Raw genomic sequence first — 69203 nt, 5'->3', positions numbered from 1 at the left:
CTTATTTCAGATTCCTCACTTGAGACCTGCTGAGTACAAGAGATCTAGATTACCTAGAAATCGGAGGACTGTCAACCGTCCTTATGGTGGAGTGTTATCTGGTAGTGCTGTCAGGGAAAGGTTGGGTTATTTAGTGCATTTAAATCATGATCATGCATGTTTTCAAGTTTGCTTTTAACAATTTATAACATTGGTGTCTTGCTATGTTTGCGTAGGATCATTAGAGCTTTTTTGGTAGAAGAACAAAAGATTGTGAAGAAGGTTTTGAAGATACAAAAGGCCAAGGAAAAACTAACTGCTAAGAGCTGAAGTACAGCCCGTATGCTGAGATAGTTTTGAATAGAATTAGACGAGGAACCATGGAATTGTATTTGCAAAGTTTTGAATCTTGAGATTTCTATTTTCTTGCTATCTCTTGACACGTGTCCTGTTATGTTAAGTTTGTCAAAATTTCTGTTTCACTGCCAAATTTTGATTTCTTTGATTTAGTTTTAAGCCTTTCCACCCTCTATTTTCGAGTCAGCATCTAATGTTATATCGTTGCGGTTTGGCTCCATTTTGTTTAATAAATAGTTGAACTCTCGTAGCAAGTATCTTGAAAGGAACGCACGTCGATCTGATTCTTTGTTATTTGTTCTGCTGGTAAGATTTGAAATGCTTACAACGAGGATTTAGCCTCCATTTTCATCAAGCGTTGCACGTTTTATTGGAGTCCGATTGAGTATATAGGAGACAGTACTACCTTGATTATTGTTCGAAGGCTTCTGATCTATCTTTGAATGTGCTTTCTGACTCTGTCGTCTCCAAAGCATTATTCTCTAGTTGCAATCGTTCCCGAGTTCACCAAAGAGTCTGGGCGGAAAGGGAACAAGAATCTTTGGTTAGAATGAGATTCCGACTTGGCGCCTCTTGTTAGGGTAAGATTTTGAGAATAGTTGTTCTTTGTAGAGAACGGTTCTGTGAAAGTTCTTTCCCTTGGACTATACGAAAATTTAAATTGATCCAAAATTAATGACACATACGTACCAATTTGACGTGTTAATTAACATGTTATTTTTATAATCTGTTATTGTGTATCTTCATCTTACTGCGCGTTGGGATTCTTGGTTAGAAATCTTGGCTGCATAAAATTGTAGGTAGAAGAAGAATGTAAAGAAGATGAAAATTATTGTAAGTAGTACGATAATTCACATAAATAAGACTAAAGTAAAAATTCAAACGTCTATAACAATAAAATACCCTAGATAGCAGCTGTACCTGAAGTTCGACCATAAAATGATCGCTTAACGATGAATCTAATTAGTTGGGAAACGCAAGCATGTCCACAAATTAATCAAGAATCCAGTTACTTAAAGATGAAGCAACCTTCCAACGGTGATCTGTGTTTCCCCGATGGTGTTACAAACTTCATATTTACTGTAGAAGATGTCTGGCTTGAGGAGCTCGAAATGCCCGATAATATGTGCAACTTTCGTGATGTCTCACAGGTTCCCGTCTTTACTCCAAGTTCGGTTATGGATGGGATCCGATCCTCTTGGAACCTTCACTTTGCACGACTTGTTTGGATGGAATTTCTTCTTTTCAGATGCTGTTTTCTTATCTGTATTCAAGATCTTCTTGGGAACATCTGTCGTAAGTATGCGATGATTTTTTTTCTTTGAAGTTTGATCTTGTAAACCGTGTCTCAGAGCAAGATCTGTGCTTTTCAAGCAACAAACTGTATGTAAATGAACTGCTAAGAATCCTATACAGATGAATATCAGAGTTGCTCTGTAAATACAAAGACACATGGTTTCTTTCAGGGGAAAAATAAGGGGCATCAGAGTTTACGATCTATTTTATTAAATTTGCTACTTCATCATTTATATACAACTCTTGAAATTTAGGGGGAATTTAAAGCATAAAGTAATGAGGGCCCTGAATCAATGCAGGAGTTTAGATTCTCTCCAATCATAAGTCTTGAGATGGGGGCAGAATTAAGGCTGGTGCAATAAGAATCGGAATTGTAAGGATGAATAAAGGTGATTAGAGCAACATCCTTGAGAAGATAAGTACCTTTTGCCATTTGCCTTCCTGCGTTCCTATAATTTCTTTTGCTTTTGTCAACTTGACAAATACCAATCATCTAAATTCGGATTCCTAGTAATTGGCCATGTCATTCAATCGTGTCGTGCTGGATTCCTGGTCATTGGCCATGTCATCCTACCGTTCCTATGACATTACCATCAAGAAATTCCCTCGTGTACCTGATCTGACAAGACTACATGCACGAGGAAATTGCATGATATGTCTATCACTAATATTCAAGTCCACTCGGGTGCACCCAAGTTTTCCCGTTGTTATTCCACTAGCAGCTTCGGTTTGCTTACATGGCATACAATGTTTGAGCAGCCAAAGCACAAGTTCTCTAATCATTCATAAAGCAAAAATGGCTAGAGAAAGGATAATTGGGGAATGGAACATCTTCCTCAAAAACCCAGACATTAGCTTTGTAACATTCGGAAATCTTATTTTAGAATGAAAATTAAGCGCTCATTCCTATGCGCCAAAAACATCAATCTTGATTTATTGTTGTGATGTGTTTCTTTTTTGCCACTCTCTTATCTTTGATGCAAGACCCGTTCAAGTGGCTCTCTTTGAGCTATTACTAATCTTGACCGATTCCTTGGATTTTTATTTTTATTTTATTTTTGAAAGAGAGACCATTTCCTTGCTTTTGGTACGATGATGATGTCTGTGTTTCAAGTGTTGTACTAAAAAGCTACAAATATCAAGCTCGGGAAATGCAAGGAATCTTTCGTTTAGTGCCACGGTCTTAAAGCAATAGTCTTTTACAACGTTCAGCAAAACATGTGGTTCCCACTGAATAATCGAGAATAAGCCCACAACATAAGTAAGAACCATTAATTTTCCAGAATGGGGTAGTGCCGTAGTGCAAATGTCTTCAGTAAATTGCGAACCGACTGCTGACTGGTATTAATTATAAAAAGATACAGAAAATTCATCAAACACACAGTTTAGATACATTTTATATATGTTTTGACCGAAGTAACCCTGATGCTCTAAACCAGTTCACCAAGTTTTAACCTCATCTGAGAACTGATTCATATACACACACAGGAGGATTGTATCTCGGACTAAAAGAAAATGGACGAAAAGGAGAAGATGATACACTAATGGGTCATTTCCAGCCTATTCTGAAGAGTCGCTTGGTGATGTCTGTTAACTTTCGTTTCTTTGAGGATATTCTGGTTGAGGAATGGCCTGTGAAGTGACTGGTGGTGCAGCTGAGTTTACCAGAAGACCCTGTCTTTGAGCTGATTGAACCACGATCGCAAATTGTGTAGCTGCCAATGCTGCCGCTTCCTGCGCAACAAAATCACAGGTGCAACGAAAGATTAACATAACTTCACATTAATCTGAAGGAAAATTGTCGTTTTAAGTTCTTGACTGGGGTGGTGTAATGTCTTTCGTTTATGTTCAAGTCGTCCATTTATTTACTACTCCTCCACAAGAATAAATTTTAAGTCCTTTACACATAGATGCTTCAAATTTTCCAGCGAAGTTTATCAATTATTAGATTTCTGACTGAAAAATTAAAATTGCCCCGTCAAAAGCTAAAATATATTCTGCTTAAAAATTACAGAGACTTCAAACAATACTCTTCGATTTATTGGCAATGCTTATCATAAACTTCAATATGAAATTATAAGTGATTATCATTTTAGCCCATTAAAAGTATTAGGATATTTGATTTTAATTTGCAAATATATCCCTAAATAAAAGTTAGAAATACATGTGTAAAGGACACAATAAAATTGACAGTCGCATAAATGATTAAAACATCACATCTCCAGAGTTATGAGACTAAAATCAACATTTTTCCTTGTTTAAGCTACAATGGGCTGAGTTTTACTAAGATGCTTGTCACTGCCATTAAAATATATTTACCTGTCTTTGTCGTCGTCGCTGCAGAATACTGATGGCCCAGATCATAATGTAGCACGGCAAAAGAAAGCCAACGGCTCGAAGTAAGAACAACTGCATTCATAGAATAGCCAGCATAATGATACGGAAATTTGAGCAACACTTTTTCATATTTTCCTTTAAAAGTAACATAAAATTAAATCATGAAAAGTTAAAATCTACTTACGGAGAAGAAAGTTGATGCATCTTGTTGATCTCCATCTGTGTTTGCATCTCCATCATCAGAGATGGACAAAGCATGGCGCAGTAACAGAAGAGCCATTAACTGCCAATTCAAATAGCATTATTTTACTTCAAGCTGCAGTTGCAACATGAGAGAAATGTCTATTTACCAAATCTTCGACCTCTATTGGTCCAGCAAAATTCAAATAGAAAAAACTATATTAATTTATTTTGTAGCAGAGACAATTTCAATTTTCTAATTTACATCCCAGTCTATTAATTATTTCCCATCAGTGTAGCTTAAGCTACCATAATATTCATATCGAGATTCGAGTTTTAATAGCAGGAAAGGGCTCATCCACCCACTGGCAGCAGGGTCTAATATACTTAACAGCTGAAACCTCGAAACATCGCTTCCATGGAGAAAGACATTCACGCCAGCAATCTTTTGAATTAAAATATAAATGTTTTATATCATCAAATTCCCAGGGCAATGAAGACATCGTTAACCGACACGTAAACAAACTTTACACTGACTTTGAAATTTTTCTTTCCGAAACTTTCAATGCAATACACTGAAAATGAAAATGCTAATAAATGCTTACGATTAGAGCAGCTGAACGGCAAAAGGCAGCACCACTGCTGTTTGTACCATTGTAATCATCATAGTCAGATTCCATTAATTGACGTTCAGCCTCCGCAAGTGCCAGAAGACGAGGATCGTGCATATCCAGAGGCGTGCCAGAAAGCCATACTCCCCTACAAGTTTAACATTATAAAAAACAAGAAACTCAATGCGACTGTGACAGATAAAAATGAAATAATTCCATAAAATGTTGTACGTTAGGCTATTTAAATTTTTTTTCTATATTAATAAATAGTTGCTGAAGTTGGAATTCCAACATGCAAAAACCGAAACATACCCGATATCAATGGTTGTTTCGTCAGAAGGAGGCCTTGGAGGAGCTGTATAACCAGGCTGGTATGTCTGTATATCAAGTGACAACTGCATCATCATATTATCAAATATAACAGGACAAAGAGAGAGAGAAAAAACTAGCTAACACCCAATAGCATCCTAATCTGATCGCTTGTAGATGACCTACAAAAGAACTGCCACCTACTCTCTGAGATTGCTATAGGCACACCGACTCCATGTTAATAAACTACATCACATATGGTAGGTTTTATATAATGGTTCATAAAATGACATTAAAGGGGTAAATGCAGATGGTGGCTGAGTATTATTGGAAGATATAATCAAGACATTTGTAAGCATATGAACCATGAGAAGAGATGATAGACCTTGAAACCAGATGCGATTGAATGGAGGATCTATTTACATAATCTCTCTCCACATATGAAAATCTCAATTTTTCATTTACATACCTGGTGGCAGATCTCACAAGTAATGTCTCCCTTTTCGTTGCACCAGTGTTGAACACATTTTCTGTGAGCATACTGTAAAACAATGGTATTCGGTAAATTATTTAACCCATGTTGTTCCCAAGTAAAATAGATTGAAAAAATATGCTATTGCACATGTAAGATCCGACCAAACAGATAAACCTAAATGGCCCCAAATTATGAGAGATAAAATACTGAATGAAGGAGACAGAATGGACGGGGACGAACAAGTTATAATATATAATTGGAAGAATAAGAACATTAGCTAATTTTTTCCATTTGTATACGTGTATTTCCTCTTTCAAAATCCAAATATAACTAAGCCAAAGATTAAGCCTTCACACCATAACTCTTCAAGGAAACACCGCCACAGATCAATCATATACACACACAAATCATCTCCCAAATAGCAATACAAATTATACCAATCCATCGAAACCAATAAAAATTATAACATGGTACCTTAAGACTCCCATTACAAGCACAAGGACTCTCCAGATTGCTGAGAGAATCTTCCTCCTGACAAATGCGGCACTCCCCAACTCCTATAAGAGGCGCCCCCTCATCCGCCTCATTGTCCAACACCACCACCACCTTATCGGCTTCCACAGCTTTTGATGACGAGGACCCAATTTTGGGACTTTTTCCAGTGGGCCCACATTCCACATCCTGCTGCATCAACTGGCCAGGCTCGACTGCCGCTGGCTTTGAGATCTGGTCCACGTTTACCACCACATGCTCCCCCATTTACACTTTTCTGATACTTTTAACAGAAGCAGAAATTGCTACAATAATTCATATACAACAATCACGAAAACAAATCCCTCGAAGTTACAATCTAAGAAATGCCTAATTATAGTTCATGAACAAAAGTTACAATCTTTTGACCTGTACAAGTAACAAACCCCGAGAAATACTTTTGCTCAAATAATAAAAAGAAACACATTCACGGAACACTCAGAATCGAAAGGTTTTTGCATCAATTCAACCCAAAAAATCAAACCTTTACAACCTAAACTATGATAATCGTGGGTATTGCAAGAAAAGGGTAAAATTAACCGACCACGCTGAAATAAGCAGCGGGATCAGAGAATTTCTCAGCTGAAGAAAAGGCAAAACCTAACCAGACTTGTGTAACAAATAGAAGACCAAGAGAAACATGGAAAACCAAAAAAGTACCTGAATAGTAGAGATCTGGATTAAATCGAAAAGGGATAGAAAACAGCAAAATTGTCGCCCAGACAAGAGAACAATGTGTAGGTCAATCCAGTGCCCAAATCGCAACGTATTATAGAACCATCACGCGTTTTGATTCGAAGCTGGTATTGACTTGTTGCCAATATTTACTCTATCTCGAAGGAGGGTTCCAATCTATTAAACTCTAAATAAAAATATAAAAATTTAACACAACGAAATACTAATTTCAAATAATAATGCTTTCATTTATGTAATTCATCATTAAGCGATTTGATATATTTGATAATATAGATGATGAAGGGGATAAATTGAGTTTTTTAAAAAGTGGAAATTTTTCGAGGAAACGACGACGGACATAGGGATAGGGATATATACTTTTTGATTATATTTATTACTTTAATTTAATATATATATATATATATATATACACACACACGCACACACACACATAAGATGATGGGTGTACCTAAACTTATTGACCAGTTTAGGTTTTACTTCATCTTGATTTTGTTTTTTTTTTTTTATTTTGATAAAAAGATTGAAGTATTTTAGAAACTATAATTAGTTTATACGGGAAAACATTAAATAATATTTCATAAATTATTATTTGAAACTTTCTTTCGAGTCTTTAAATTTAGCTGACATCAACAAGCATACAAAAACAACCCTTATTAGAAGAATACATACACAGTGCATAAGATCACACATTGTCTTTCCTAACAGTATCCAGGGAACAGAGGAAAGCTCCCTTCAATCATATATTCTAAACACGGGAGTCCTAAACTCTGTTGACAGAAAACTGTACCATACCTATGTTTTCCAGTAAAATACATGAAGAGCTAACCAGCTCCGGCCGACGCACCATCACATCATCTCTAACTCTAAATTGATGCGTTGATATCATGAGGAAGTGTGTCAACTTCTTCAGATGATCAAGAAACTCAGCAGCTTCCTCTTGCGAGCAAACCCTGTGAAGCCATGAATATCTAACCACTCGGGTGATTATATACTTTCCTTTCTCTAGAGTCTAGATCATAGATAGTTTTCAGCTGGGGCTTTCTCAGTTTCGAAATGATCCATGTCATAAGCATCAACACAAGGAAAATACCAAATAGAAGTATCAGTGCTCAGGAGCCACCTCCTATTATGCTTGCAATCCAATTTCAACGTTGCATGTCCCATTTAGATGAGTTTTGTAGGATGAAAGCACCTAATGCCCAGTCAAGCGGAATGTTCTCAACTTTATTAGCATATGCAATCCTGCTCGAATCACGAGAATGATAAGATGCATGCTGGTAATGAAGAAGAACGAACTTTACTTCGATAAATACAAAAAACCGAGATGGTTTTAGCTGTATAGTAAAACACATAACTGCTTTCATTTACGTTCAAAAATCACTTTTAGAAAGCCCTACACAATAAAGTACTTTTTTAAGCGTAGTTTTTTCTATCCAAACTAACCCTTGATGCGATGATTAGTAGCTTAAGTTCAGAAAACAAGATTAAAGATCCATATGCTTCGCTACAGTTTAAGTAATACCTCGCATCATGCAGAGAAATTCCAAGATTATCATATAGCAGGGCGACAATACATGCTGAAGAGAAGCAATATCGAAGCAATTCTTCTTCCTCAAGAGAAGGGTACTTTTGTTTCAATTTAGACCAGTTCTCACCACAATATTCTTGCCCAGAAACCACTAGATCCGAAAGAAAGGCTCTCTCCCGCAACCCGAAGAACTGAAAGTGGAAAGACAGCAGATGAGAATGGAACGTTTTGTCAAACAAAAGAAACTGCAAAAGGAGGAATGCCACACAGAAATTCAATAGAAAACTCTTAGCAAGAAAAAAGGACAATTCGAACCTTAGAAGTGTGAGAATTTCTGTGGCTAAAAATTTTCCTTGGAGCTCGGACATATATTCGACCCTATAAAAACAGAATAGATGGCTGGATATTATAGACACAATCACGAAATATAAAACCAATATCGAAATGACGCTGAAAAATTTGCATAAAATAAGAATAAAATACCTCGGGCTTTCTGCAAAAGCTCTAAAGAGGCAGATCTGCACACTGAGAAATTAGCATTCGGAAGCAAAGTTGAGAGGTATCTATTTTTTTCAATCGCACAAGCAGGAGAGAGATTCCAGGCTTCCTCATCATGTGTATATCCTCGGGGAATACAAGGGTCCACTGGTTTTCCTGTCTGAAGGAATCCAGTTGCTGCATTAATAAAATCTTGTATTCTGCAAATTTGGAAAACCAAGTTATTTTAGTTCCTAAAGTCTCTGGTCAACCAGCACATGTTTTTCGCAACTCAGTAATGAGAGTGATAAGGTATGTACTTGTCAAGGAGCATACCAGAAAACAGCAAATTTTGGAAGCCAAAAAAGTGATTGCCGCAATATAAAACCTTCACCGAAGTAAACCATTCCAGTGCTACTAGTTACAGATAAATGAATATGCACTGTTGTCACTTTTTTTCACATTTTCACCTAAGATACCAGGACTAGAAAACCAAGGCAAAACTGAGTTGAATAAAGTAGGTTTATGAGCTTTTTAACCCAACTCAAATACTATCAAATTTGTTTTCAAATTATCAACTAGAGCAAGGATTAAACATGTTCTAATATATTTTTTGGCCAAATTAGAACCTAAATAATTTACTTGATAGCTTACAAGACTTATGTGTGTGTCTACACACACACACACAGATATATATATATATATATATATATATATATATATATATATATATATATATTCAAGTTCTTATTGAATAGAGCTCGGTAATCAAATTCAATTAAGTCGAGCCCAACTTGAGGGAAAAGAAGTTCATTTAAAAGATTCAGGCCAGATAAAAAATATTCAAGAAAGAGCAAGAAAAAATTAGCATTGTTTTCCACAATTCAATTTGTTTGTACCCTTAATTTGAAACGGTGCTTATGTAAATGTAATTATCAGAAATTACGTTAGAATAAAAATTATAACCGATAAACTTTAAAATTCAACCAAGAAATAAAGTGTGCTCAGCCTGACATATGCATTCCTTGGCCACCAGCAACAAGCGATTCTTTCAACAATTCAAATGCAACATTCTGCAAAAAGATGTGCAGTTTTTAAAACGAAATATTTAAGAGAGCATACAAGTTGGTAAATAAAAACCTAATACACAAACATTAAGGGCCTCTGTAATTACAAAAATGCACAAGAGACATGCATCACCATGACCCCAAAGCAAGCATTACATTACTACATACAGTAAATTCATAATTCCTCAAAATAAAAGGAAAAGCAAACACAGAATGAAAATTGAAACACTACCTGACCAAACTGAAGAAAGCTGCGACTGTACAGATTGTAAGTGAAATTTCCAAAATTAACTTTTTGAGAGAACTCAAGGGGAGTTGGTTCGTTTGTGGCAAACATAAGCTGAAATTGTCACCAAAAAATATATATATTTATAACGAACTATAAGAAAAACTGTGTGACAGAATAGAAAAAAATTTAAATCTGCAAACGTTAGATCAGTGGCTCGAGAATCTCCAGAATCACAATTTCATTTGTATAGAACTCATTTTGAACCTGAACTGAAGCACCACCAAGTTCAATAATTCCAGTTGTCTGTGCTGGATGGCCTCCAAGAGTTCCAAGAGTGTAGTTAGCAACAACTCAAGCATACAAGCCTTCATCGGAGCCTGAAAATTTAGATGAATAAAATTTTAAATGATAAAAGATAAGCAAGTTAAATTTTAGAAGCATAAAAGGTATAACGAGTTTGACAGATTGATATATATATATATATATATATATATATATAGATTCAAGGAATCAGTTCGGTTCAAATTGACAATTATAATTACAGATAAAGATTGTTATTAGCACAAGCTTCCCTTACCAAGGAGGTCAAAAATCAAAATTTTACAAGCTAAACATCCCACTAAGATCTCAATGTTGCGTAAAAAAAACCAAAATTGAGTAAAAAAACCAAAATTGAGACAGACCTATATAATCAATAGATAGTCTATGTCCAATAATGAAATCTAGCATCCCCCAACGCCAGATTCTATATAGACTGTAGTATTGTACCTCATGAAATTCGACAATTCGCAAGTAGACTCTCTTCCAAAATACCAAACATGCCACAATATGTTAAACATTACAGTGAATACTTTGAAATTAAGAGATAGCAAAGTATCGAACAAAACTAATAAAAATCAATGACAAACATATGAGCACATCATATATACAAACCTGAAATAACAGTGGCCCCGTCATCCTTAAACCGAAAGCATGACTCCCTCAGAAGTCAGAACACTCCTACACACATTCAAGATTCTCTCCCGATCCCCATTCTTCAACAGAATATCAACCTCCGTCCCCTGCTCCTGAGGCACATGCCTCTTCGCAAATTCAACCAGCTCTGTCACCGCTGCTCCAGCTCCCTCTGGCTCCTCCACATAAGCCGAAAACCCAGGATTCACCTTCATTGAAACCAATCGCTTCTCCGAAAAATCGAGAACCATTTTACCTTTCCTAACCTCGCACTTGAACGCATGAATCCTCGTCCCCGTGCTCCCTCCGTCAATCACCACCCCGTATCTCTCCGCTTTTTTATTCTTTCTCCCAAAAAACAAAAATGTAGCAACTTAAACTAAAGCTACAAAGATTGAAGAGTACAACACGAATCTTGATCTGGGATTTGTGTACTTGATATTGGGGCTTCGGAAACCGGGTTTGTTCGGACGGATTCTGAGTTTGATCGGATCCAATTCTTTGTCGTTCTCCAAACTAGGGTTTACAGTGCGAACATTCGGACGGTGCATCAAAATTAGAACTTTGACGAAACATATGATTAACAGTTACCATCAACAATTTGAAAAACAATACTTCTTTATTGTGTGAGATCGAGAGGGCTCTTGATAACAAATAAGCCCTCTCTTTCTCCGACGTATGGGTGCCTTTCTTTCCTTTTTTCTCCCCTAGCTGTTTCCGTTTCTTTTTCCCTTTCTTTGTCATGTTTTTTATTTTTGTGTGGCAACGATGATCGAGGAATTATGTATAGGATGTTTCTCAGTAGCCTCTGAGAAACACATATCTATCTCTCACCTTCCGTACACTTTTCCTGCAAGATTTAAGTTCCTCTCTCGTACTTATCTCGACTGTTCCTCTAAAACCAACTGCTTCATCTCTTGTCTCAGTCGCTTCATGCATCATGGGTTATATACCAGTTTCTTACTGTGTTTTCTATATTATGCTGCATTTTTAATCTCGGATCCTCGTTTTTTCCACATCTTCTTTCCGTTGGTACTGGTATTTGCCTGGTCAAATATATTCATTATTCTGCTTCCACTATTAAGTGGAAATTTTATCCTTATTTTGCTTGATGAAAGAATTGTAAATTGATATTATAACTGGAAAGAATTCAAAGAGGACAAAAATGGTTTGTTACAATTGTTTTTTGGTGTAGTGATCGGTTATGCATTTTGATATTTTCGAACAGCAACTGGACATTCAATTTCGAGCAGTAAATCAAGCCACCATTTCCAGCAGTAGCTCGAATGGTTCGAATATATATTTGAATATCGTTTTTAAAATTTAAAATACGGATTATATTTGTGACCACAAGCGATGGGATGTATCATCATGTATGTAACATGTGCAAGAAAATTGATGGTCGTGTTTTTCGGTGTTTGATGTGTGCTTTTGAGAACAACCATGTGATGAAAATGGCCTTGAATATACCTGAAAAGAAAAATACAAGAAAAAAATTAAGTTATAAACAATCAAATTCTCGTAATCTTTGTATACCTGAATGTCTATTTTTCCTATATATAAATTAAAATATAGTTACCATATGCATGTACAGGATAACGTTCCATATATACATAGTATTTAATCTAAATATCAAAATTGAATTTGACTTGGAATCCGAATTATTCTACAACTATATTTAAAATAAACTGAAGTAGTCCCGTCCCATAAACAATTGTGAATGATGAAAGTGGAAATGGTCACAGGATAAGAGGAAAAGATACTGGGTGGGGTCGGTCTTATCTCTTTAAATGAGATACTGGACACGTGGCAAAATCTAACAGCCACCCACCCGCCCAACGGGGTTGTGGGGGCACGTGTCTGATCGTGATAGTTTTGCTTTTCCACTCCACTTTTTGCAGGTGCAGTAGACCATCTGCCACGTGCAATTTCTTTGTCACATTACGACACCTTTAATTCCCCCTTTTTTTTTTTTAATTTGATTAACAGTCAATAAAATAACTTGGCTCTTTCTTCTTTTTAGTTTATTACGAGTAAATCGAACTTTGTGTTTGATAAAATTAATATAATGTCGTAAAGGTTAAGTAAGTGTAATTATTTATACGCACAAATCGAATGAATTTATTAGATATATGCTTTATACAACAAGGTAAAATGTAAGTAAGTGAGAGCTTATAGCATGACCAACTAATTTTAGAAGAAGCGTACGATCAAGTGAAGTTCAAAGTTGAATATATAATAATATGGGAAAGTGATAGCTGAGTTGGACTTGAAGCGTAAAGGTGTCTGCCTTTTCTTCAGTTGTATCAGAAAATGATGAAATAGGCTAGTTGAAATCCAATAGAAAGATCCCCCACTGTCCACATAACAAATTTGTGGCTGCAAATTCATTTTCCATGCTGGCGTGGCACCCAACCAAACTTTCTCTACAAAAATCAACTGACCCCAAACTTGTAGAGATAACTGAAGGACTACCCAAAAAAAAAAAAAAGGAACGTCTCTTAATTTACAGGAGCGAGAACTGATGTTGGAAATGATGAAAAAAGATCCTCAAATCAAGCTTTTCGGGAAGACCATTTGTTTGCATCCTGACATGATTGTTTCTGGTTTTACAGACCCTGATGTTCAAGACCAGAAACAGGGCTTTTCGGCAACATCAACTTCACAAGACAGTCAAGTATGTGATTTACTGCGTAAAAAGTTTGCTGCATTTTTGACCATATATGTGTGTGTTACGTGTTGGTGGCGAAATCTTGCTATTTTTAGAGAAACCCTTTTCTTGAATATTGGAAAATTATGGTATTATCTGAATTTGGGTATTGAGTTTGGTTTTGTGGTATTCTAGTAAAGATCGGTGAGTTTCCCTTTCCACATAAACTTAATGAAGATCTCTTTGGAAGAGAACAACTTACTGCTTTAGATTTGTTTTAAGATTTAGCATTCCTTACAGTTCTCTGTTTTCTATTTTTCCTCTGGATCCTGTCTTTTCAGAGTCATATATAGGTTTGAATCTTCTATTAATCGTTTCTTTCTTGAAAGGAAAAAAACGGTAATTCAGCTTCTGCAGCTGAATATGCTTATTAAACATGAAAAACAACAATATTAAAGGGAACTGTTTAAGTTTAGACATAGGTAGCATGTCTCGATCTTCTTAGAGCAAGTAAATTCGTTGCATCACGGGTCTTGTCATTGTTATATACTTGTAAACCACGACTCTTACATAGATACTATTTCTTTTAATAGAATGTCTCAGAAGGAGAACCAGCCAGGAATAAACAAGAGGGGGATTCAAACTATCCAACTAAAGTAGCTTTTGTAGAGACAGAGAAAGACTCGTTATTATCCCCAAAAACTCCCAAGAAAAATGAACCAAGTGAGAGCTATGTCTCTCAGGAAAAGACACTGAGTAAGCCCGATAAAATACTTCCGTGCCCCCGGTGTAATAGCATGGAGACGAAGTTTTGTTACTACAACAATTACAATGTTAGCCAACCTCGACATTTTTGCAAGAAATGTCAGCGATATTGGACTGCTGGAGGAACGATGAGGAACGTGCCCGTGGGTTCAGGCAGACGCAAAACAAAAAATGCTTCTATTGCTAATTATAGTCATATCATGGTCTCAGATGCCCTCCAAAATGGGATACAGTTCCCTTCTTTGAAACAAAATGGCATCCTTTTCTTTGGATCAGATAGACCGTATGCTGAAGCTGTCGCCTCGCCTCTGAATCCTGCCGAAAGGTCACAAAATTGTGGTGGAAGTGAGTTTTTCGGTAAGGCAAGTGGATCTTCTAGCACAACATCTAATTCCACGGTGAAGGGAATGGATGCTGACATTCAGGAATCGTGTTTTCCTCATATCTCTTGGCCTTGTCCTTTGAATTCTCCTCAGTGGATCCAGAACTCACCGGCTGCATTCGTCCCTCCTTGTTTTCCGGTCACTTTTTACGCAGCACCACCTTATTTTGGCTGCACCTCAACGAGTTCTTGGAATGTGCCATTAGTTTCCCCTCCACCTTCTTCTGTCTACTCCGGAATAAGCACAAGCCCGAGCACTTCAACTTTGGGGAACCATTCAAGAGATGGGACCGTTCTTAAACAATCAAACTCGGAAACCGAGGAGTTTTCAGTGAAAAAAACCGCAGATACACGAGTGCTGATTCCCAAGACCCTGAGGATTGATGATCCAAACGAAGCCGCCAAAAGCTCTATATGGTCAACATTAGGCATCAAGAATCGGAAAATCGATTCAACCAACGGGGAAAGTACTTTATTCAAGTCCTTTCAGTCAAAGGGGGATAGTAACCATAATATAAATAATTTGACGCTTGTGTTGCAAGCAAATCCGGCTGCCTTGTCACGATCGTTTAACTTCCGTGAGAGCGCCAACTGCGAGTAATTTTTGTTTAAAAGTTTGTAGGTCGTCAGCACCAGGAGGAGTTTGTCATAAGTTTCCACAACATCAGCATCAGAAGGATACTGAAAATGTGCATCTTTCTGGGCCAGAATTGCGTTCTGATTTCAACACTTTGACAAGAATGGATTCTTGGTGGGATTATATAAGAACTGGTAACGATGTCAACTTGTTGCACATTTAGTTCCGACATATATATCGCAATCTTGTGTTTTGGTCTGCATTGTGATATAGACTGAAACAGGTAAAAGACATAATCTGTTCAGATGTAAATAATGTTCGACTTTTGTTCTTCTTGTTGAATATTTGTGTCACTGACATGATACGATGTTGGGGATAACAGTTTGAAGAGAAATATGTAAAATCAAGAGTCGAGTGCATGCAAGGAACAAACATTTCATTATTAGATCAAGTGCGTCTCTCTCGGATTTTTGGTGTGAAATTCTTCGCACTATACAGAAAGAAAACTAAAGGCCTCGAATGCTCCGGTGAAATGAGTCATTTTAAATTACAAAACAATATATTGTTTCATATTCAACATATGTTTAAATACGTGCTTCTCAACATATGGACTGTTTGTGATAGGGTCGGGGTCGATTTAAATATGTGCTTCTCAACATATGGACAGGTCAAGACACGAGAGATACTTGGATGACACTGGATAGCCACATATTTTTATTAGGAAAATTGGTTGTTGATGGGACCCTAAGCATTCTTTATTTTTGTTCATCTATTCTTTTCCTTTTTTCTTCCTTTCTTATTATACTCTGTCATTTTCATAAAAAGAAATCAATTTCTTCAAAATTTCAATTTTATTACATTTTTTTGCATCTTTTTTCGACTTAACGCTGATGTGTACGATATCATCTCAATACAAATAACGAAAAATAATTAAAATTATCAAAACTCAGAAAATCAATGACTAAATCTAAAGTTTGATAACATAGAATGTTAAAATAATAAATTGACAAAACTATAGGACCAAAATTATAGTTTTTTTCTTAAATTAAATTAAAACTATTTAAAAAGGTTGTAGCTAGAATTGGGACATTGAAAACAAGAAAAATAAATAACTTTTATTGGACCAACTTATCAAAAAATATTATCTTAATGAGATATGATTTGTAATTTTAATTAACTATGTTGTCAAATTTCAATTTTTTTTGTCTTCTAATTCTTTTTATCGATTTTAGTTTTTCATCAAGATGTGACACTAGTGTTGATTGTTTATGTGACACTACACATGTCAATGAAATAATAATATTTGGGAAAAAGACTAAAATTTCCACACAAAAAAGATGACGGACTACAACTGAAATTTGATAATATTGAAGAACAAAACTGCAAAGACAAACATACAAGATCAAAAACACACATTTCTTTTTGGTTGTGTTTGGATAAAAAGATTAGATTTGGAGATCGATATTTATATATTTTAAGATAAATTTGAAAAGCGGATTTTAAATGACATATCTTGAATGAAATTTAAATATATTATAATCATTGCTCCAATATATTATAATCATCATTGCATTTAAATAAGTTAGAGGAATATTGAATTTGAAATTCACCCACATAAATTCATCCGAATAATCAAACAAATTTTAAATACATAGCATCAAATCCATCAATCAAACACAACTTTTTAGGCCCAGTTTGATAAGTGTGATTAAGTTTGGATTGTTAGATAATCTTATGTTTGGTTCCATTTATAAATTTGAGATTAAGTAATTGTAGGACAATTTCTACTGTTTACCTTGGCAAATGTATCCATGCTTTCAGGGTGGATTAGTTTTATCCGAGTAGACTGAAAAATGAAATGACCATAATAGCCCTTACCGTGAATAAAAAAATTGCAAGTGGGTGAGTCTATTTCTTCTAAAGAAAATCGCTTAGCGACGGTTTGTAAAAATCCTTCGCAAATATCAACGATTGTTTTATAAACTGTCGCTAAATGTCAAATTAGCGACGGTTTCTCAAAACAAGATCGGCGACGGTTTCTCAAGATCGACGACGGTTTCATGCACTAATAAACCGTCGCTAAATGTCAAATTAGCGACGGTTTCACAAGATCGGCGACGGTTTCTCAAAAACCGCCGCTATTAGCGACGGATTTTCAGAAGCCGTCGCTAATTTTCCGGCAGGAAGGAGACCGTTCCCGACCGGCCGCCTGCCGCCGCCGCCACTATCGCCGTCGCGAAGGAGAAGGGCAATTTCGTCTCTTCATCAAAAAATTCAAAATTATCCTACATTTAAAAATCGTACCAAACTTAATATTATTTTACACCATATATTACAATCCTACCACAATCATTTTCTTTATCATTTACGTACTAATCATTAGTTTATCCTATCCTTCCAACCAAACGTAGCCTTAATAATATATTTGAATTTACTTTTTTATTGCCATATATATGAATTATGATCGTTTTAATTAATGAAATTTGGACCAAATGGGATTTATTCATGTTAGGGTATCGACACTCTATCTAAACTAGGGCTGAAAAATATTTTTTTAAATGGAGACTCATCCCAAATTTTGTCCCGAAAATATCCTGACTAACAGTTTTCCCAACCCAAGTTGTCAGGATTTTTTTCATACTGATCAATGTCGGTAGAGGGACAAGTGATAAGATCGTAATAGTTCGTCTTTATGTTATCAAATTTCACATTGTTCAAAGGACTAAGACGTGATAAAATCACATTTGAAGTTGTCAATATGAAGTTAGGAAGAATGACTAAACCGAAGAAGTAGTAGAACAAGACTGGACCACGCCTTGTGACGGTATATAGAGCTCGAAAATTATGATGAAAAACCATATTTTAGAAGTCTTAATTATGGTATTTAATTAATTGAAGACTTTTGGAGAGAAGGATTTATTATTGAGATAATAAAAGATTCGATAGAGTTTTGTTCCATAAAAACTCTAGTATCTTTATTATTAGACCTAATATCTTCCTAGTGTTATTAGGCTTTATTCCAGTTTTTGGGTTTTTATCTTTAGATTTTCTCCTCTTTTTCAACGTGAAACACAACGTGAAACACAAGGAGGTTACATGAAGTTTTTCATTTTTTTCCAAACAACTCTAGGCTTCTGATTCAAGAAATATTTCTACTGTTTAAATTTTATTACTTCGGGGTTTTTGTGCTTTAATTTATTATTCTTGTTTATTGAAGCATTTGTTTATTTATGATTAATTTATATAAAAGTTGTTTGTCGATTAATCTGCAATTTTATTCGATATATAATTTTCTATTGTTATCCACAAATTCAATTATCTGTAATTATCATGAACGATTGGTATGCGAGTAGCCATAGATTAGTAGTGTGTCATAGCATATTTAGTCTAAATAAATCGACGAAACTAAATTTATTAATTGCAACTATCTTGATTGTCAAATTTTAGGATTAACTAGTTTCATAAAACAAAAATACTATCTTTAATTAATATAGAACGATATCGTGCTCAGTTAGTTAGTGATAAGTTTTGACTGAATACTGAGTTTAATCAATTAAATTTAGAAAACACAAGAATTTTATTTACCATCTCTATAATTCTGAGATTAATTGCTTGAAACTACAAAAATAAATAATTGTTAGTCAATGACCACTGTTACAATGGAAAAATAGAACTTCCTTAAATCAGAATTTAGTAAGATATAATTTCCTCATTTGTTAATCATTTATCGTTATTATTTAATTCTGGTTTACTTTTATTAATTTTATAGTTTTCTAATTTTAATTTTAATATTTTTTGTTCTTATCTAACATTATTGTACTCGAAAGAAATCATCCCTCGTTTCATGTAGATTCGATCATACTCACTATTACATTCATTTTATTTATACCGTAGAAATTTAAGTTTAGTGGCTCAACGGCAACACATAAACCAGACTTATAATCTTTTCAAGATGGGATTTCTGACCTGAATTATTAATATATTATATCAATAATAATATTTTTATTATATTTTTTGTTTAAAATATTTTTGACGCTTGTCTACCACCACAAAGTCATTACAAAAAAATGGAAGATATAGCGACGGTTGATGACCTGAATTATTAATATATTATATCAATAATAATATTTTTATTATATTTTTTGTTTAAAATATTTTTGACGCTTGTCTACCACCACAAAGTCATTAGAAAAAAATGGAAGATATAGCGACGGTTGATGATAAACTGTGGCTAGTTCTCAATTCGTTAAACCCTAACTAAGCCTTCCTTACTGAGCAATATCTTTCGACCTGCAGTTTGATTCGATTACGTCAATGAATAATAATATTTTCTTGAATCTTTCCACTTGGTACTCATGCTATGTGTTTATTGAAATTTTCTATATGGATGTGTTGTTTAATTTTGTTATTGGTATTCATCGGAATCTATTTTGAACCCTTGGAAATTTTCCTAGATTGGACCGCCATTGTTCTTTATAATTTTGTTGATTTTGGTTGTCCGTGTTAGGGACGGGTAGAAAATGACTGGCATATGGAACTATTTTGAAGAAAAAAAGATCGATTTGTCAAAAACCAAAATAATCTAAAAATAAAAAAATATTAGGTGTTGGAGGAATTTTTTTACCCGTTTAAATAGAAAATAAAATATACTATTAAGAAGGAATTTCACCATCTTACTCCAAATTCTTTACAAAATTTCTTAGTTCCTTTTTGCTTGTCCAAAAACAGATACATGAGATTTATAAAAAGAAATATTATAGTCTTTCCTTGCCCGAAGAGCTCTCGAACATTTGGGTTCAAACACTTGTCGGGCATGAGATCGGAAGGAAAAAAATCACAATCCTTACCGGAACGAAAATGAGTAAGAAGATTATGGCTGGGTCCTACCCGATCCCACCCCTGATTTCTAAACTTACAAACAATAAAATCAGGCCTACTCAATTCCATTTATTTTGGTTCCCTTGCCCATTATATTGGGCCTAACATGTCAAACGTTTATTTTTTTCAAAATCTGTTTGCGTTCGAATTTGAAAGGCCGAACTCGGCCTCTTTCTGCATTCATTCATATCAGATCAGATATTCAATTCCATTTTGAAAAGCAAACAACTAACAACGTTAACGCTTTTTGATGCAATAATCATTGATACATGGACTTGTAGGATGACATGATAAATTATTACATGAAGATAACATCAATATTTTTTCAGTTTAGTTATTGTAAAACTTAACCAAAATGCCAATTACTCATGCACAAAACGGTGTCATAGTGTAAACTATTATAAATTATCGTATAATATTGTTAATAGTCAGCGTCGTATGTATATATTCTATTATTCTGTGTTTGGGAAATGCTTTTTTAATTTCAAATATAAAAAAAAAAAACTTATAAATTTATGAAACTCTTATATGGTTTAATTTATTGACAAGAAAAAATGAAGGTTGGCCAAGGAAATGGCTACATTGGACATCTTTGAAATACACAAGTTACAAAATATTATTACTCGAGGTTCTGGGTCTGATCAATTTTTTTCGCATAACTGAAAATACTGTTCTCAAAAACAAATTAAATATTTTTCGATTGAAAATGTTCAGCTGACCTGGATCACAAGGCTCCAACCCCAAGAAAATCTATAAATGGTACAGCAGCTGCATTTCTTTCATCATCTGCATTACTTGCTTCATTCAGACCTGACGTAATGGAGTGATTGACATAATATTGTGGACAGCAATGCATGATCATGTATCCATTTTCTTCCCAATATTTGCTGTGGTCGAAATCACTCCTCACCTTGTCACTTGAACTGTTGCCTGCGGGATTAACTTCAGCATTCAAAGAAAAAAATAGCTGAAAATTAAGATCGTTTCTTGTGACCGATGCATGATGATTTTTGCATTTGTAAGTAATATTTAGAAAACCTGATCAATAATTTACTTTTTACTAAAGAAAATAGGTGTACTGAATGTGTACAATACTATAGCAGAAAGCCAGGAAAAGACAGGATGCGGACCAGCAGAGGAATATGTTAGCGGTGTTGACGAATAATTACTGTTAGAAGCTGCTCCACCGCCGTATGCGCACATCAGGCCACCGAAATGCGGCAGTCTTTGCTCTAATTGTGCGGCAGCAGAGCCAGCAAGAGGAAGATCGTGATCTTCTTCCGTATCTGTCTTGTAAACCAGATTCCCCATTTTCCTCCTCCTAAATGCACTGGATTGTTCTCTATACTTTCTCGCCATTATCACATGCCAATGATTCTTCACCGCGTTGTCTGTCCTTCCGGGGAACAGTCGCGCGATCACAGCCCACTTGTTGCCGTACAATCTGTGAGCAGCCATTAGTCTCTCTTCTTCGTCTTCTGTAAAAGCCCTTCTGTTGATTCTTGGATCCAACTGATTAAACCATCGTAACCGACAGCTTTTACCTACCGAAAAGAAGACTTCGTTATAATTAGAAATTACAAAATCGGAGAGTAAAACAAATCCCAAAAGATTGTTCGTTCTTACCTGATCTACCTTCTAATTTTTCTGCAATAAGGTTCCAATTCTGGGGGCCATAAAGGGCTACAAGTTCTTTCAGCTTTGTGTCTTCGGCGGGCTTCCAGTGCCCTCGGGCACAAAGTTTTGATTGCACATTGCTATTGTTTGAGTCTTTACCATTTCCGATCAGTACTGCATGCATGTTAGATTCTCCTTCTTCTTCTTCTTCATTCAAAGTTTCATTAAGATCAATAATAATCTCGTTATTTTCTCCAAACCCATCACTGGCACGTGCTTCTTCCGAAAAAGTAAAACCCCATTCTTGGCCGTTGTTTGAAAATTTTTCCTTCGAGGAAAACTCGAGTTCGGGGTTTACCGCTAGAGAGCTTAACTCTGAAATTCTCACTCCCGCCATTGAGGAACCTTAACAAGAAAGAAGCAAGTAAGCCAAGAAGGTGCAGAGAAAACAGTGAAGAATTTGTGGCAGTTTCGCAAATATATAACACTCTTTCTACGTGTTTAGCGTTGCCCTATTTCTATCGTTCTCTGTTTTTGGTCCTTATTTTTATAAGTCATCTCTTATATTTATTTTCTGACAAATTGTACCTGTATTTGTACTGTTGCAAGGTCATCCATCGATCTAAATGATCAGAGGATGAAATGGGACGAAATTAAAAGATGTTGAGAGGAAAAGGTGGTGTCTCCTGCGGCAGAAAATATTTTAACTGAAACGAGTACAGTGACAGGATACAATGCTGGTGCCATTGGAAATAAAGCTGTGTACAAATATTGTATTCAATACCATGCATGGGACCAAATTCCATTCAGTATATATATATATATATATATACATACTTTATCAAAAAAATATATATATACATACTTTGGTTGTGCATTAATCTACTTTAATGATTGAGAAAAATTAATTTCGAATATCCTAATTAAGATATACACATATATTATATTATATTATTATGTATTGATGATGACGTGTTTTTGTTTTTACAAGAGTTTGATATATTTCGTTGACTATAGTATAGTGTATATATGCTATTACCTTAACAAGTTTAATAAAAAGACAACCGCGCGCTGGCAGCTTGTTTGTCATGGTTTTTGTAAATATTTTAATTTCAAAAAATTAAGAATTTTCGTTGCTTCTTCTTTTTTTTTTTCTAAATGTGCGTTCATAATTTTTCCGATACATGTTGGGACACCTTTAATTTTATTAAAATTTGTCCAATTCCCATTGAAAATTTGAAATAATTTTAATGAAAGGCCTCCTAAGGGACAGAAGAATTGTAGGTTGTCTCCATAACAATGACACGAAAGACATTGTTTCTTATCAAACATTTAATTTCCAATGAATTTAAATGCTTTGCTTGAACTTGTGATCCTCAAATCCCATCAATCTATCATTTTTCATGTTCCTTTCTAACTTCCCCATTATGCTTTTACCTTATATTTCGATTCATAAATAGTGGCTGTGTTTCATTTGAACACCTACTATATACACATCATACTCGGGTGGGGTTAAACCATGGTTCGGTAACTAAACTCCCATCCATCTCTCTCTTTATTAGAGAGTTTAAAGAATTATTTTATTCCAACAAAAAAAAATGTTTAATTTGAAGAAAAAATAGCATAGTAGATGACACGATATATAATAAGCTAATATGTGTTTGATTTTTTCTTTTTTCTTTTTTTTAAGCTAATATGTGTTGATTATAGGCTTAATGGAATTTGGTTTCAAATATGTATAGTATTTTTGATATTCTGTCCATCGTGTTCATCAACGAAATATTATTAATCTAATCACTAATCTATTAGATGAAGATATTACAATTTATAACATCATATTTTAACTATATATATTAGGTTCAAATAAATTTCAGAAATCAAGATACTGCTTATTAATTAGATCAAGTTTCGAACTCTTGGTTGAATAATCATTCAAATTCTTTAATATATAGTAGAAGGCAAGAATGACTGTGCATGACTTTTGGTTAATTTGAATTTACATTTGACAAAAAAAAAAAAAGAGAAGAAGATAATGTCAAATACATAAATATATAAATAATCTGATACAAAATATAAAAGATATATGGTAGAAGGTGCAGCAGCAGTATCAAGGTATATAGTGTATAGATAGATCAAAACTAAGAGAGAAAATTTTGATGGGTCAGGATGCAGTACCACTAGGACCAAGATCAAACCCAACTGCAGACGTTTTCATTATTATTATGTAGTAAATTTTCAGAGCTTTGGTCAAACTTACATTGTTCTGGAACAATACCAATAGCATTTTTGCCTCAAAATTTAATTCTCGACAAATAAATTATTAGTAATAAATGGATTTGACACCATTTACCAAATTCCATGCCTCATCTCTGCCCTTTGATCAATGCTTGCACCCAACCAAAATCACATAAATTTGTATATATATATATATATATTTCAAAGCTGTACTGCAAATAACATTTAGGATGAAGCTATACAAATACAATTTGATCTAATTAAAAAATATATATGTATTAATTAATATCATTATCAATATGCATAAAATAATTAATTAGTTGATTTTAGTAAAGTGACAAGACTTTTTTGCTAGCTGAGAACCAAAAATCGAAACTGAGTCTGCACTGATTTGTGGAAGCTTTACTCCATCTGATCAACTTCACGTGTGACTTTAAAGCTGTTGACCAAATTTTTGGTTTTTCAATTTTGTACACCACCACCTTAATTTCAACAGACGACTTTGCCGATGATCATCTGATATTATATATATATATATATATATATAAAAGAAAAGAAAAGAAAAGGAAAGAAGGGAAACATATATAAATACCAACCGGGCCATGAACCTTGTGGGATTATTCAATATAAATTTCAAGAAGAGACGACCCACCATATAAAAGTAGGACATAAGACATGAGATTGTGTTCTTGGAATTATTAAGGAGGCCTGAGCTTCGCTGTCTCGATCCTGTTCTCCCACGGATATATCCATCGATATTCAACCTCAACATCACATACAACGTACGTACTGCTAACAGTTCATGATACAAATAATATATTACTATCAACTTAAATCAGTTGTCAATGCAAAATGTCATGTAACCCACTGTAATTTTAATTTATTTCGGTGGTCGAGTGATCATTCATATAAATATAATAACTTTTGCTATTTAATTATTAAGTTAGCGCTTCTTTAATTTATTCTCACCTTTAATTTGATTAGAATGATACGTCATGAAAATATTTTCTGGAAACGGTCAGTGTTGAGATCGATAATATAATTAAAAACAGAAATTCAATAATTTTTTTTACCAGAGTAAAGCTGTTAGGTCTTAAATGATTAACACTACTGTTACCTTCCCAGTCCATTTTTATCATTCTTTGAAATTAATATGGAAATTAGTTCGTCACTTTCACTCAACGCTCATACATTTTGTGGGTCTCTCCTATGCTAGCTAGGTGAAACAAACACACTCGACATTATATAGAAATTCTGCTACGTACAAAAGATAAATAATGGATTGACGGATTCAAATTGTTGATGTCCATCGACAGATTTCAATGTAAAACTGGAAGAAGAGAAGGAGAGATCGATCACGAATTTCGACTTGATTAAACGAGCACAAATTATTCAATTGATACCATATTGAACCAATAACACGAGCTTGTTCACGTATTTATATGAAAAAAGATATAAATACAGTGGCTAACAATTTTTTAAAAAAATATTCATCGACTATATATAAAGACCAAATAAATAAGCCCAAGATGTGCAGTAAATAGCCGCTTATAAAGAGGGCCGAATCCTTAAAATTTGTCGTGGTACATTTACAGATCCACTGGGCCAAGATCCCATAAATTTATATAGCCGGTGTACAATAAAATAAGGATTGTCGTTCTCATTATAGAAACTAATCAAGGTTATAATGTTGAAAATAAGAGTTGCAATTATTGAAGGTTGAAAATAAGATTTATAAGTATTGAAAATTAGTGTGTGATGATATATATAATGATGTATTTATTTTTGGATTATTTTCAAAGAAATTCTATAAATAGGTCTCTCAATTTGTGAACAAAACACACAATTGAATAAAAATAATTTTATAAAGTATGTAATTTAATATATTTTGTGAATTTAAAATTTTTATTTTTTACCGTAAATTTTTACTTTTAACACGTTATCAGTACGATACTCGAATGTTCGATTCTCCATAACACAAGAGAAATGTAACAACATTCAAAAGTAAAAATATTTATTTTATTGTTTATTTATTTTTATTGTGTATATATTTAATATATAATATCATATTATTATATCAAAGGAGTATATGACACCTCATTATAATAACGTGATATGATTATATTATTACACTGCTTATATAATTTTATTGTGTTATTGTTTATTTATGGTATATATATTTGAATAATATTATGTTATTATATAAAAAGAATCTATGACACCTCATTATAATAACGTGATGTGAATATTTCACTGTTTATATATTTTTATTGTGTTATATAATAATTATAAATATATTTGTATAGTATCACAGTATTATATAAAAGGAGTCCATGACACCTCATTATAATATTGTGATATGATATACATAATTATTTAAATATGATTAACATTATATACATCATATTATTACCATAAAATTTACATATACGTATATTTATTTTTTAAAGATTTTGTAACAATCATAAATGGTTAATTTTTACCCGATAAATATGATTTACAAACACATCCAATAACTCCAAACTTACTCTTCCTCCCTAAAATTTTTCTTCATCGAAATTTTCAAAAAAAAAGAAGATTGTTCTTTCAATGTTATTTTGTATAATTATTTTTGTTATTATACTCACTAGTCTTGTATTTATCGGAGAATAGCCGCCTCACATTTTTTCTTTATTTTTAAGAATGCTTGTATTTATAAATTATCCGTCACTTTTTATTGCCATATTAATAGATTTAGAACTTAACTAATAAAATGCATTGTTATTTTTATAGTATTAACATGTCAAATTCAGCAAATCTCGAATTTGTTGCGCTCGACATTACGGGAAAAAATTATATGTCATGAATTTTCGATTTAGAAATGCATCTTATGTCATTAGTTCTAAGTGAGACCATTAAAGAAAAGAAAATGAACAACGAGCTGTTAATGAGAAATCAGCAGTCCCGACCCATTGGATCAACATTATTTCAAGATATAAATGTTGTAAATAAAAATGAATTTAAACCTATAAACCAAAATCAAAAAGGTTTTGGTCGAGGTTGAAATCGAGGTCATGGACATGTACGTGGAAGTGGTCATGGTCGCGGCCGTGGTTTTGAAAATAATCGAGATAATTACTTCAATAACTCATCTCAAAAGACGTCACGAATCACCCACTGAAAATGCATCATGAGAACATGAGTGTTAATGGAAATCACTTAAAACGATTTGAAAGTTTTTGTTTTAGATGCGGCACTCCAGGACATTGGTCTCGTATTTTTCGAGCCCCCGAGCACCTTTGTAAGCTCTATAAAGAAGCAATAAAGGGAAAAGAAAAAGAGATCAGTTTCACTGAACATATTGGCCGTTTGAGTGATTCAACTCATTTTGATACTGCGGATTTTCTGAATGATTTTCTTTGAAAATGATCAATATATTGGTGGAATTGAAATGTAAAATCTTTTGAACCAAAATAAATGTGAGATATTTTCTTACAATGTGACATTTGACATAATAAATGACAATAAAGATGATGAACCAAAATCTTTTAGTGAATGTAAAAATCGATATGAAGAGATAAAATGGAAAGACGTCATCCAGGTTGAATTCGATACGTTAAATAAACATAATGTTTTTGGATATATAGTCCTTACACCCGAAGCTTTAAAATCTGTTGGGTACAAATGAGTTTTTATTCGAAAGCGAAATGCTAAAAATGAAATATTAAGATATAAACCTCGACTTGTTGCACAAAGTTTTTTCAAAAAACTGGAATTGATAATGAAGAAATGTATTATCCTGTTATGAATGCAATTCAGTTTCGGTATTTGATTAGTTTAGCCATATCTGAAAATTTAGAAATGCGTCTTGTGGATATTGTCACAGTTTATTTATACGGATCACTCGATAGTAATATATATACGAAAATCTCCGGAGGATTTAAGAAGCATGAAGGACAAAGTTCAAAACCCAAATAATGTTATTATGTAAAATTGCAAAGATCATTATATGGGTTAAAACAATCCAGTCGAATGTGGTATAATCAGATAAGTGAACATTTAATGAAAAATGGATATGTAAACAATTCAATATGTCATTGCGTATTCATTAAGAAAACAACATCCGAATGCGTAATTATTGTTGTATATGTCGATGATTTAAACATCATTGGAACGAATAAGGAAATTCAAGAAGTTGTGTCGTATTTGAAAGAAGAATTTGATATGAAGGACCTTGGAAAAACAAAGTATTGTCTAAATTTGCAAATTGAACAAAAATAATGTGAAATATTTGTTCACCAGTCAAAATATACAGAAAAAGTCCTTAAAATTTTAATATGGAAACATCAAATTCTTTAACTACTCCAATGGTTGTTAGATCATTAAACATAGAAAAAGATCTATTCCGTCCATGTGAAAACGATTAAGTTATTCTTAGTCCAGAAGTACCATATCTGAGTGCTATTGGTGCCCTCATGTATCTTTCAAATTGTACAAGACCTGATATATATTTTGCTGTAAATTTATTGACAAGATTTAGCTCATATCCAATAAAGAGACACTGGAACGGAATTGAATATATGTTCCGTTATCTACAAGGAACGACAGACTTTGGACTTTTATATTCAAAAGATACTAATCAAAGCATAATTGGTTATGCTGATGATAGGTATTTATCTGATCTACACAAGGCATGTTCCAAACTGAATATGTATTTACTCGTTGAGGTACTACAATTTCTTGGCGTTCAAATAAACGAACACTTGTAATAACATCATCAAATCACGACGAGATTATTTCACTACATGAAGCAAGTCGTTAATGTCCGTGACTAAAATCAAGGACTGAACATATCCAAATCTCATGCGGATTATCATTCGACAAGAAGCATGTGACACTATATGAAGATAATACTGCTTGTGTTACTCAAATGAAAGAAGGATGCATAAAAAGCGACAGAACTAAACATATTCCCCCTAAATTTTTCGCATTCAGCCAAGAGCTTGAGAAGAATAAAGATATTGATATTCGTCACATTCGGTCAAGTGAAAACTCATCAGATCTCTTCACAAAGACACTTCTTACGACAATATTCAGAAATTATATATATATATATATATATATATATATATATATATATATATATATATATAATATTGGGATGCGCAATCTACGAAATTTGTGAAGAATCGTTCGTGTTAACATGAGAGGGAGTTTACCTGACTGCAATCTTTTTCCCTTAATATTGTTTTTAACCCTATGACTTTTTCCTAGTAAGGTTTTTAACGAGTCATTCTAAAAACACGTAACAAACACAATCATTATATCATGATCATCATCACGAGGGGAAGTATTGAAAATAAGAGTTGAAATTATTGAATGTTGAAAATAAAAGTTGTAAATATTGAAAATTAGTGTGTGATGATATATGCAATGATGTATTTATTTTTGGATTATTTTCAAAAAAATTTATAAATATGTCTCTCAATTTGTGAAGAAAACACATAATTGAGTAGACAAAATTTTATAAAGTATGTAGTTTAATATATTTTATGAGTTTGAAATTTTTTCTTTTGTACCGTAATTTTTTACCTTTAACATATAATAATTATTAATTATAACTTATCCTGTCACTCGTATGATAACACTACAATATGTTGAGAATAAAAATTATTCCTCGAAAGAGAAAATTTGTATAATGGTGGAAAAAAAGCATTTGATATTATTAAAACCAAGAACTTTGAAATTGCATACTTTTTTATGTAGTCAATAAAAATGGGATGGCAATAATTTTTAAAATTAATCCAATATATCACTTTATTCTAAATTTGAGTTTTATTATGAAAATTTTATAATTAAATATACTTGTCCTTAATATATAAATTATAATTCTTTTTTTTCGATTTTTTATTTTTTTGACATTTCAATTTTAGTTCTTTTCGCATGCTTGTTTCGTCCATTTTTATAGATACTCGAACAAGATTAAAAATTTGTGATTTGTTTTCGTCATCAATCAATTCTACCAAAAAAACATCGAATTTTCATTAATATGGTAAACACTTGGTTTTACAAATAAGAAAGAGGGAAAAAAAATATAATATATTTTAAAAAGAGCAAAAAATATTTAAAAATAAACATTTTGAGTGAGAGTAAAAAAAAATTAAAACAAAAAATCCAAAAAAATGATAAAAAAAATTAAAATATATATACATATATAAGCTTTTTAGAAAAAAATGTGCACAGCATCCCCTACTGTGGGGATGCCACAGTAGGGGATCCTCGTCCTAAAAATTACGATATTCCTCCAATGAAATTACAGTTGTTTTGGAAGAAACATGTTGAGGCTAGGATCTAAATATGTTGCTCCGATTGGATTTTTAGAAATATGATATGATATGATGTGATATTTGAAAATAACAGATGAAATAATAAAAATGGCGTGCCTGTATTTCAGCCTTCTGTCGCTAGCTATACTCTCCCACATATAGTTAAAGCAATCACATTTCCCATCAATGTTGTGCAATCTTAGTTATTAATTAATTATCAAGGCCCTTAATTAATTTCTCTTAGCTGTCCTGTGTAGGTACACCTATTAAAGGAATATTAATTGGACATGTTCTTTGCTATCATCATCTACAAGTCACACACACACGCACAAACACACATAAAAAGTAAATAAATATTCAGTATCGGTTTTGGCTCGCTTCAGTTAAATTAATTGGCATATCTTAATAGATAATCGAGCATTTTGATTTATATGTATATTGATATTTGCTATATAAAAGAATGACGACGTATATTTCCTCTGTAAATAAATAGGAATTAAAACCAGATTTAGAGATTAAAAAAAAAAAAAAACTATGAAAAATGGAATGTACAATTACCCAAGCTGGGAGATGCTTATAATAATATCGATATTTTAGCATCCCTTCTGCCATGCAATAACTTGTCACACCCACATATCTATAAGCTAGTTAATGTCTATATATGACGAATGCACACAGTGATTGCATCATCCATACCCCCACCAACCTCACACCATGCATGTCCCTCTCACTTTATTGCTAGCGGTATCGTGTTCCATGGATATGTAACATATTATTATAACATAATATTATTTTTTTTGCTTTTATATATGTTTGCTATTTTTTCTCTCTCTATTTCATCAAATTTAAACAATTTTAGTATTTTTCTCATGTGACGTCGATGTTTATAATTTCGTTACAATATTCCCAATGAAAAATTATTTAAATAACCAAAAATACAAGAACAAGACTAAAATTTGATTAAAAAGACGACCAAAATAAGATTTTTATTTCTTGGGGTCGATTTTGGTTTAAAAATTCTTCTTTTTGATGGCAAAAGTATTTGTGAGCCTAGGCTTTCCCCTTCTTGATCATTAGTTGATTATGTTTTGCAAAAAGTTGGAGACATGTGACGATTTTTTTTATAATTTGCTTGAATAGTTTTATGTTTTGTGAACAAATTCTTCCTAAACTTGTACATAACATTTTCAATATATATATATATATATATATATATATATATATATATATATATATAGTCCTTACAAATGACGCTGTGGAAGATGGTATATATATAGAATCCAACACCATGCATGACGCTTGTTTAATGTTCTTCAATGTAATATTTAATGTGTTTCTTGTCATGCTAACGTAATCTTGATATATACATTCCATTATTATACGTCAGAGCATATTTAATACTCCAATAGATGTACATGCTCATGTGCTTCTGCTCTTTTCTTTTTTACCACGTATGAGTGATTAATTTAGATTCAGACTGGTCTCGAAATAACGGTACTATAATTAAATGAATTTATAGTAATACTAATTTTTAGAATAATAATAATAATAATAATTTTTAGAATAATGATAAAGTTATATTCTGCGCGCATGAATCAGTTTCAATTTGTTTTTAATTATATTAGCATATTTCACTTGAAAGATTGAATGAATATTTTTGTCGATGATATATATGGTCACGATGGGGAAAAAAATACATATGAATGAATAATGAAATTTGAAAGACTTATGTAAAATGTTGAATTTAATTTTGGTTGTTGAACTTGAATTTACAAATATGATAGTATAGTTATATATATTAAAAAAAAAAAACAGAAAAGAAGGAAGTGCCCCAGCACTAAAACATTCAGGCCCACTGGATACCTTTTATTAGTAGAAATAATATATTGTGAAAAATGTATTTACTTGAGTATTTCATCACCAGTTGTGTGTAGGGGTGGGCAATCGGGTCGGGTTTTTCGGGTTCCACCCGACCCGAACTCGACCGGGTGCAATTTTCGGGTAAAATAGGGTAAATGCGAATATTTTTAAGTCGGCTCGGGTTTGGATATAGAGTTGGTACCCGAATTACCCTATCGGATACCCGATTTAAAAAAAAAAAACATATGAGCTTCTAATGACCGGTCCACTTTAATAAATTGAAAAGGACAAAGTCCAAAGGCCAAGCTTATAATTCTACGTTTCAAAATTCCAAAAATCCATTCCAAAGGCCAAAGTAAACGCACCTCGCGAGACTTCTACTTAGAACGGTTATCAAACTCAGATAGTGATATTATAGAAAATTCTAGAGTTCATCAATTGGACCAGATTTATCTAATCAAATATTTTAAAAAAAAATTGAAAATTTATAAATTATGAATATTACCAAAGTATATAATTCAAATTTTTTTATTAAAAAAGTCTGTCAATTACGAGAACAATTATTTTTTGTTTAATTAATTTTAGTGTGTTATAAAATTAGTACTCTATATTGTGTTGTTTGTGTAACTTTTGTACACATTTACGAGATAATATTATTTTGATAAGCTTATTTTCTCGTCATATATTATTTGTTAGACACAGAAGGATAAAATGTTACTTTTTCAAAAAAAAAAAAACCTGAACCCGAAATTATCGGGTACCCGAAATTCGGGTAGTGGTCTAAATCGGATCGGGTTCGGGTAATTAAAATGCTATCGGAAAAAATTGGATACCCGACCCGAACTACCCTAAACCCGACCCGTACCCACCCCTAGTTGTGTGTGTCATTATGACTTGGGAGAGAAGTAATTAAACGAGAATTCCAGCTATCATTAGTGCTTTTTTTTTATTAAATAACTTGTCCATCCGTCGTTTGAGACTAGCTAAATATCTAATAAGATACAAGTCTAAACTAGGCTAAAATTTAATTAAAATTAACAAACAACAATTTCAAACGATTGATACGATATATATGTGTGTATATATATATACGAAAAGGTCGGCGGCCACAATTATTAATTAAAAATTAATCTACTCGTTGCGATGTGGGACATGCACCATGAGTCTGACATTATAAGTCCACGCAATAAAATGAGGCATTAATTCTCTCTTTCTCCAACAAATTTCATTCTGCTAAAATTATTTTCTTCATTTTTTAGTTTGCTTGTAATTAAAAACTCAGTATTCGAATATTTTTCACTTACATGAATGTATTACGACCGAACATTAACCAAGTAAATTAATAATCCATTCTAGTTTTAATATTTATGAAATAATTAAATCTTTTCACCTGGCAAATGATGTTTTATGTACCATATTTGAAATTAAAAAAAAAACTACTTTAAATATTATTTAATACGTAAATAAGTAGTCGATCAATTTGGGGTACGGAATTAATGGCGAAGAAAACGCTGATTGACTTCCTGTTTTTTTTTTTTAAATAAAAAACCAAATTTTTAGGTACAATTTTTTTGGGTCTATGTAGCTTGATTAGCATGGGTAATAACATATTTTCTTTTTCAAATACAAAATTTAAGCAATAATATATACTACCTTGAACGCACAAGCCTAGGGATATTATATTGCACGAGTACTATTAATTAGCTCTATTTATAGTAATGCTGGGGTAGAATATTGGATCACAATTAAATAAGTCCTTGTATATTATATATACGCTTCACCCGCAATTCAGAATCCAAACCATACCACAACTATAATCTCAAACACTCGTATACGTTTTTCATCTCAAAGACTGAAAATGAAGTTGAAGAAAGGGCCATGGACTCGGGAGGAAGACCAGAAGCTGCTGGCTTACATTGCACATCATGGCCATGGCAGCTGGCGTATCCTTCCCGCTAAAGCTGGTAATCCATATACCATGCCACTATCCATGCATGAACATACACACCTTAGCTAGGTTTAGACAGCGCACTCGAATCGAATCCGATCACGATTATCATAATTTTATGAAATATAAGTGAATAAAACCTTAAGAGCTGCGTACTAATTTTCTCTTGCACGCCTGGATTTGAATATCAGCTTGATCCTTTTTCTTTGAAGTCCGCAAAACATAATTTAGATGTCATCGATCTGCTCAAAATAAATTAACTTTTACCTGTTGGTGTAAAATGCAGGGCTTCAGAGATGTGGAAAAAGCTGCAGATTAAGATGGACAAACTATCTAAGACCAGATATTAAGAGGGGAAAATTGAGCTCCCAAGAGGAAAAGACTATTATTCGACTCCATGCTCTCTTAGGAAATAGGTACTAACAATTATACAAGTCTTGAAATTCTATTCATATACAAAATAATATATATTTGGGGGGTGTACATGTATATGTCGGCTTATTCAGCTTGGTTTTAGGTGGTCAGCCATTGCAACTCATTTACCGAAAAGAACCGATAACGAGATCAAGAATTATTGGAACACTCGACTCAAAAAACGGTTGAGCCGGATGGGAATCGACCCGATGACCCACAAGCCCAAGAACAATCCAAGCGGCTGTACTCAACCGAGGGATGCTGCCAATCTGAGCCACATGGCTCAGTGGGAGACGGCTAGGCTTGAAGCAGAAGCCAGGCTTGTACGCGAGGCCAAATTCATGTCTAACATTAAGCTCCTCCGCAAAACTACCGTGCTTCCTCCAGTTGCTCCTCCGCCTACGGCACAAGTTCATGTGGACGCTCCCTACCATGACATCATTAAAATCTGGCAATCAGCCGAATCATGGGCTGCAACTACACAACATAAACACGTCACCACGTCCGCGGCTTCCAGCAACTTCTTCGGCTCAGCGGCTGGAACCCTGGAGTCGCCGACGTCTACCCTGAACTTTCCTGGCGACGGTTTCACCCCTAAAGATGGGTTCGATAACAGTCCTTTAATGGAAGCCTTGATGTCCAATGCAAACGCAGCTGCATGGGAACGAAACTACCACCCACAGCCAAAGTGCGAACCAGAGAATTCAGCTCAACCCCATCATGAATATAATAGTATTGGGAACCCTTTGGATTATGATTTTAATATCGACCTTGTTTCTAATGAATATAACTCAGATGGGTGGAGCGTCATGGACAGTGGATTCGAAAATCTTGAGGGCAACGACAATTATTGGGATTATTTAATAAATTTGGCGACCTCTCCCGTGGGATCTCCGATGTTCTAGGATTCCTTGGAAAATAGTTTTGATCGATCTGTTGAAGTATTCTTACTCATTGATGTATCAAAAATGACAATAAAGTGTTTTTTGAATTCGTATCGAATTTAATATGTTACCGGCCAAGATAACTTCCGAACGAAGGCGCTTAATTTGATTTGTTTTATTTCCACTATCCGAAATATTTGTAAAAACTTGAATCGATTTTTTTAATGATTTAATCGATATATATTGACCGGATTCCGGCGGTGAAATTTAACTAAAATGTTTGTTATTCCCTTTATCGATCATAAAAAAAAAACATTTGGTTTCTATTTTAGAAGTAGAAAATAATTTGCCTGAAAGATTAAATTTTTACATAGCTTTCATTATATTAGATATATTAAATAATAGATTATCACGTACCTTTCAAAATAAATATAGCTAGTCATCCAATATGTAATTTAAAATAATTTGATAATATAGAAAATAAATTATATATTTTTTAGTTAGGTAAAATTTTGATTTACATATACGCACATACTTTTCTCATGATATGTAATTTTGAAAAGATTTTAGTAAATAGTGATTGACAATAAGAAAATATAATACTTTAGTAACGTAAAAAGTTCACTGCGCGCATTTAGCTAGTAAAAATATTATTATGCTTGCATTGAAAGTTATTGTAAATATTTAAATTATTTTTGAAGTTACAAACCCATAAAGAAAGCAATTTTCTTTTTCTTGAAAATCAGAAAGCATCAATTTTGTTCCCATTTTTAACTAGACTAGATATATATATTGGATGACTACTGGTACATACAACGACAATTTGTATCAGTATACGTATGTCCATCCAGGAAGAATAGGTAGACGTCATGCAAACGTAATCGTGAATATTACATTTAATTATTGGATGTCAGAGCCCCACTAATTTAATTTATTAGATTCCGAGCTAGCTACATGTGAGGTAGGAGGGAATCGGCCGGCTTCATAATTAAACGAATTCAATTATTTAATTTCCGCATGTATTTATTTATTTATTTATGAGAACTACAGTGACTATTAACTTACGTTAGTTGGGTGTTGCTAGCTCGAATTTACATCTTCAAATTAAATTGATGTCTGAATTGGAATTATTATTATTATTATTATTATTATTATTATTATTTTTAAAATTTCTCAGCTAAAATATGAATGTCGTTATATTACGTTGGAGCTCCTATCCTCAGCCAGACACCTTATATATTTTGTTCGAAACAAGTAATGAAAAAGGGTGTGGATTTTCATTATTAAATTTGCATGGAAATTATATTTTTGGAGATCATATGTATGTATGTATGCATGTAGTAGGTGAGGTTATATATATATATATATATATATATATATATATATATATATATATATATATATATATATATATATATATATATATATATCCGGTCCCAACTATAACGACAGCACGTTATGATTAAATAATCCGCGCGAGAACCCAGTGACGTCATAATGAAATAATGGGTTATTATTTTAAATTTAGCCGATGATTATGACAAACCGGTGGCTCACCGAAGATAAATACTCCCAAACTTGTAGCGAATGACATAATGCATCCTCCTTCAATTAAACTTACAGGCGCAGCAAGTATACACTCTTGCCTTTAGTCATATTTCTAAATTTGAATAAAAGTAGTAAGTCATATTTGGTATATATGAATAATTTATTAAAGTGAAGCATATTAGAGTAACTAAATGATGTCTTACTCTGTTTTTGAATCTACTTAAATTATCCTCACTCCACCTCTCCACGTTTTTTTCAGTTCCAATCAGATTATTTCTTCTCTCCCAAACGAGACACTGAAACTTCATTCTACTTTCTTCATTTTTAGATATATTTCTTTGACAAAATCATCTCAAATTCTAGGTCTCGCCTCCGTTTCTTCCCTTCCGAGCCCACTTCATCTTCACTCCACCTCTCCACGCTTTTTCAAGTTCAAATCAGATTATTTCTTCCCTAAGTGCCAAACGAGACATTTACTCTATAATTGAGGGGTTGAGTTGGAAAGGGTCGAATCGCATAATTGTCCCCGTTTTTCATTCATTTTCTCCGCCATCACAACCTTTCGAAATCCGCCATCTCCCCGCTCAGCGTAAAATTTATATAGAATCAGTGCTTTTCATCATTGTGGGGACCCGGACGCTAATTCATTCCTTAATTGTCTTGAGGAATTATTTAATGATTTATAATAAACAGTGTCTAAATTTTTTTTTCTAAAATACATAGCGGGAACGTAATGTAATTAAATTCAAATTACATATTAAACATAAACATACAAATCTGATGTTATATACAATAATTCAACTAGGTTCACTACAAGTCAGTGCTGAATCCTAAGTTGCTTCAAAGCCCGGATCTCCACGCTATCTAGTCCAGCCTCGTTCTCTTCTTGACCCTGATCCTAGCCCACCTGTTGCCATGCACACATACAAAACAAGACAACAGCCGGATAACTCCGGTGAGATATAAATATCCCAGTATAAATCATGTATACATGCTATCATATAAAAAATATAAAAGCATCTATCAAAATTCATATCATATATCAAAATCATGATATAAATCCATAACAAGAATAAATCATATTCTATACATGTCCCCTAATCCGGAACCTAGTTCAATATCAAGAATAAATTCCATTCTAAGCATGTACCAACATCATGAACATAATTCAACATCCATCAATATCAATCGATATAACTGTCACTCAAACTCGTGACTCTACGTTTTCGACTAGACTCAATCCTAGCCTAGGGATCCCGGTTTCCAGACATTGGCATTCCATATCGACCAACAGTAATAGAAAAGACTCCAGTTCTATCCACGTCGATATAGTATCGATCACCAGTAATAGAAGAAGCTCTGTTTCTATCCACATCAGTATAGTATCGATCACCAGTAATAGAAGAAACTCCAATTCTATCCACATCGATATAACATCGATCAACAGTAATAGAAGAAGTTATGATTCTATCCACATCGATACAGTACTGATCACCAGTAATAGAAGGAGCTATAATTCTATCCACATCGATAGCCAATTATCCAGTGACAGACTATGGCACTTCCGCCAATACAATATCTCATGACATCGTGCAATGTGCCCGTGGTAATCCTACCACTATCAGGCACTTCTGTCATAAGACTTCTCGTCTAACACCTGTTATCTATAATTCAAGAGAACAAGTATATCAATCAACTCAATGCAAATATCAATGCAATAAGTAAAGTATGTGATTTAGGGAAACTCGAGTCAAACCTCACTCGAGTTGTGCAATCCCAACTCAACATTAATTTATACCTTTATCTTCTCGCTCAGAGGAAGAAGAAGAATTCCCAACTCTATCTCGGTCCATTCTCAATCTGGTAATAACAATACCGAACAGATATAATATCAATAAACAACTCAATTCAATACCTGTTCTGATCAATACTCAAATCAACACATAATCTGATCAATGTCAAGTCAAGACATAATCTAATCCATATCGACGATATCACGATATAATCGAAATCACTACTGAATCTGATCAATATCAATTGACTGATGTTTCGACGGCATAACAATACTGTCTGGATAACCCCGTCAGTCCAAACATCACAGATATAATACCAGAACTCATAATCAATATCGATATCAGTCATAATCTCAATAACCATACATATCTTATATGAATTCTCAGTCAAATCGACTTCAAAAATCATAACAATTTCATAAGCAGTCGGTTTCTCATTCTGACTTCGATTCTATGATGTCTAACATGACAAGAACATCATATATGAATCCTATTCAATTCTGACATTAGTCTAATTTCAAAACATGTCAAAATGTAGCAAAACTTACGTCCAGTTGTAGCCTACGTTGATAGGAACTCGGTACTGTACTCAGATTCAAAATCTGACGGACGGATTGAAATAAAAAGGTGTAAGGATATAAAGCTTCCTCCTCGTTTTCTTTTTCTGATTTCTCCAGGAAGATTCGGGTATATATATATATATATATACACTCAACTTGCATGCATCAAGAAACGTGGCACATTCTCATATTTTTCGATCGGCGCTCGGGCGGTTAAACATTACCGCTCGAGCGCGGAATGTTCTGCCCGGATGCTTAGCCATTGGCGCTCGGGCGGTAACTTTCTACCGCTCGGGCGCCACATGTTCTGTCCCAAACCTATTCTTGTGGGACACTGGCGCTCGGGCGGTATTTTTCCACCGCTCTGGCGCCAGAGGTTCTGTCTAGAATCTTGGCTCGTAATGCACCGACGCCCGGCTTCACCTCTCATGTCTTATTTTCGTGTCCTGATTAATCCTTTCATAATCATATCAATAATTATAGATTACTAGGATTAAATTTCCGGACATTACAATCATTACTGGTTGATCTCGATTGATTGATTTTCTTATATTCCTGTATCGTTGGGTTATTTTTGAGGGTTTTTCGAAGACATGGCGCTTTGCGCTAAAGGTGACATTTTTTTATGATTTTGCAGAAATTTTTTGTTGTGATGCTTATTTATTTTTATTGACAAATTGTGGTAATTTTCACGCGCCTTTGCTAGAACTCTTTGGATTATAGTTATTGTGGATGCAACTGTGTAAATGAAGATATGAATGGTTGTGATTGGAGAAGTTGATGGGAAATTTCAGTTATATTTTTTATGAAAATACGGGGTTTTAGTTTTCTAATTGTTATAATGATGTATCCAAGTTATGCAGGGAGCCTATTTATGGAGTGTAATTCGGGACAATGTAGCAGTTGGAATTTTTTTGAAAGTTTCTGTTTTTGTTTATATTTCATTTTCGGATAGCAATTATTTAGGTTTTCTTTAATAACTTTTAGTATAAAGAAGGAACAATGGGATACTATGTCCGAGTTGACTAGATTGAAACCAGTAGAAAAGTTGAAGCTGTGTGCAAAAGTAAGAGAAAGTTGTTTGGTCCACTAGGCTGAGAAAGACCGAGCATACGGGAAGAATTTTATGAATTTCAGTTGTGCAATTCTTGGTTTAGGGTCACCGAGTAAAAAAGATGGATTTATTTGCTTTTACCATTCTCTTATTTGTTTGTTTGCGCTGTAGTTTTCTTTTAAGCATTTCAAACCTATAGAAGACCCGAAATAATTCAGACATTATAAATGATATTTTGGGGATTGTAGTAGAAAGCTAAGCTCTAAAGAGGGAAAGACTTTATAGCAAGTGTGATTTGTGAACCGTTAAGCATTTCAAATTCCAGGTCTCGCCTTCGCCTCTTCCCTTCCAAAACTACTTCATCTGCCCACGAATGCCGCTGCAACACCCTACGGTGATTTCAATTTTTTACTCTTTAAATACTTTAATTTTGATCGAATTAAGTGGTCTTATCGGCCTTAAACCTCAAATTATTGAAGATATATGGGTAAATGTTGGATTTATGTTTCCAAACTAAGCTTAAACCTGAAACATGTAGTTGTACCCTGTAGTTGTAGGAACAGAGAATCTGAAGGTGAGGGCAGAAATTACAATGGTTGTGAGCATAGGAAATTGTTCGGTGGTTATTAACTTGCTCGATTTAAGTGATAAGTCATCGTGAACTTGCAAAGTTTAAACTCTATATTGTCTCTTTGATTTTAGCATTGTACTACTCTTTTGTGATTACAACTAAGTTCAATCTGAACACAACATATTATACTTTCATAAATATTAATTTATTTTCTTTTTGTTTCGAAGAATCAGGATGTGTAAAAATATTGCTTTAAAGTTCAATCACAGTTGATAACCTGAACAGTATAAAACTATAAATTCCTAGATATCATGCAATTACTTTTGTTTCTAATACCGATTAATTTTTTGTTTTGTGTATTTGTGTGTGCATTGAAGATGGACAAGGAAAACGAGGACTGTTTTAAAGATTAAGAATTCCAGCAAGTCTCATGTTGCATTTAAGGTATTTTTGTTGCTGTTTTTGGTGATTTTGTTAATCTAATTGTTAATTCTGATCTCTTTTGAATTAACATTTCCCATAGTATCATATTTTTAATGTTTGTCAACTTTATATATGCAGATAGGGTAAACCTTCAGTCATTTCATCCAGATTTTGTGTAACATAATTAGATATCCACCAATAAATGCAAAACGGCTTTGATAAGATCAAAGCCTTGGAGCATTTTGTTATAGTATGTGTCAAGTAAGCGAATTTGTGACTTGGGTTTTGTAAACTCTTATGTAAAAATAATATTTATTTTATTAATATTTTATGGTTATATTTAATTGTGACATTTACTTTATCTTTATACAGATGCAAGCTATATACATAAATCTTTTGAATATATAATAGGTCCCATGAGGTTTATCTCGAAACGTAAGATCATGAAACTAACTAAGAAGTGATCATTTGATGATTCATTTCAACCAACCGTATTTTGTTAAATTAATAAATCAATATGGAATAACTGTATATTTTTAAAATATTTTTTATGGTCTCATTTTATATGTTCGTGATATTATAACATCATGATATTAAAACATTTTGTGCTTTGCGAAATTTTTCTATTATAGGAGTAGGATCCAAATATATGAATGATGAATTACTTTGATAGAAAAATTTGACAAAACACAAAAGGTTTTAGTGCCATGATATTGTAATATCATGAATGTTTAATATATTAATATCATATATTCATGTGTGTGCATCGGTGACTAGTATGAATAATTTTTCGAGTTGTTTTTATCTGATAAACATGTAATTAAATTAAATATGAAGCTAAACCTTTTATTTTGTTAAAATGCAATTATTTTTTAAGATAAAATAACCATCGAGATATTTCTTGTAAAATAATTATTTTCGATATGGGAGTTTTCATATATTTTTTGGATAATTTATTTGATAATTTTTTCAAATATGTATGTATATATATCTCCTTTAAAGTGAAAAAACAAATACATAAAACCTGCTCGTCAAACGTGGAATGATCTGATTGGTCGAGACACCTATTACTCGCCCACAATCCAATTACCTACAATTAATTAAAGAAATTGAAAATTAGGCCATCACTAGTGCCACAACGCTTTGGCTTCTCTGTTTTCTTCTTCCTTCAAACGGGAATCAAATTCAGTTTACTTTTTTCTGTAAACTGTTACACTTGAAGCAGAAAAAAACCCAGTTCGAGTTTTGAATCTTAACCATTTGTTGAGCGGAATCTACGACCTTCTTCAAATCTTGGATTGTTAAAATCCTAGCATTGGATATGGGTTTCCGAATTCAAAGGCTGAGTTTTTTCCTGATTTTAGTGACTGCTTTCTTTTTATTGGTTCAGGTGGAGTCGATTCGGTTCGATCTGGAATCGGGTCACACCAAGTGTATATCAGAAGACATAAAAACCAAAGCGATGAGTGTCGGAAAGTATCATATTGTTAACCCTAATGAGGGTCAACCTTTACCTGATTCTTACAAAGTCACTGTCCGGGTAATATTTGTCAAAATTCATACTTTGTAAATTTGGAATTTATAGGATTTTTTTGGTGGCTAAAAATCGGGAATAACGTATATGTTCTTTTGATTTGGTTTGATTTTCTTAAACTTCCCACTTTTTTGGTGCGTGCTGTGTTTCTATTTCGGATCATTTTTGCTGTGTGGGATGAGCTAGTTTAGGTGTACTACGGTTTTGATTACTTGCGAAATCAACTCGTAATTTGTTGCTTTCATGATTAACGGAAGTACATGGGTTCGGAATTAGTCTCTGCGCGGAATTGATTGTAAAAGCCTATCTTTTGTTTATTATTTCATTGCATCTTCCCCGAGATAACATGTATGTACAATTTTTGGCTTTGATGTTTATGGTTCATAAAAAAAGTTCGATCTTTTTCTTCACTCTGTTGTCAACTCTGCCAAATTATTTCTTTTGCTAATTTCTTTTTACAAATTTCTTTTGGGACTGTTTTTGTACATAACGAGGCTCTAGAAATACCATCTTTTGGTCGATTATTTGTGAATTGTGTGATATACAGTTTTTCTCCTTGTTCGGAACATTTTAAGTTGAGGGCACGCTTATCTGACCATGTTTTTGAGAATCAATTGGTTGTTCGTTGTTATATGTTTGCTTAGGAAATGATATTAGGGAATTACTGATAATGGTTTATCCCAAACGCATGGCTGGTTTTTTTCCTCCGCAATTTTTGTTGATTTTAATTATAATATAATAGGATTGTGTGCTGTTGTTGCACTCTTTTGTTGATGATCCTCCTTGGTTGTCCTATGTTTTTTTACGTGGATGATTTACGTGTCTCTAAATTTTATTTGTGCTTGTAGGTAACATCTGCGTATGGAAACAATTATCACTATTCGGACCATGTCAGCGAGGGAATGTTTTCATTTCATGCACCCGAAGAGGGTGACTACATGGCTTGCTTTTTCGCTTCTGATCACAAACCTGCTACTACCATGACAGTTGATTTTGATTGGAAGTCAGGTGTGATTGCCAAGGATTGGTCAAATGTTGCCAAGAAAGGTTCTATTGAAGTAAGTGGTCATGTTTCATTTTCTCGTATCCATCGATATATTTGTTTCTTTGCTTGTGTTCTGCGGTTTTGTGCTGACATGTGCTACAGATGAATGTGAACTTATTAATTTTTTACCATTAATAATTTGGTGAAAATGACCCAGAACTTGGAATCTCGCCCATTTCGAGTTATAGTTCAAGTTTTTGTGTTTTTTTCTAGCTTCATTGACACTTTTTTGTGAGGTAATTGAAATTATTTGAACCTCGGGATTCCATTAGTCGTCAAGCCCATGGGCATATCCAGCTGGGATCCAGGTGATCAGGGGCAGTCTCTACCCCTCACCCCCCAAACTAAACGTTCAATTTTTTTAGTTTCTATAAACTTATAAGTTTCCTGCCCACTTGCTCTCCATGCTTCCACTCGTCCAAATACATGGATCTGACATTGGATGAAACTTTAGATGTAGGGTGATGATTTGATTCTTTGTCAACGGCTAGCAGGAGATTGTGATTGTATATAGATTTCTAGCTTTGATGGTATTAGGTTTGTCCATTTATCAACCAACTCAAATGGGTGAGCCAAGAAGTGGTGGTTGTAGAATGCTTTTGGTAGTGCTTGTTCACAAGGCACTGTCACATGCATAGATTCAGACGCAGAAGCATTTCAAGATTTACAGCCAACTTGGTGTAAAAGATATTAATTTGATCAGTCAACCACATATCTGGATTTTCTATGTGGTGCGAAATTTTATTAGCAACTCAGATCTGTTTCAACTGTCTGTTTTGAGCAAAGCGGATTTTGATCATCCTTTCTCTTTTAAACTTGAGCTTTTTTTCTTTTTCATGTTACCAGTTAATGGAAATAGAGTTGAAGAAAATGTTTGATACGGTCCAATCGATACATGACGAGATGTTCTATCTACGTGAGAGGTAAAAGCTCTTTAATGAACTTCACCATTTTCAACTCTGAAGAATTATGCTATATTTCCATTGCATATATTTTTATGGTTAATGCAGGGAAGAAGAGATGCAGTTCCTGAATAGATCAACCAACTCGAAGATGGCCTGGTTGAGTTTTCTATCCCTTGCTGTCTGCCTCTCCGTGGCAGGGCTGCAGCTATGGCATTTAAAGTGTTTCTTTGAAAAGAAGAAGCTTATTTAATATTTTTTGGTTATGAATTACATTGTAGTTTCTTGACTGCTATGTGATCTTTTGGATGTGCTTAGGGGATAAAAACATTTTTGATCCATTAAATGTGTAAATTGACCTGAAGAAGTTTTCTTGAAATATCGTTATATGCCAACTCCAAGGCTATCACAATAGTAACTCGATAAAGATGTAGTTGTCAGCACTCACATTAGAATTTATTGGAATTCGTTGCACGTTGGGGTTTGTAATTACATAGAATAGATAAAAGGAACAAATATTTATGTCCTTTTAAACTTCAACTGGTGGTAGGCTTTGGCATGCAAGTACTCTTTGTATGCGTATATTAAAATATTTTATTGTCGCATTAATTTTATATTTTATTAACATTAAATATTTAAGTTTGAAAAATAATAATATTAAAGATTTTAGAGTATAAACAATACATTTGTGATATCAACTAAGACATCAATTTTGTGTGACGAATTTTTGATACGAAACAACTAATCAAAAATATTATTCATCAGAATAAATATGAATTAGGTTAATACATCTCATAGAAAGATCTAAAATAGATCTGTGAAAATATATCATTAGAATTAAATACGATAATATTAATGTAAAATTGTATAGTGGGATCAAATTTCAACCCTAAATGTCTTAAAAAAATAAAAAAAATATTATTTTTCACGATACCTATCACATCACAGCAAAACTAATACGATAATAATAAGAATGTATTTACGTCACGGAAATCTGGCTTAAATAAAGCATAATTGATGTCACACTGCTATCAGGAATCAATTTATTTGTTTACTCTCTATAAATTGGGATTGGAGCCCTCATCTCACTAATCACTATCACTGCTTCAATTCATTACTTTGATTTAGAGAGAAAGGTACTCTGCATACATAGAGATGGAGATCGATTTGTCACCAAAGTTGGCGAAAACTTTGTATGGTGGGGACGGCGGGGAGTACCTTGCTTGGTGCCCAAACGATCTGTCCATGCTCCGTGAAGGAAACATCGGCGCTGGAAAGCTCGCTCTTCACAAATACGGCTTTGCTATGCCACGGTACTCCGATTCCGCCAAAGTTGCCTATGTCCTTCAAGGTATTGTTTCTCAGTTGCCGAAAACTCTTGCATGTGTTCCTAGGCTTTATTCTTCTTCGATTCGGTTTAGTGCAGTTTGGTTTCACGGTTGTTGATATGTGAATCTGTTTAGGTTTGGGACCATAACAGATTTTCTATGGTTGTATAAGAATTTTTGGGAGGTTGAAGTTATTATAATACTTTGGCCAAGACCAGTTATTCATTCGGCTTCTTTTTTCTGTAAGATATATTTTTAACAGAATCGATCACAAAAATGTGTTCGATGGATGTTGCCAGTCATCTTAGCTAGAATTTTGTGGTTACGATTTCTCTCCCTTAATTTATTTTATTTTGTCCGAAAATATTTCAACATCAGCTTTTACTGGGAATTTAGCAGGAATACGGAAAAGGCAAGGGGACTTTATGCCATATTCTTTGGCTAGGGCGGCTGCTTGTTAGGCAGTTTTTTTATTATCCATATCAATTAGTTCAATTTTATCTTATTATCGATGCCGAATGTCAATCCTATTTACTTTGTTATTCTCAAAAAGTATATATGATTATAATGATAAACTTTCTTAAGGTTGTGGAGTGGCTGGGATTGTCCTCCCTGAACAGGAAGAAAAGGTTCTTGCAATCAAGAAGGGTGATGCTCTTGCCCTTCCATTTGGAGTTGTCACCTGGTGGTACAACAAAGACGACACTGACCTAGACATCCTTTTCCTTGGTGACACCTCTAAAGCTCATAAATCCGGCTCGTTCACCGACTTTTTCTTGACTGGCTCCAATGGCATCTTCACCGGTTTCTCAACCGAGTTTGTCAGCCGAGCATGGGACTTAGAAGAAAGCATCGTGAAGACCCTCACTGGGCAGCAGTCTGGTCATGGGATTGTGAAGCTCGATCCCAACTTCAAGATGCCAGAGCCGAAGAAGGAAAATTACAGTGGCATGGCATTAAACTGTGAAGAAGCTCCACTGGATGTGGACATAGAAAATGGTGGAAAGGTTGTGGTTCTGAACACCAAGAATTTACCTTTGGTTGGAGAGGTTGGATTGGGGGCTGATCTTGTTAGGCTTAATGGGAATGCCATGTGTTCCCCAGGCTTTTCGTGTGACTCAGCTCTGCAAGTCACGTACGTAGTTCGTGGCAGTGGGCATGTTGAAGTTGTTGGTGTTGATGGGAAGCTTGTGCTGGATACTACTCTGAAGGCTGGTAATCTCTTCATCGTCCCGAGGTTTTTTGTAGTCTCCAAGATTGCTGATCCTGATGGTATGGACTGGTTCTCCATCATCACAACACCTAAGTGAGTATACATTAAAATATTATGTGAATTCACATCTTATTGCCCTATGTTTTGTCTTTGCTAGTGCATGTGAGACTCACGATTCTACGAGATGATATGTACAAAAATGGCGTATTCCCAATCATTGTTCTTTACTGAGAAATAATTTGGATTTGTGTATTGCAGTCCTATATTTACTCATTTAGCTGGAAGGACATCAGTATGGAAGGCATTGTCTCCGCAAGTTAAGCAAGCAGCTTTCAATGTTAGCCCGGATGTGGAGCAGAAATTCAGCTCTAAGAGGATGAACCAAGAGATCTTCTTCCCACCAAATTGATCAACCCTCGACCCTACCATATAGCGGATGCATCCATACATGAAAATCATGGTTTTTTTTTTATAAATAAATAAGTTATTGAAAATGCAAATATTTTACTTTGTTTTGTCTATCAATATAAGCGCATTTCAAGCGTGGAACATGTATAATTAATTTGATGTTTAGAACGCTACAGCATTGGCTAAATTTCGCTGTAGCTAAAAGAGTGCGGAAATAGTGACATTGTAGATCTTTTAAATGACGACTCAGGTTCGCTAAACAGCAGTCAGGTTTCTCTTTGATGACCGTTCTTTGATGAAAATGTACATTGTCCAAACAAAAATATCCGGTTGCTGGTACTATTCATGCAAGAATTTTAGAGTAAGCACTAACTAGTACCCAATTTTGTGCTAAACATACGATAACAATAAGCAACTAAATAGATGTGAATGGACAAAAGAATTAAATAAATTCCACGTAGAAATTAAAATTAAAATTAAAATTACAAGACAATATCCATAAAAAAAACTACAATCCTAAAATAAAATATTGAAACACAATAAATATCATACACGCAATAGAATGATACGATAGTTGCTAATCTTCTACTTTTCTACCATCAGTAAGTTGAATAATTTCCACACCAATTTGAGTGAAGCTTCAGTTTTTCTGGAGGAAAACCACCAAAATTTTCAAACAGATCATAACCGCATATCAAAACATAGTTAGAAATCAATATCTCTGTACAATATTAGCGATTTGCTGCTGTCTGGAAATATACACTCGATTTCTCCAGAAGCAACAATAATCTGGCCAAATCCTATTCCGTACGCACACTCAGGGAGGAAAAAAACGCAAATATCCTTCATTTTTAGACATCATCTATACTGTTCAAATGCAACAAATGTGGCAAGTCGTTACCTGGAAAAGTTGCAGGAGAGTGACATCATGAAAAAATTGAATCTATCTGTTGAATCATGCTGCTATTCACTGGAGACTGAACTTATACCACAGTCACCTGGATTTGAATCTTGATTTGGGAACACTTCAAATTGTAGAGATGGAAAAATCTTGTTCACGTGTAACCATGTTTGCTCCCAAATGTTATCACCCCCAAGAGTACTGGTAGGTACGAGCACGCTCTTGGCCTTCATGGCAAGCAGGATGTTTTTGACAAGCTCAGGCACTAATTCTTGATGCTTGTCACTCCTTTTGACTTTAAGCTTTGTATATCTTTCCATTCTACCAATTACATTACGCCACAGCTTGCAGAAGCTGGGCAATTGAGATAGTTCTTGCAGTAGATGAAGGAACACTGTTGCAAGTAGCTTCAAGGCAAGAACAAGGGTCCCTTCTATGTTGCGGTAATCCTTTTGAGTTTGAGGGTTTCCTTGTGCAATTTCAGCCAAGTCGTCAAGCATCGTGAATATAACCGTTTCAAAGCATTGTGGCCATAAGTTGGGAAGGCGAATGTCATCTACACCAGTTAAGCACGTTTGTAATGATAGAAGAGCATGGCTTCTAACTTCTTCTCTCTGGTCCAAACAAACATTTCGTAATCCTTGGACAAGCCCCAGCCACATCTCACCGATATCCTGACATAATTTGCCAGCTTCCACCTCTGCCATAGCTTCCCTTGCATCTTTGGCCCATCGTACCAAACAAGAAACTGAGCGTGCCATAAGATCCACGGCATGTACAGATCTATCAGTCTGGCCAACACGAGATTCTGCAAATTGCCCGGCTGCGTCAACACAAAGCACAAAATTAGCTGGTGACAAGTAGGCTCCATCAGACATTACAAAAGATAGGGCATCGAATCCTGATTCAGAAGCATCTGGGTGTCTAGCTGTGATAGATAGTAAAGAAGCAATGGTTCGCCATCCCATTGGAGATTGAATATGAGCAGCATTCGCTTTCACCAGGCGACTGACTTCCAGAGTTATCTGTTCACAATATTGATCAGCAACTCGGGCGTCAAGCTTGAGAACCAGTTGAAGTGATCTCAAAAGTTCATCAGCCAGGTTCTCCTTATATGGAAGCAGGCGCTGGCAAATGCGAAGAAGCCCGAAAACTGCCTTCTCGACTAAGGCACAAGCCATTACTGTTGATTGAACAATATTAGCAATATGCTCATACACACCCTGCCAAAGAAGTCCAATTCTGTCCCTGTTGTTCAACGTAATTGCAATTAACAATTCCAAGCAGAAAACTGCCGTGTCCTCATCCTCAGGTGAGCTATTACCCTTCTGGGGTCGCCCAGCAGCCCATATGAGAGCTCTCGCAAGCTGCAACAAAGAATCAGCCTGCAAAAACTTGCTTTCTGTGAAGATGCTGTCAATGTGGCACTTCTGAATTGTCTGAAGCGTGCGTTGATGAGCAGCAAGTTGTTGCTCAGTTGGCTGAGATCTTGGCTCTTCAGTATCTAGAGACAGGAGCTGACTGAATCGGCCCATCAGCCCAGAAGATCGCCTAGGAGTGCCAATGGATTGCATGTGAGCAGCATATAGAGAGTTTGTTAGAGGCTTCCCATGCACAGGATCAGATGACATCTCCGATTCATCAGTTGCATCACTGGTCACTCGAGCAGGAAGAAGGCCAAGCTTATGCAATCTTAGGATGCAATCCAAAATATTTCTCCAGCCAGTACGTACAAAATCTCCATACCTATTTGCAATGGTAAAAACAGTGACAGTCGCCATTCTCGCCTTTGCATCATCACCAAAAGCCAGAACCGGCTCCTCGACAGATAAGGGATTCAATAGTGTTGTAAACTTACAAAGAGACACTACCAAATCATCTAAAATATCTTCAAGGTGATGACATGCAGATATCTTGGCAACAGCCAAGAAACCATCAATACATGTCTGATAAACATCCTCAAGTTCTGCATGATCGAAAACAACAGAGATAGCAGCAATTGTTGGACCTGACATGATTGCAAACATGTCATGGTCAAGGTAGGCCCTGGAATCAGCCACAATATATGGAGAAGTTTTATTAGATTTATGCATCAAATCAATCCAACGGCTTGGAGTCATTTCAGCAAAACCAGTTCCCTGCTCAGGTGTTGTGAGAATCTCATTCTTGCAGATGGCACAATACAGCTCTGAAAGGAACTCCCGGGGGAGATCTTTCCCCCCATTGATGTGCCTATTGTTCCTGATGAAATCCTCTTCGTTCATTTTCTTCTTCACCTGTATATTATGCTGGTCCGTGTTCAGCATAATAATGGAATAAGATAACAGTAGAGCAGCATCTTTATTAGCTAGGATCTGTGGCGATTGCTCGTAATATCTCTCTGAGAATGCCTCGAGCACCCTTTGTATCTTTTGAGATTCTCCAGGCAATCGAAAAGTTTCTAGAAACAAGCGTAATGCAGTATCGAGGTTCATGTCTTTGAAATCAAATGTTCCAGCAAATTCATGTAGAACCTGAACACAAAATTCATCATGATTTCCAAGAAAATCCCCAACAAGATTTTTATCCAGTCCAGCGGTATAACGGAAAAAACAAGCCACACTCTGTGGGTCAAGTTTCTCGGGCAACAGGTGTGTTCCTTGAAGAAATTCTAATCCTTTTTTAGGATCGCGATTAAAGTGATCACCTCCAATCATCAACCTTCTTTTGATATACTTCTTTTTGCGAGCAAAAGGAACCCAATGACCAGGATCACCAAAGTTCTCACAATTCACTATCCAAAATGGGGTATACTCTTCAAGAGATACAGGGGTGGGTTCAGAAGTAATTGATCCATCGCCTACTCTCTCAGCCATTCCCTGAATCACAGCAATCAGACCATCCAAGGCAAGAATATGCATTGAGGACAATGGACAATTCACTGGAAATGCACTCCTCGACAACAGATTGGCAAGATCTTCAAAGACATTGCTACAGGTTATATCACAATCTAAATTCGCATACATCTCAACCATGAATGTTTTCTGCCTACAAAAATCAACTAGAGCCTCCATGGCAACCTCCTGCTGCTGGTATGAAGCTCCAAACCGGCTTTGAGCAAGTCTCAAAATCACACAGGAAAAGAAAGCCTCAAGCTGAAGCTTTAGTTCACTACGCAAATGCTGATACATGTTGAGAACAATGCTACAGACCATAGAAAGAATCAACGGACTCGCAGATAGCCCAAGCTGCAGCAGATTACGAAATAGCTCATCCTGTAACAAGTTCAATAGTCTAGGGTGACGTTGAATAGCTGGGCCACCCAATTCAATTGCTGAATTAATCAAACCCAAAGCAAAAAGCGGCACATCTTCATCGAATGCTATATTATTGGCTCTAGAACCCATTCCGGCATGTTCAACAACATTTAACAATGAACACAGAAAGTGAAATATCTCAACCATGCAGGGTAGGCCATATGGCTCGGTCATTAAATGCAAATCAAATGGAACACCCTTCTCATTATCCGCTCTCATAGTATTTTCATCTGTCAGGCTGTTGACGAGGCCAGAGGAAGTAGAATTAAGAACCCCAGGGCCGAGTTGGCTGTCATATTCAGAACCTCCACTGCCATTTTCAGATTTGCTACCAAAGCTATAATCAGGATCAATTCCAGCAGTCTGCACAATAATAAAAAAAGGTGTTAAGTTCTTAACGTAAAAGAGGAGAAAAACAAGAGATACTCCATTGATAGATGGCACCCTGCAGATCAAGGTCCACCATGAATATAGAATACACATGCAGACAGAAGAACATGCAACAAATTTATCAGCAAACAAAAACATATAAACTACTCTCAGTTTCTTTGATACATACAGTGAAGCATTACATTTTAGAACTGGAAAACACACAAAAACATATAAACTACTCTCAGTTTCTTTGGTACAGACAATGAAGCGTTACATTTTTGGAACTGGTAAACTAACAGAAATCGCAATGGGACATATATTTATAATGCCTTCACAAGAATAAACAGAATGCAAACATTCAGAAGAAATCATTATCAGATGGTTCACAGGAGAAAAAGATATTATTCACCTCAGCTTTCAAAGAATTGCCTCCTCTAACAAGTGATTGTTCTGTTGTGTCAACATCTGGAAGGTGAGAAAAAATGCATCTGACAAATTCATGCATTGTGTGGCGAGCAATCCACTGTAACAATTCACCTTTGCTTCCTGCTTGATGAACTATTCGGAAGCAAGTATTCACAATAGTACAAACATGTTGATTGCTTAACATAAGCGACGCTTTACTTTTCATGCAAGCCAATAGGATCTGAAGTATCTTCATTAGTACGACTTCTTCAGATGAAGGGTCAGTGACCTCAAATCTGCAGCTTGTAACAGCATCAACTACCAAGTGCATAGCATCCTCAACATTGATAATGTCAATAGCCAGTACATCCAATGCCAAAATCTTGTAAACAGCCGACAAGGCCACTCCAGTAATTGGTGCACCTGTTTCATCAGACCGAATTACATCAAGAAATGGCTGGAGATACAAGGAAGGGTCGACGGACTGCCACTGATGCTGCCATGAAAATATTTGCTTTCTCAATGTTTTAAGAGATTGAATGAGGGAATGCTCCAATTGATCATCGCCAGAAACATATCGACCTCCCCATCTCACATTCCTCCTCATTACTGCCAACACAGAACCTATCTCTGAGTTAATTGTACAAGCCAAAACAGCCATACTAGAAGAGGTAGTTTCACAGTCCTCAGGTTCCTCTTCAATAGCCTTGATGCTAGACTGTAGCCATAAACGTCCCATCACTAACTATTCAGGTCAAGATTTCAACTTAAATGGTCGGCATTAGCTGTTTTAAAAGGAGCTGCTGGAAACAATCCAAAGAATGCAACTTGTGACCTAGAAAAAGGATCAAACAAAGACGCATGTGTTAGAATTCACAAAATAGGGATTCTACAGTTTTAAACATGAAAAAGAAATATGTACAACTGTACAAACAATATTAGATAAAACTGCACAAACAAAGATCTGCATATTACATATATTTTCCACAAATTGTGTCAACCTATCAATTTTCACACTGGCAGCACTGAAAATTCTTAATTTTATATTTACAAAGATAATAAACTTTACAGAAGACATAAGACCAGCAACAACTGTGTTGTAACCCTCTATCAGGCTGTTTTGTGCAGCCTATCACAGTGAAAATAATGTTAATGTCCTAGAGAAGCTACCTCTTAGAAAAACGTGATGCTTTGGTTTCACCAACACATCTCCGGGAATCTATTTATGAAATGGAATGTTCAAATAACTTATAATAATCACATCTATTCAATAATTGAAACATCAAATCATATATACACGAAGTCAATTAGTCCTTTCATCAACCAGATTAACACAGGAAGACTGAGAAAAGTAGTTGTCAAAGGCATTTTACAAATGTGGAAGCAAATAGGACAAGATTGCTACTAAGGCATCCGATGGTAAATAGGTTGGTGCAATAAAAGCACAACTGATCCCCACTTGCTCGCCATCGCCCATTTGCTGATTAGAATGAGTAGCATTTGACACAAATACTGGCTGAACTAGCTGCAACTTGTAAAGATTGGCTGCGGTTCCCAAAAAAATCTTATTCGAAAGTATACGATCAGTATTAATTCAAGTATTTTACTCATTGTAAAATACATAATCACGTAAAAAAATACTCAGTAAAAAACAACTTGACGTTTAAAACAAATTTGCTTACCAGGACAATAACCTCGACTTGCTAGTACTTTACCCCATTGAGAATTAACTTCAACTAAAAGGCCGATTTGAGCTAATACCCGGACATAAAAACCTGAAATTTACAATTTATGTTTGACATTTATGCAGAAGATGCAAAATTTCTTTCTGAAATGTGATTATTATATCAGAAAACTCATCGAGCAAATATTCACCTTATACAGAGATGAGATGGCCGCAGAGTAGATCCGCGAGTTTGACGATGCCGGAGTTAAAAGAGAATGAACCTGAGCTACTTCCCGCCGCATGTCAGTATCCCGATAAGCGACGCCGGTGAAAATTTCGTTTTGACAGTTGATTTTTGAAATATGGTGAGGATAAAAAAGGAAAACGAAAAAACCGAAAGGCGCATTTGCAGATTGCTGGTATAATCATAATTCAAAAAGAAAAAAGGTAAACAAAACACGACGACGACAAACTTTGATTCTTTCTCAAAATTAAAGTACACATTTCTTCGAATTTGGTTTCCATTTCCAATTTTTTTTTTTTATTTAGTAATTAATTATTTTTTATTAGAAATTTATTATTATTAAAATAATTCAAAGAAACTAATTGATGGCATTGCCGGTCACTCCGAGTTTTGCAATAATTCATTGGTATCATACATACATACAGGTCAGGTCTGTGAAGGAATTAGAGGTGAGTTATAGCATCGATTGAAAGGAAAATGGATATCTCGAGAGTTTGGCGTGCACAACTGCTATGCAACTTAACTGGCAAAATTTGTTACTCTACTCGATTAGATACCAAACTCAAAATGCCTCATGTCTTTAACAAACTTAAATGGGTTTCTAATCAATAAATTTGAACGAGTTTGACTCATGAGCTTGAGCTTGTTAATATATGATTATATTCAGGAACTTGTTTTTTTTTTTTTTTATTATTATAAAAAGACCTCTCTCTCTCTCTCTCTCAAAATTTATTTTATAGCAGTCTCTCCATTTAATCCACACATTAACTAATTGATAAATTGTACTTGTACTTGTCTATCTTAATTTGTTTGGATAATTTGCTTCACATGTTAGAATCTCGTCTTTCAAATGCAATCAATAATTTATAAAGAAAAAACACATACACAGCCAAAATCCAGATTAAGGCAATTGTTTATTTATTCGTCATCAAAATTGAAACCCCATTTGGATAATAAATTGTTTGTCCTCGTTCAAATTTTCCAAGGAAGTCGTCATTGCCTAAAGTAGGAGCACCTTAGATCTAATAGTAGCCAAAGACCAAAAGGTAGGAAATCAATTTAAAAGTTAATACATTTCTTAAAATATAATTTTTAGCCAAATGACTACGTCCTACCCTGCGTCGCACAGTTTCTTTTTATAATCACACAATTTTATTACCGTAAACACACTATAAATAAATAAAAATGGAACGTGAATTTCTTTTTTACTTTCTCGACGTTGAAGTTAAACGAATGATTAAAAAAAAAGGAGAAAAAACTCAACTAAACACAAACTCTGGAATAGCTTAATGTGTGAATAGTTGCAGAAGATGATCAAGTACACGATAATTGAACTTGATTGATACATTTTCAAACACTACTGTTTAGGCTGATTGCCTCAATTACTTGGCTTACTTTCTGAAACGCTAAACTAGCAAACTAGTCTCAACGTATAATCAACCTCAAAATGTAACACAAGTAGCTGATTTATATTTTCGTTTCTTAGAAGGAGTATCATGTCCGTTCAATCTTCCAGAATGGCCTTCGCAGCCTCGACCAGAATTGGGCGAAGATCATCAGAGGCTCGACCAAGAACCGTGTACCCTTCTCGATCCTTAGCATCCACGTCTGCTCCATGCCTTATAAGAAGGAGAGCTACCTGCCATATAGCTAGGAATAGTGAGAAATTTAAGACGTTACTCCACAAATCCTCACAGCAGTAAAATTTGAGCTTCTTAACAAGATAAAAAAGCAAATTTAACACAAGACATATAGTCGTTCCAACAAACAATGGGAGAGAATAAATGAACAAGATACACATCAATATAAAAAAGTAGATGCATATTCAAGAATTCATCGAAATTCAAAGAGAAAGAACAATCCATGGATATATTAAAGTTGCTGCATGTACTATAATATTTTTACGTTTAATTATTGGATCTATAAGCACAAGGAAAGAAGGGATATGTCTTTACCTCTCTGTTATGGCATTCTGCTGCAATCATAAGTGGAGTTTGACCTGCTCTATCAGCATCATCAACTTCTGCTCCTTCCTCAATCAAAAATTCACACAACTCTGTGTTCCCTGTGCTTGCTGCACGATGCAAAGGGGTGCATCCGACCTACATTAAGTTATTGTCAGACATATATAACACAAGTAGAAGTTATGATAGTTGCGATTGCAACTGAGTGGCTTTCACCCAAGTTATGAAAGTTCTGAATGAAGAGTAATTCAGTGATTTTAACGCAAATTCTAGAACAACGCAAACAACAGGACTTAAAATTCATGAATGCATGTCTATACAAGTGCAGCATCTCTGAGATATTTGCGAAGAAGACTATAAGCACGAATCAATATTGAAAATAAGGTGCAAACCTTGTCCTTTATATTGAGTTTTGCACCATGTGAAATCAATATTTCAGCTATTTTCAAGTGACCCTTGCTGGCAGAATAGTGAAGAGCAGTCCGACCGCCATCGTTTTTCAAATTAATGTCAGCTCCTGTCATCAGCATTTTTCATTTCCAAATTCAGAGATCATCCAAAGACAAATAAATAACAGTATTAATACAGGATGTATATTTCAAAACAATATGAAGTTCAAGCAGATACCCACAAAACAAGTGTTGCACATTCAACTGCTCATAAAAGTGGTCACCACTTTAACAGATATAAAAAACAACAACTTTGCACATTCACCTGCTGATATGGAAAACCCTTGATGGTTAAAAAACATGGGCAGGGGTGAAAAATTCGCTAGTCCATATTAAACAATGAGTACAAGAGGAGAGAGTGACAACTCAGTTAAAAACTATATGCAAAACCCTAACCCGATGCATATAAATATATGTGGGCAAAAAATAATAAATGTCCTGCCACCCCCGCAAATCCCAATTGGGGTCAGTTGTGGGGTGCGGCCCGGGATTTACTGATATGCTGCCATCACACAGCCCCGAAACTTCCATGATTACAATTGCATCACATGTGTTGCACGATTATTTTTTTGAGGCAAACTCAAAAGAATTAAAGTCACAAACTAAACACATAATATGAAGAAATTTTAGACTGTTTCCCTGGGATGTGTGAACAAGAAAATTAAATAAAAGTTGACAAGGAAGCACCACTAATTTCCATGCAACTCCAACTCTCTTGTACGGATCTATTAGCTTGGAAGAAATTAACCGCTAAATGTGCTTTTTTTTTCCTTTTTATTGAAAAAAATGTTGACTCGACTTTAAATTTTGATTCACAACTTCAATAATTAGGCATCTTTTACTCAATAGTTTTGCATTCTTTGTATAAAATTTTCAGGTAGAATTAACATTAAAGAGATACAAATAGTTAAAATTCTAATCCTATGAAGCTTACAGCATTAATTTTAAAATAGGAAATAATACAAGTTGTTATGAGTAGCAGAGCATAAACCCAAAGCTCACCTTTGTTGAGTAAAATTTCTACAATCTTCAAATTGCCACTACTAGCAGCAGAGTGCAGAGGAGCCCAGCCTTCTTCATCAGAACAATTTACAACGGATGCATGTGCATCTGATAGAATTTCCACCGCCTACTTCATTCACAAATACAAATTACACTCGGACACCAAAAAAATAAAAAGAACAAAAAAAACTACGCGCATTGGAAAAATCAGCATCCAAGGTGAAATGAACCAGCAAAATCGACCTAGTTTACCAAAAGCTTCGATTTCCGTGGAAAGCACTTCATCAGATAATATTTCAATAATCTTGCCAGCTTTACACAGCAGAATCTATCTGTATAAACTAAAAAAGAACGAGAACCTAATGTTTTACCATGAGCTCGAAATCTAGTAACCTAGCCAGAGGGAAGCTAATAACATGAACATCGAGGAATACGTGAATCGATCTTTCAGTTATTCCTTTAAACAATAACAGCGAGATAAAGCAACATAAGAAGCTGATGAAACTTTGACGAGATCAATGACAACTGAATTACATCAATTTGCGAGCTTGAAACGGCCACATGTAGGAGCGAACGTCCGTCTTCATTGCGGAGGGACATGGCTCTATGGAGTTGTTCTTCAACCAGTGATTTGAAAAGCGAGGAATCGCCAGATTCCGCAGCTTTAAACAGCTCTTCCTTTTTCATATGCTTGGCTGAATCGCTGCCGATTTCCATTTCCATTGCTGTAACTGGAGGTGCCAAGCGAAGCAAGTGGACAACTGTGTGTTGTGCGTCTTTTGAGGATGGGCTCGGTTTCTGGTCTACAATCTCCGGCCCAACTAATAGCATTAACAAAAGCCCAATCTTGGCTCTTCGAGTTTTTTTTGTCCTAAAACGTTGGGTTCTCAAAAATGTTAGTTGAAAATTAAATACATGAATGCATATAGAAATAACTTCCAAAAAATTTCACCAATCGTAATCGAACTACAGAAATATTATTAATTCTCGATTTTATCAACATTATAATGAATTTTTGTTCGATTAAGAATATAAATTTATGGTCTGTTTTTCCCCCCTCAAAATTTCGTTTTAATAGCATCAATCAAGTGGAAATTTGGTACAGATACAACCAAATCTTATTCGAAAAGGCAAGTGATTTACCTAGAATAATAAAGTGATATCGGACTTTTATTTTATCAAAGATTGCAGATTTATAAAGAAAAAGTCTGATAATAATATATTTTTTAAAAAAATGATAATTGCTAAAACAAACCTTAAATTGACCGTTTGCCTAATAGTTGTGGTTGGAGAATGGAGATGGACCACCCCATAAATGGTGGCAGGAATATGATTATTAACGAGTAGTAATTAATAACTATCTTATATTTATTTATCGTTCTGAATTGTAGGATCGGATACACAACACGAACAACAAAGCACTCGAATATTTATAATGGGGCAATATTATTTTTCAAAGCAAATGTATATAATATCTTTTAGTTGGCCTTAATGTGAAACCACTGTTCAGAAAAAAAAATTAAAAAAAAAAATCAACTATTAAGTTTCTTTCTGATTTAGAATTTTAATAAAAATTTATATGAATCTTCTCGTCCAACGATGCTGGATCAAACGTGATCCCAAGAAATATCCTCAAACTGATTAGCCGACACACTCGTTATTAAATGATTTAATAAATTGATTACAAAAAATCCCTTTCAGTATATAAAATGATAATTATAATTATAATTATAATAAATAAATACAGCTGATATCGCTGAAATCGGTGATGCTAGCTGGGAAGTCAGATCCCTGCTTGGAGAGCTCGGACCAAACGTTTGAACGCTATCTGGGAGGTCGGATCTTCCCCTTGGGAGCTCGGATCAGACACCTCGAAATCCAGAAACACAAACAAGAGTGTTAGAAGGGGGCCGGAAGGTTGTTCCGGCGTAGCCCCTCCGACGCTCAAGTCAGAAAACTGAGAGAGAAAACTGTGTGTGTAAAGAGAATGTGAAAAAGTATGAATTGAATAAAACAACGAACGGAACCTGGTATTTATAGGAGAACAATAGAGTCCTAGTTTTGGTAGGTTTCGATCTCCAGAATCTCCGGAAGATTTGATTAGATCTTCACCCAGATTTGATTTAGATATCTGATGGGCTTTACTTTTCTGGGCTTTGATCTCCGTGGGCTACGCACTTCGCATCTGAGGAAGGGCTATTGTAGGCATGAGCCCACGTGAAGCCAGGACCGCATGGGAGCTCGGCTCGGGAGCTCAGCCAACGCGTCTCATACCGTCCCGATATCGCAACGTATGAGGTCGGCTCGGCATCTTGCTGGGAGGTCGGCACGGGAGATCGGCATGGGACCTCGGCCACCCTCTCTAATCGACGGTCCTGCTGACATGGGAGGTCGGTTGGGATGACCTCCCGGATGACCTCCCGCGGATGACATCAAGCGCTCCTCTGAGCGCTGGGCTTCCCACGAGATGGGCTATCGGGAGTGGGCCGAGCCCATCCTCCATCCGGGGGTATCACGAGTCCCCCCCTCGAGTCGAGCTGACGTTGAAAACCAGAAGCTCGTAGTGATATGAGCTCCCGGTAGGCCATGATTACTTTGGGCCCAAGATCATTGAATCGCGCTGAACTCAAGATGATTGAGAGACTGGGTGAGCTGCAGTAACAAACCAGAGGCTCATAGTTGCCTGCTCTTGGTGGTCCTTGGCTAGACCGAGCTTAGAAGCTTTTTGGCTGTGCTGGCCTCTCGTGACACGGTGTCAGTATGTGCTGATCTGAAATATTCTTATGAGGGCTGAGCTGAGACCAGCGGTCCCGAGCTTCACTGAGTTACCCATTTATGACGTCTGCTGAGCTGGTGAAAAGCTGAGGCGCCCCACTTTCAGTTTCGTAGGTTCCCGACCTGAATATGAACCGCCGCTGCCACCTGTCAAGCCAAAAGCTGGTTGCACGTTCTTCGAGAACATCCTAGCCGCCCACGTCACCCGAAATCCACGGTCCGATTTCCTCAAGGTCCCTCTATAAATACCCTCTCAAACCCCACTCAGCCATTCTTACGCTTTGATTCCTTCACCTCGGCTCCGACCCTCCACACGATTTCTCATTTTCCAACTCCCCGCCTTATTTCCCCGACCTTCCGTAGGTACTGCTATCATGGTTTCCCCCCACCCCTCTTCCTTGTCGACCTCCGAAGGGATATTCCGTGAGGTGGATCAGTACGATCCCCTCACAGAAGTTATCTCGAGGTCCAGTGAGTGTCCCGAGACGGTGGGGATCAGCCCCCGCCTCTCTGCTGGTGATGATGGCGCAGCCCTGAACCAGCTCAGCCTCAGTCATCCAGAAGAGCCAATCAGGACGTTTGATCCCTGGTTCGAGCTCCATCCTTCGTGGCTGGATGCCTCGGATGAACTCCGCATCCGAGCTATCTCATGTGCCCCTGCCGACTATAATTTCATATTTCCCCACTCTGAGGAGAGGGCTAATAATCCCCCCCCTGGCTACTACACCTTCTATCAGGACCAGCTAGAAGCTGGACTTCGATTTCCCCTTCCTCCTTTCTTTCAACAGCTCAGCCAATTTTACCAAATTCACCTCGGCCAGTTCACCCCCAACGCCTTTCGTACCTTGTGTAGTTATGTAGTTCTCTTCAAAGCTTTAGGTTTTGAGGTCGACCCGATTTCCTTCTCCCATTTCTATCTCCCCAAGAGGTCGGAAGAGGGGCCCTTTTATTTCTCAGCTCGGCCAAGCTGCCAATTCTTCGAGGGGGCACCTTCTTCCAATAAATTTTGGAAAAACCACTATTTCTTCGTTCAACCCTCAGATTCGTGGGACATCTGCTCTCGGTGGAGAGCAGCTCTCCCCGAGCTCCCTGCTCCTCCCTCAGGCTTCCGCAAGAACAACACTTTTCTCGGACCCTTTGGGGCCATCAGAGGTCGGCGTTTCCATACACCCACCCTCCTAGCCGAGGACCTCTTGTGCTATTATGGGCTCAGCTCTGCCGGGATTCCTTCCTACGGCAACGAGGGTATGGAACTTAGCCCGGCCAATGTTGGCTCCCCCGTCCCCCTTTCTCTTCATTTTTTTTTTTTTTTTTTTTTTTTTTGATGAGCTTTTGTTTTTGTCTCAGCTGCCAGAGTCATGAACGCTCTCGTCAAAAAGGCTGAGGCCCGGAGGCAACAGAAGGCCAGCTCCGCCGTTGCTGATAAGGGCAAGGCCGTGGCTCCCGAGGTCAGCACGGAGGAGGTCACCATTGTTTCGCTTGCTGAGGCTCAAACGGCACCTCAGAGCTCCTCTCGGAAGCGCAGAGCCCCGGAAACCCCTCGCCCTCATGGGCAATCTCCAAGCAGTGGGGAGCTCGGTCCCCCTCTCACTGAAGCCTTACCCCTGCGTCAGATGAGGTCAGATACCTCTTCGCAAGTTCTCCGTTGCCGTTCCAACCTGTATGATATGTACCGGGAGGACCTGCGCATTGTGGGGGCAGGGCCATCCCCTCTGGCTGGGGCCCTTCTCCGGGACATCGCCTCGAAGGCCGATGCGGAATTCTTGGATGGGCTTAACTGGGCTGAGCTCGTCAGGAGGTCCACCAGCGCCAGTGCTGAGGTATCTGCCGTAGGTTAATTCGTTTATGTTATTTAAATTTGGCTAACATTTTCCCATACAGGCCGCTCTGCTGAACGCTGAGGTGGCTTTCAGAGCCAATAACATCCGGAAGCAGTCTTCCAAGGAGGCGAGGTCCTTTCAATCAACCTCGGCGGAGCTGGAGAGCAGGCTTACCGCTATGACAGAGGCCCTGGCCAAAGAGCAGGCCAACACGAAGCAGAGGGAGGCCGAGATGCGGGAGGGCTTTGCTGTTGAGACCCGGAAGCTGAGGAACGAGCTGCGTTTAGCCGAGGTACGACTAGATGCTGCTCAGGAGGAGGCGAAGTCTGCTAAAGAGGAACTTACCGTGGCCCAGCAGGAGGTCGTGTCAGCGCGGGCCGACCTTGCAAACGGGTCCGAGGTTTTTAAGGAGGATTTCTTGAAGTCCGAGGAGTTTTGGGAGACTGTTGCTGACAAGGCTCTGAACTTTGTTTACGTAGGCTTCGATGGTGCAGTGGCCCAGTTCAAAGAAGCGGGTTATCCTCCTGAGGGGACCTCTGCCGACTTTTTGGATGCTAAGAAGGTCGTGGAGAACCTCCCTCCCGATGTATGAGCAACGGTCCTCCCCCTAGCTGTATTAAATTCGTGAACTTAATTTATATAAGAGTATTATTCCTTCATCTTTCGCACCGGGTCAGCTTCTCGTATGTAGGTCCGCACCCAAAGCAATAACTTCAACTCACGCTAAAAGAGGTCGGCTGGGCTCTTGGAGCTCGACCCAACACGAACAAAATAATAATACCGAGAACGTACTGAGAGGTCGGCTGAGCTCTTTGAGCTCGGCCAAACACTTCGAACAAAATAATAAACCGAGGAGGTAGCACTGAGAGAGGTCGGCTGGGCTCTTGGAGCTCGGCCAAACACGAACAAAATAATAAACCGACGAGGTAGCACTGAGAGAGGTCGGCTGGGCTCTTGGAGCTCGGCCAAACACGAACAAAATAATAAACCGACGAGGTAGCACTGAGAGAGGTCGGCTGGGCTCTTGGAGCTCGGCCAAACACGAACAAAATAATAAACCGACGAGGTAGCACTGAGAGAGGTCGGCTGGGCTCTTGGAGCTCGGCCAAACACGAACAAAATAATAAACCGAGGAGGTTGCACTGAGAGAGGTCGGCTGGGCTCTTGGAGCTCGGCCAAGCACTTGAACAAAATAATAAGCCGACGAGGTAGCACTGAGAGAGGTCGGCTGGGCTCTTGGAGCTCGGCCAAGCACTTAAAACAAAATAATAAACCGACGAGGTAGCACTGAGAGAGGTCGGCTGGGCTCTTGGAGCTCGGCCAAACACGAACAAAATAATAAACCGACGAGGTAGCACTGAGAGAGGTCGGCTGGGCTCTTGGAGCTCGGCCAAACACGAACAAAATAATAAACCGAGGAGGTTGCACTGAGAGAGGTCGGCTGGGCTCTTGGAGCTCGGCCAAGCACTTGAACAAAATAATAAGCCGACGAGGTAGCACTGAGAGAGGTCGGCTGGGCTCTTGGAGCTCGGCCAAGCACTTAAAACAAAATAATAAACCGACGAGGTAGCACTGAGAGAGGTCGGCTGGGCTCTTGGAGCTCGGCCAAACACGAACAAAATAATAAACCGACGAGGTAGCACTGAGAGAGGTCGGCTGGGCTCTTGGAGCTCGGCCAAACACGAACAAAATAATAAACCATAAGATCCTGCTCCGAGATTAGTAGGGTCAGCTCGGTCACATGAGCTCGGCCCCACGCTTGGTCAAATTTGGTACTGGGTTGAGCGGCGAAGTTCATGCCGAGCTGAGGTGAGCGGGTTAAGTCTGAACCCCCTGACACCGGACCCTTGTCATACCTGGCGTGACCAGGATGATATGAGCTCTGGGCTTTTGAAATGACTGAGGGTGAAAACCCTTCCCATGCTCGTTATAACCAAGATGAGGTGAGCTCTGGGCTCCTGATCTGACTGAGGGTGAAAACCCTTCTCATACTTGGCGTGACCAAGATGAGGTGAGCTCTGGGCTCCTGAACTGACTGAGGGTGAAAACCCTTCTCATACTTGGCGTGACCAAGATGAGGTGAGCTCTGGGCTCCTGAACTGACTGAGGGTGAAAACCCTTCTCATACTTGGCGTGACCAAGATGAGGTGAGCTCTGGGCTCCTGAACTGACTGAGGGTGAAAACCCCTTTCATACTTGGCGTGACCAAGATGAGGTGAGCTCTGGGCTCCTGAACTGACTGAGGGTGAAAACCCTTCTCATACTTGGCGTGACCAAGATGAGGTGAGCTCTGGGCTCCTGAACTGACTGAGGGTGAAAACCCTTTTCATACTTGGCGTGACCAAGATGAGGTGAGCTCTGGGCTCCTGATCTGACTGAGGGTGAAAACCCTTCTCATACTTGGCGTGACCAAGATGAGGTGAGCTCTGGGCTCCTGAACTGACTGAGGGTAAAAACCCTTTTCATACTTGGCGTGACCAAGATGAGGTGAGCCCTGGGCTCCTGATCTGACTGAGGGTGAAAACCCTTCTCATACTTGGCGTGACCAAGATGAGGTGAGCTCTGGGCTCCTGAACTGACTGAGGGTAAAAACCCTTCTCATACTTGGCGTGACCAAGATGAGGTGAGCTCTGGGCTCCTGAACTGACTGAGGGTAAAAACCCTTTTCATACTTGGCGTGACCAAGATGAGGTGAGCCCTGGGCTCCTGATCTGACTGAGGGTGAAAACCCTTCTCATACTTGGCGTGACCAAGATGAGGTGAACTCTGGGCTCCTGAACTGACTGAGGGTAAAAACCCTTTTCATACTTGGCGTGACCAAGATGAGGTGAGCCCTGGGCTCCTGATCTGACTGAGGGTGAAAACCCTTCTCATACTTGGCGTGACCAAGATGAGGTGAGCTCTGGGCTCCTGAACTGACTGAGGGTGAAAACCCTTTTCATACTTGGCGTGACCAAGATGAAGTGAGCTCTGGGCTCCTGACTGAGGGTGAAAACCCTTTCTGCAATAATAACAATTTCAAACAAAATGCATAACTTTATTAATGTATTTGAATAAAGCATCAAAGCCTGACGTCCTTGCATCGAAAGTAAATGACATAAAAAAAAACTAAAGCTTCTAGCAATATCTAAGCATAATATTTGCGAAGGTGATAAGCATTCCACGGCCTCTTCAATTTCTTCCCTGTCCAGTCTTCTAAGTAGTAGGCACCCGAGCTGAGCTTTTCCACCACTTTGAACGGCCCTTCCCACTTTGGATCGAGCTTTCCGACCTTCTCTTCCTGAACCTTCTTAAAGACCAAGTCTCCCACCTGGAAGCTCCTCTGAATGACCTTTTTGTTGTAAGACTGGGCTATGCGTCTCTTGTAAGCTTCCATTCTTATGGCCGCGGCTTCTCTTTTTTCTTCCACGAAATCCAAGTCTGCTGCTCGTCTCTCATTGTTTTGCTCATCATAGAATGTGACGCGAGGTGTCTCTTCACCGATCTCCGCCGGAAGCACGGCTTCATTTCCATAGACTAGGCTGAAAGGCGTCTCCCCCGTGCCTATTTTTGGGGTGGTCCTGTACGACCAAAGCACGCTGGGGAGTTCCTCCACCCAATTACCTTTCGCGCTCCCGAGTCTGGTCTTCAGGCTCTGCACTAAGGATCTGTTGGTGACCTCCACTTGGCCATTGCATTGAGGGTAGGCCACGGAGGTGAAGTGCTGCTGGATCTTCATCTCTTTACACCAGGCTTGGATCCGGCTTCCTTGAAATTGCCTTCCGTTGTCGGATATCAACTTCCTCGGGACCCCAAACCTGCAGACGATGTTCTTCCAGAGAAATTTGAGTACCTCATTTTCAGTTATCTTAGCCAAAGCCTCAGCCTCTACCCACTTTGAGAAGTAATCTATGGCCACGAGCAAGAATTTTTTCTGGGCTGGGGCCGGGGGAAAAGGTCCCACAATGTCGATCCCCCATTGGTCAAACGGGCAGGCTGCCACAATACTCTTCATTAGGGCAGCTGGTTGATGTTGGAGCTTACCATGACGTTGGCAGCTGTCGCATGAGATGACGATGGCTAGAGCATCTTTTAACATAGTGGGCCAGAAATATCCGGCCAAGAGTGCCTTTCGTGCTAGAAAGTAAGATCCCAAGTGATTCCCGCAACAGCCTCCATGAATCTCTCTTAGTACATAGTTAGATTGCTTGGGACCCAAACACTTGAGAAGAGGCCGAGAGGCTGACCTCTTGTAAAGAGTTCCGTTGATCATTACAAACCGAAGGCTTCTTCGCTTCATCCTGTAAGCCTTCTTCGGATCTTCGGGGAGCACCCCATCTTTCATGTAATCTAATAACTCGGCGCGCCAGTCATTGTCTTCGTGCTCAGGAGAGGGGTAGTGCACAGAAGGGCTTAGCTCTACTTGGACCACCACCTCTCTTGATTTCCAGCTGTGGAGCGAGCTGGCCATTTTAGCAAGGGCGTCGGCTCCCTCATTTTCCTCTCGGGGGATCTGCTTAAAAACCAGTTCTGTAAAGAGTTCTTTAGCTGCTTCCACCGCTTTTACGTATTCTATCAATCTTTCATTCTTGATGTCGTATGATCCATTCATTTGGTGGGCCACCAGCTGAGAATCAGAGAAGATGTGGACTCGAGCTGCTCCGACCTGCCGTGCTGCTCTTAGACCCGCTAAGACCGCTTCGTATTCTGCCTCATTGTTGGATGCCCTAAAGTCTAGCCTCACGGCTAACTTTAGTTCATCCCCTTTTGGAGAGATTAATAACACACCAACTCCGCTGCCTTCATTGGTGGATGAACCATCCACGTAGACCTTCCAAAGATCTTCCATCTTCACATGCAAAGTCTCGGCCAAGAAATCGGCCAAGGCCTGCGCTTTGATTGCGGTTCGAGGCCCATATTGAATGTCATATTCCCCTAGTTCAGTGGTCCACTTTACCAACCTTCCTGAGATATCAGCATGCGTCATTATTTTCCCGAGAGGGCTGTTGGTGAGGACCATAATGGGGTGAGATAGAAAGTAAGGCCTTAGTCTTCGAGCTGTTGTGACCAAGGCCAGAGCGAGCTTCTCCACAACTGTATATCTGAGCTCCGCTCCCTTGAGGGCGTGAGAGATGTAATATACGGGGCTTTGTTCCGTGCCTTTCTGCCTGACCAAGACTGAACTAACAGCCATCTCAGTGGCCGAGAGGTAGACATACAATGGTTCCCCTGGGGCTGGTTTGGCTAATATGGGGAGCTCCGCCAAATGCTTCTTCAGATCCTCGAATGCCCTCACGCATTCTTCATCCCATTCGAATTTTTTAGCTTTCCTGAGGACTCGGAAGAAGGGTAAACTACGATGTGCCGCTCTTGAAATGAATCGTGACAAAGCGGCGATTCTCCCGGCGAGCTTCTGGACCTCCTGGAGATTCCCAGGAGGTGTCATAGATTGAATAGCTTTTACTTTCTCAGGGTTGGCCTCAATTCCCCTTTCTGTTACCATGTACCCAAGGAATTTCCCACTTTTGACCCCAAAAGTGCATTTTTGGGGGTTCAGCTTTAGCCTGTAAGATCTCAAAGTGGCAAAGGTCTCACGGAGATCCTTTATGAGATCAGCCGAGTTCTTCGACTTTACAAGAATATCATCCACATACACTTCCACATTTCTTCCGGCCTGGGCTGAGAAAATCTTGTCCATGAGCCTTTGATAGGTGGCTCCCGCATTTTTTAACCCGAAAGGCATCACTACATAACAAAACGTCCCTTCGGAAGTGATGAAACTCACTTTGTCCTGGTCTTCTTCTGCTAAGGGGATCTGATGGTATCCTTGATAAGCATCCATCAAACATAAGTACTGATGACCTGCGGTGGAATCAACCAGTTGGTCTATCCTCGGCAAGGGGTAACAATCTTTTGGACAAGCCTTATTAAGATCTCTGAAGTCGACGCACATTCTCCATTTTCCCGAGCTCTTGGGGACCAGGACAACATTTGATAGCCATGTTGGGAAAAAGATCTCCCTAATGTGTCCTGCCTTAAGAAGCTCGTCTACCTGTTCTTTTATTACCTTGTCTTTCTCGGGGCCAAAATGCCTCTTCTTCTGTTTGACTGGCCGGGCTTCAGGGAGAGTGTTGAGGTGGTGTTTCATTATCCCGGGGCTGATCCCCTGAAGCTCTTGTGGAGACCAAGCAAATACATCAATGTTAGTTTTTAAACAAGCCAGTAGATCATGCTTGGTTTCGGGATCAAGATCAGCCGCCACCCTGACATTCCGTTGGACCCCTATCTCCACCGTTTCTGGCTCCTCTTCTGAGGTGAGCTGAACCTCTCTTCTGGAGGTCATATTTGGTTGGGCCACAATCATCCCTACCTCGGTCCGAGATCTTTTGACTTCTTGCCTTACCTCATCC

The 69203-nt window shown here is 36.7% G+C and overlaps 9 protein-coding genes, 1 long non-coding RNA gene and 1 pseudogene across 17 annotated transcripts in view; 6 read left to right on the top strand and 5 right to left on the bottom strand.

The window, feature by feature from the left end:
• The window catches only part of LOC140802835 (large ribosomal subunit protein eL34-like), a 1438-nt gene extending 934 nt beyond the window's left edge, over positions 1 to 504 (top strand). Inside the window, exons 3-4 of the mRNA XM_073158456.1 lie at positions 11 to 120; positions 216 to 504. Coding sequence (XP_073014557.1) covers positions 11 to 120; positions 216 to 309 — 204 coding nt within the window. The 3' untranslated portion in view covers positions 310 to 504. The remainder of the gene's footprint in view (positions 1 to 10; positions 121 to 215) is intronic.
• A 2373-nt stretch (positions 505 to 2877) lies between these two features.
• LOC140802829 (uncharacterized) lies at positions 2878 to 6963 on the bottom strand. Its single transcript, XM_073158451.1, has 8 exons — positions 6736 to 6963; positions 6019 to 6341; positions 5539 to 5610; positions 5073 to 5137; positions 4755 to 4908; positions 4154 to 4252; positions 3952 to 4041; positions 2878 to 3366 (listed from the first exon to the last, which is right to left on the bottom strand). Exons 2-8 carry the CDS (start codon positions 6301 to 6303, stop codon positions 3223 to 3225), a joined length of 909 nt encoding a protein of 302 aa, XP_073014552.1. The 5' UTR covers positions 6304 to 6341; positions 6736 to 6963; the 3' UTR covers positions 2878 to 3222.
• A 440-nt stretch (positions 6964 to 7403) lies between these two features.
• LOC140802822 (probable apyrase 4) lies at positions 7404 to 11850 on the bottom strand (annotated as a pseudogene).
• A 1561-nt stretch (positions 11851 to 13411) lies between these two features.
• LOC140802818 (cyclic dof factor 1-like) lies at positions 13412 to 15822 on the top strand. Its single transcript, XM_073158440.1, has 2 exons — positions 13412 to 13703; positions 14270 to 15822. Exons 1-2 carry the CDS (start codon positions 13551 to 13553, stop codon positions 15422 to 15424), a joined length of 1308 nt encoding a protein of 435 aa, XP_073014541.1. The 5' UTR covers positions 13412 to 13550; the 3' UTR covers positions 15425 to 15822.
• Positions 15823 to 20937: 5115 nt separating this feature from the next.
• Positions 20938 to 22683, bottom strand: LOC140814254 (uncharacterized). The gene is made up of 3 exons (XM_073173178.1): positions 21905 to 22683; positions 21409 to 21822; positions 20938 to 21208 (listed from the first exon to the last, which is right to left on the bottom strand). Exons 1-3 carry the CDS (start codon positions 22290 to 22292, stop codon positions 21003 to 21005), a joined length of 1008 nt encoding a protein of 335 aa, XP_073029279.1. The 5' UTR covers positions 22293 to 22683; the 3' UTR covers positions 20938 to 21002.
• An 11424-nt stretch (positions 22684 to 34107) lies between these two features.
• On the top strand, positions 34108 to 35604 carry LOC140802793 (uncharacterized). The gene is made up of 3 exons (XM_073158421.1): positions 34108 to 34259; positions 34530 to 34659; positions 34761 to 35604. Exons 1-3 carry the CDS (start codon positions 34154 to 34156, stop codon positions 35560 to 35562), a joined length of 1038 nt encoding a protein of 345 aa, XP_073014522.1. The 5' UTR covers positions 34108 to 34153; the 3' UTR covers positions 35563 to 35604.
• Positions 35605 to 37441: 1837 nt separating this feature from the next.
• Positions 37442 to 42129, top strand: LOC140802809 (uncharacterized). 3 transcript variants are annotated; one of them, XR_012111715.1, is made up of 4 exons: positions 37445 to 37678; positions 40022 to 40054; positions 40748 to 40890; positions 41445 to 42127. It is a non-coding gene; the product is annotated as an uncharacterized lncRNA (long non-coding RNA). The 3 variants fall into 3 exon arrangements; XR_012111714.1 differs by having other exon boundaries at positions 37442 to 37678; positions 40022 to 40890; positions 41445 to 42129; XR_012111713.1 differs by lacking the exon at positions 37445 to 37678 and having other exon boundaries at positions 39956 to 40054; positions 41445 to 42125.
• A 475-nt stretch (positions 42130 to 42604) lies between these two features.
• On the top strand, positions 42605 to 45376 carry LOC140802801 (transmembrane emp24 domain-containing protein p24delta7-like). The gene is made up of 4 exons (XM_073158429.1): positions 42605 to 43030; positions 43873 to 44082; positions 44916 to 44992; positions 45080 to 45376. The coding sequence occupies exons 1-4, from the start codon at positions 42812 to 42814 to the stop codon at positions 45222 to 45224; spliced, it is 651 nt and encodes a 216-aa protein (XP_073014530.1). The 5' UTR covers positions 42605 to 42811; the 3' UTR covers positions 45225 to 45376.
• A 632-nt stretch (positions 45377 to 46008) lies between these two features.
• On the top strand, positions 46009 to 48252 carry LOC140842970 (glutelin type-A 2-like). 2 transcript variants are annotated; one of them, XM_073211188.1, is made up of 4 exons: positions 46009 to 46322; positions 46885 to 47605; positions 47771 to 47938; positions 48066 to 48252. In XM_073211188.1, the coding sequence occupies exons 1-3, from the start codon at positions 46127 to 46129 to the stop codon at positions 47919 to 47921; spliced, it is 1068 nt and encodes a 355-aa protein (XP_073067289.1). In that variant the 5' UTR covers positions 46009 to 46126; the 3' UTR covers positions 47922 to 47938; positions 48066 to 48252. The 2 variants fall into 2 exon arrangements, with proteins under 2 accessions (XP_073067289.1, XP_073067286.1); XM_073211185.1 differs by lacking the exon at positions 48066 to 48252 and having other exon boundaries at positions 46018 to 46322; positions 47771 to 47982.
• A 569-nt stretch (positions 48253 to 48821) lies between these two features.
• On the bottom strand, positions 48822 to 55072 carry LOC140842948 (ARF guanine-nucleotide exchange factor GNOM-like). 5 transcript variants are annotated; one of them, XM_073211181.1, is made up of 5 exons: positions 54770 to 55072; positions 54577 to 54669; positions 54300 to 54419; positions 52899 to 53729; positions 48822 to 52480 (listed from the first exon to the last, which is right to left on the bottom strand). In XM_073211181.1, exons 4-5 carry the CDS (start codon positions 53631 to 53633, stop codon positions 48884 to 48886), a joined length of 4332 nt encoding a protein of 1443 aa, XP_073067282.1. In that variant the 5' UTR covers positions 53634 to 53729; positions 54300 to 54419; positions 54577 to 54669; positions 54770 to 55072; the 3' UTR covers positions 48822 to 48883. The 5 variants fall into 5 exon arrangements, with proteins under 5 accessions (XP_073067282.1, XP_073067264.1, XP_073067273.1 ...); XM_073211163.1 differs by having other exon boundaries at positions 54268 to 54669; XM_073211172.1 differs by having other exon boundaries at positions 52899 to 54439.
• Positions 55073 to 56068: 996 nt separating this feature from the next.
• On the bottom strand, positions 56069 to 59000 carry LOC140842943 (uncharacterized). Its single transcript, XM_073211152.1, has 5 exons — positions 58754 to 59000; positions 58220 to 58346; positions 57161 to 57285; positions 56760 to 56906; positions 56069 to 56443 (listed from the first exon to the last, which is right to left on the bottom strand). The coding sequence occupies exons 1-5, from the start codon at positions 58940 to 58942 to the stop codon at positions 56309 to 56311; spliced, it is 723 nt and encodes a 240-aa protein (XP_073067253.1). The 5' UTR covers positions 58943 to 59000; the 3' UTR covers positions 56069 to 56308.
• Between the last annotated feature and the right edge of the window lie 10203 nt (positions 59001 to 69203).

Source organism: Primulina eburnea, chromosome 1 (genome assembly GCF_022965805.1).
Source record: "Primulina eburnea isolate SZY01 chromosome 1, ASM2296580v1, whole genome shotgun sequence".
Taxonomy (NCBI): Eukaryota; Viridiplantae; Streptophyta; class Magnoliopsida; order Lamiales; family Gesneriaceae; genus Primulina; species Primulina eburnea.
Note: the sequence above shows the minus strand (reverse complement) of the source record. Positions and strands in the feature narration are given on the sequence as shown.

What these genes read in the sequence shown, in the direction of transcription:
- LOC140802829 (XM_073158451.1), bottom strand. Translation starts at nt 6,303, where the DNA reads ATGGGGGAGCATGTGGTGGTAAACGTGGACCAGATCTCAAAGCCAGCG. An exon ending in GCCGTTCAGCTGCTCTAATC is followed by an intron (nt 4,253 to 4,754) that starts GTAAGCATTTAT and finishes TTGAATTGGCAG; the next exon opens with TTAATGGCTCTTCTGTTACT. An exon ending in AGCGACGACGACAAAGACAG is followed by an intron (nt 3,367 to 3,951) that starts GTAAATATATTT and finishes TTTGTTGCGCAG; the next exon opens with GAAGCGGCAGCATTGGCAGC.
- LOC140802818 (XM_073158440.1), top strand. Translation starts at nt 13,551, where the DNA reads ATGTTGGAAATGATGAAAAAAGATCCTCAAATCAAGCTTTTCGGGAAG. An exon ending in CAACTTCACAAGACAGTCAA is followed by an intron (nt 13,704 to 14,269) that starts GTATGTGATTTA and finishes TTCTTTTAATAG; the next exon opens with AATGTCTCAGAAGGAGAACC.
- LOC140814254 (XM_073173178.1), bottom strand. Translation starts at nt 22,292, where the DNA reads ATGGCGGGAGTGAGAATTTCAGAGTTAAGCTCTCTAGCGGTAAACCCC. An exon ending in AAAATTAGAAGGTAGATCAG is followed by an intron (nt 21,823 to 21,904) that starts GTAAGAACGAAC and finishes TCTTTTCGGTAG; the next exon opens with GTAAAAGCTGTCGGTTACGA. An exon ending in GCTAACATATTCCTCTGCTG is followed by an intron (nt 21,209 to 21,408) that starts GTCCGCATCCTG and finishes TTAATCCCGCAG; the next exon opens with GCAACAGTTCAAGTGACAAG.
- LOC140802793 (XM_073158421.1), top strand. Translation starts at nt 34,154, where the DNA reads ATGAAGTTGAAGAAAGGGCCATGGACTCGGGAGGAAGACCAGAAGCTG. An exon ending in TATCCTTCCCGCTAAAGCTG is followed by an intron (nt 34,260 to 34,529) that starts GTAATCCATATA and finishes TGTAAAATGCAG; the next exon opens with GGCTTCAGAGATGTGGAAAA. An exon ending in CATGCTCTCTTAGGAAATAG is followed by an intron (nt 34,660 to 34,760) that starts GTACTAACAATT and finishes GCTTGGTTTTAG; the next exon opens with GTGGTCAGCCATTGCAACTC.
- LOC140802801 (XM_073158429.1), top strand. Translation starts at nt 42,812, where the DNA reads ATGGGTTTCCGAATTCAAAGGCTGAGTTTTTTCCTGATTTTAGTGACT. An exon ending in CTTACAAAGTCACTGTCCGG is followed by an intron (nt 43,031 to 43,872) that starts GTAATATTTGTC and finishes TTGTGCTTGTAG; the next exon opens with GTAACATCTGCGTATGGAAA. An exon ending in CCAAGAAAGGTTCTATTGAA is followed by an intron (nt 44,083 to 44,915) that starts GTAAGTGGTCAT and finishes TCATGTTACCAG; the next exon opens with TTAATGGAAATAGAGTTGAA.
- LOC140842970 (XM_073211188.1), top strand. Translation starts at nt 46,127, where the DNA reads ATGGAGATCGATTTGTCACCAAAGTTGGCGAAAACTTTGTATGGTGGG. An exon ending in AGTTGCCTATGTCCTTCAAG is followed by an intron (nt 46,323 to 46,884) that starts GTATTGTTTCTC and finishes AACTTTCTTAAG; the next exon opens with GTTGTGGAGTGGCTGGGATT. An exon ending in TCCATCATCACAACACCTAA is followed by an intron (nt 47,606 to 47,770) that starts GTGAGTATACAT and finishes TGTGTATTGCAG; the next exon opens with TCCTATATTTACTCATTTAG.
- LOC140842948 (XM_073211158.1), bottom strand. Translation starts at nt 53,633, where the DNA reads ATGGGACGTTTATGGCTACAGTCTAGCATCAAGGCTATTGAAGAGGAA. An exon ending in GCAATTCTTTGAAAGCTGAG is followed by an intron (nt 52,481 to 52,898) that starts GTGAATAATATC and finishes ATTATTGTGCAG; the next exon opens with ACTGCTGGAATTGATCCTGA.
- LOC140842943 (XM_073211152.1), bottom strand. Translation starts at nt 58,942, where the DNA reads ATGGAAATGGAAATCGGCAGCGATTCAGCCAAGCATATGAAAAAGGAA. An exon ending in TTTCAAGCTCGCAAATTGAT is followed by an intron (nt 58,347 to 58,753) that starts GTAATTCAGTTG and finishes TGAATGAAGTAG; the next exon opens with GCGGTGGAAATTCTATCAGA. An exon ending in AGAAATTTTACTCAACAAAG is followed by an intron (nt 57,286 to 58,219) that starts GTGAGCTTTGGG and finishes TGCTGATGACAG; the next exon opens with GAGCTGACATTAATTTGAAA.